The 72,089-nt window shown below is 37.5% G+C and overlaps 1 protein-coding gene across 1 annotated transcript; it reads left to right on the top strand.

Moving 5' to 3' along the window:
- The first annotated feature begins 26,501 nt into the window (after positions 1 to 26,501).
- LOC145689449 (uncharacterized) lies at positions 26,502 to 27,530 on the top strand. Its single transcript, XM_081763606.1, has one exon. The coding sequence runs from the start codon at positions 26,502 to 26,504 to the stop codon at positions 27,528 to 27,530; it is 1,029 nt and encodes a 342-aa protein (XP_081619732.1).
- Positions 27,531 to 72,089: the final 44,559 nt, after the last annotated feature.

Genomic DNA, 72,089 nt, shown 5'->3' on the forward strand with positions numbered 1-72,089 from the left:
ACAAAAGGTACCATGTAAAACCTCAGTCACTCAGTCAGGATAGCCGGTCGGAACAGAGTTCGTGGCCATGCTCCACCTTTAAAATGCTGCTCGTTAGGCATACGCACTGCCCACCAGGGCTTAAAGTGGTTTCAGTGAATAGCCACCTCACCAGAATGCTTATCCACAGTGATTTGCGAGAATGCAGTCAACAATGAAAGTAAATAATCTCTGATCCATGTTCCAGATCTGGTTTGATAGATCATATTACTAGTCGTTTCATAGACGGAACCAATATATTCGTTAAAAATTAATGCACAATGTTTGTAAAGTGACTGTTGTTGCACACGAACTAAATTCTGACAATAGGCTGATTTGCCAGAACTTTGTCCCGAGCGTTCCGGCTCACTTTAAGCCTTGACACTGCCTCTCTACTACTAGCTTGGTAATTGTCATTCACTTTCGATGCATGTATTCTGAATTGATTCACACCTCACTTTATTGCTTTTTTCGTTTTTAGACATTACATGTTCCTTTACGACGGTAATAATAATTTATAAACTGTATTGTCATGATTTCTTTATTTTTCTGTTATATCATAAATGCTTGTAATTTGAATAAATATAGGACTTATTCAGAACATTTGGGGGGGGGGGGTGAAGAATCACAGAGGCAGTGTAAAATTGTGATTGAATATATATTTAAAAGAAATTTCTCATGTTCAAAGATGTTCATATACCTTCTTTCTTACTGATTCTGGCTGTTTCTTAGGCAATGGACAGTTATTAAAAATTTTGACTTACGGTATCTATGCTGATATTATTATAAAATGTTTGACTGTAAACTGTCTTTAAGTCTGAAAAATGTTTTAGAATAACAACGGGAATGGAACTCTGATTTTAACCATATCTGGTAATGTCTTGCAATAAATGTTTTGCCACAGCCGTCTTAATAAAGGTTAGTGAACTTTGAGCGTGCTGGAGAAAGGGGATGTCGTGTACGTTGATGGTCAAAGGAAGAACAGGTCGGTCTGTTGTCTGGGATACAGGGTGAGTTTTATAAGGATAAGCAGAGACATACAGAACTCGGCTCTTTGTCGGAAATCTTGTGGTCCTAAATACAAAAGATATTTTAATCCTTTCCCAGTGTCACAAAAATAGCAACATCTATTGTTGTAAAGTGGAAAGGGAGAATTGTAAGGTTAAAACAACGAGTTACTGTATTTTTACTAATAGCCACCCTGGCACCCAAACCAAAAATAATACACTTGATTTATTCTGAAGTTTGTGTTTACAGTGAGAAAGGGCGCCGATTCTGGTGGGCCGGGCCCCCCAAAGCTCATATGGGCCCCCATGTATTTTTTGAATATGTATATTTATATGCATTTTGTATTGTTATATGTATTTTTTATGAATATACAAACCCACGTCTGAATGCCCCCTTCCCAGAGTTACAGAGAAATCGGCGCCCTTGGCAGTGAGCAGTTCGTTTGAAGGTGGTTTTTTTTTTTTTTTTTTTTTTTGTATATATAGCCTTCACGTGTATCGCTGTATAGTGGTTTCATTTTTTATATTTTATCTAGGGTATTTGAAGATTTCTCAAGTTTCACAGGAAGTTGTGACTAATATGCAGTGCTAAAAAAAAAAAAAAAAAAAAGAAAGAAAGAAAGAAAGAAAGAAAAGAAAAGAAACTTTGTTGGAATATTTTAGTAAGAAGCCGAAACTTAGCAATATTGACAGTGCCAGCGGTGGTAATGAAATAGTGACTAAACAATCTACTTTTTGCGTTTCAGAAGATAAGAATCCAAGTGCTAGTGTGAAAACAGTGTCAGAAGATGAAGTCTCAGAAGATAAGAATTCAAATGCCGATATTACTGTAGAAACAGTGTCACAAGATGAAGTTTCAGAAGATCGTGATCCAGTCAAAGGTTGTGAAAAGGCATAGACATTTCTGGCAGTAGGTCCTTCCAACCGCAATTGAAAACGTACCCCAATAAAAATGGCCGCCAGTTCCGATCTGAATGGTATAGGCCAGTGTTCGAAGTGGAAAAAAAACCAGAGGCGGTATGTTTTATTATGATTTTGACTCAACATACCGGATATTTAAATATTGTCTTGATCACTGAAAAACCACAGACGGTATGCCCTCATTACTGAAAAACCAGTCAGTATGGCATACCTCCGCATACCGTCTCATTTCGACCACTGGTATAGGCAATTTAGTTGGTTAGAATATAACATTTTTCGAGATAGTGCTTTTTGCTTTTATTGTCGCGCATTGTCCGAAAATATTCCGAAATCTGAAGACAGTTTTACTTAAGAAGGTTTCCGTAACTGGAAGAAGGTCGTAGATAAATTCGGTACTCATGAGGCAAATAACGCTCATAAGACTTGTATTTCTAAGACTGCGGAATTCCGAAACGCACTATTGCACTGATCAGTTGCGCGTAAATTAGATTTGCAGACGAACCAAATAGTTAATGGCAATAGAATATATTTGGAAGCACTTCTAAATAGTATTTTGTATTGTGCTCGCCAATGTGTTCCTCTTAGAGACCATAAGGAAAATAACGAAAGTGAAAATAAAGGTAATTTACTAGAGCTCTTATCGCTAAGATCCAAAGACAATGACGTGATTTTTCGGTATTATGTTAACAAAGAGAAAACATTTAGATACTTTAGTCCCTAATACCAAAATCAATTTCTAGATTTAATGTGCGAGTATGTGCTGAGAAAAATAATCGATCGCGTGAAGACTGCAGGTATATATGGTGTCATCATGGATGAAACTCAAGGTTTGAAGCGACATGAACAAGTATCGATTGTTTTGCGATACTGTGATAAAACATTAAACGTTCACGAAAGTTTTATCGGGTTTTACAATACAGAAAAACCACGGCGAAAGTTTGTCCAAACTGTTAACAAATGTGTTAATATCACTGGGTCTGAGCGTAGATAACATCCGAGGACAATGTTACGATGGTGCAGCCGCTATGCGTGGTCAGTACTCTGGCGTTGCAAAGAGGATCAGGAACGTGAATTATTTAGCCATTTATATTCATTGTTACGCTCACATTTTGAACTTATGCATTGTTGATGTGTGCGGAAGACTGTCTACGATTCGAAACATGTTTGGTGTTCTCAGCAGTTGCATTCATTCATAGAAGAGCCCTGAAAAAAGCACGCTATTTTTGAAAATATTCAACGTCAAGGAGAGAAAGCATTTGGTAACATTACAATCTTTGAGCGACACTAGATGGAACTGTAAATCGGAAGCTATTCGTGCAGTTTTAGAAAATTTTGGACCTGTAGTTGAAACTTTAGAGGGAATAGTAATATCAAATTTACGGGCCAGATGCGCATTCCCTGTTAAGAAATGTTCATGATTTTTTATTTTTGTTTCGTCTTAAACTGATGAGACGTGCTCTTGAATACACGAATCAACTGTCCATGCACTTACAGAATACACGTACCAATTTTTCTACTGTGAAAAATTTGTCGCAAGCCAATATCTGCAGCTTTCAGTCCTTACGGAATTAGAAAATTTTCAAAACGCTGTGAGCAGAAACAGAAGAAATTGCAGAAACCATAGGATGCAGTGCACCGAACGTTCTGCGAAGGCAAATCCCACGAGCGTTGAATGGTGGTGATCTTCTTCGAGTGTGAGACAGCAGCTGAATATTACAGACGCGAAGTGTATTATTCCGTTATTGACATCCTTGTGGCAGATATTAGCAATAAAAGTCCAAAGAAAATGATATACAGGTTCTTCATTCCCTCCATGACGTGTTGAATCAACACAAGCCATCAGCAGTAAGTATCACAATTGTCAGCAACACCTACAAAATCCCCAAAGTTGAGCTGACATTAGAGTTAACAGTTTTCTCCAACTTGTGTGCAGAAAGAAAGATTAAAAATGATTTTTCATCGCTTCTAAATTTGTTTCAAAAATTGAACCTTTACGAATGCTTCCCAAACTTGAACCAAGTTTATAAGACTTTTCTAACCGTGCATATCAGTTCCACAACCAGTGAACGTTCCTTTTCGTGTCTGACGGCTAAAAACATACGTTCGTAGCACTATGGGTCAAGAAAAATTTCGTAGTTTAGCTGTGTTGTGCATAGAAAGGTCTTACGACATTAAAGTTTCTCAGATTATCGACAAATTTGATTCAGAAGCAACATTTCGAGGAAAGAGGCTGCAGCTCCATTAACAGTTCAAGTCCAGTTTCCATATCATTACATTTCGTCGGTAAGTGAAATATTAACTTATTAAATCAAAATTATAAATGTGATATTTACTGGCTAATATTTGGATTTCCTAATATTGTGATTTCCTTGTATTATTGATCAGCAGTATTTCTTTCAGAGGGTGAGTCGGGGCTTCTCCCTTTATACACTCACAGTCAAGTGCAAAATACCCTTCAGGCAAATTTTCAGAGAAAATCAGGATATCAAGAAACATGTTTAACTATAATTCCCCTCTTTACTTTTAAAATACCCTGTTCGGAGATTTTTTCTGAAAAAACACTATTAATGAGCTGCGGTAGGCCTAAATGAATATGTGGATGTTGTGCTGATAGGTTGTTCCATGTAATTCCTTAACAACATTTAAGGCTCAGGTCAATATGAGGGATTGGGCAAAGATCAGGGAAAGATTGGCTAAGCGGGGCTTAAAATGGGCCAGAACGCACCAGTTCTGCGCTCCAGTAAGTCAGTGTGGTGTCCGAATTCAGTTCCTGTGCTGTACTTGTCTCGCTCCAAATTTGTATCTTTTCAGTTTATTATTGTCATATTTTAAGCAGATTAATACCCTATTAAAGCACGATAAAGAACTAATGTAAAACTTTTTGTTCTGCGTCATTGTGTTCCGCGAAATTATTCTAGGGAAAGGCGTTCCGGCTATTGACTAAAACAATTTTGAGCACAGAGGCAAAGGCTTAATTTTAGGTCTCATCCTCAAAAACTGACGTAAAGTTAGGCTGGATATCTGCCTGAGTTGTATTTATATCATTCACACACTCCAACTACACAACGGTGATCCAAAATCAGGAGGGTTTCTCGAAACTACGGTACTAAATATTTGGTTAAAACATTAGAAGCAAATGTATGGTTGGTTTCAGAAAGCGACAATTTAAGGTCGAAGACTACCTGCCCAAGTGAAAATTTGTGAATACATTTTTGTCGAAACAAAGAAAAGTTTAACGTGCATAAGTGAGTAATGTATATTATATAGTATATTATTTTTTCACGAGTCGCTGAAGTAAGACGTGTTTGTAGGTGCTCCAGGAATCGGTGAAGCGTGAAATCATGGGGGTGTCGCTTGAATATTGGAGAGTTAGTGTTGGACTCTTCAACGCGAGGTTGCGTGTGAAGTGTTGCCATCCTCATAGCATACATTTCCGAAGTAACGTTAATTTATTCTTTGTAGGAGTAGTTGTCTCAATTCTGCTAGTCATAGCTGGTTTAGAGACCAACCCTGGGCCCCGAACCCTGGACGATGTGTTCGCAAAATTGGAGACAATGGAAAGGAAGATGAATGGCCTGTGCGAGAGCAATGCTGAATTTTGTAAACGGTTAGAAGGTGTGCTGAGTGAGTTAAGAGAGGTGAAAGAGGAGAATAAAAGACTTAGGGCAGAAATTGTAATTAATCGAAATACAATAGATAGGCTTGAGAATTTTTCGCGACGGAACAATCTAATTTTTACAAACTTACAAGGGAAGAACAATGAGACTTGGGAGGATTGTGAGAATGCAGTGAGACAGTTTGTTCAAGAACGCCTCGGAATTGAACTCTCGGAACACGATATTGAGCGAGCGCATAGACTAGGCAGAGGTAGGAACAGACCCATTATTGTGAAATTTCTCTCATATAAACGGAAGTTAGAGATTTTAAGAAGTGCGTATAAGGCAAAAGGGACTCCCACTATAATATTTGAGGACTTTTCCGCGCGTGTTCGTGAAGTGAGAAAGAAACTGACGGTGCACATGAAAAAAGCCAGAGAAGAAGGTAAACGCGCTTTCTTAAGATTTGATAAAGTGTACATTGATAATAAACCATTTGTGTTAGAAGAGCTGGAAAGTGTTAGTGATGTGTGTGATCAGAGTGAACTTTCTTCACAAGGTGGTTCAAGTGAGTTGGAAACAATGCAAATGGATCACTGTTCAAGGACAGGTGATGATGCGTCATTTCCTCAACTATGCAGGAGAAACACAAGATTGACAACTACAAGAGGCCGAGGGGGGAAGGTGATGCCCTGACATAGAGAGGACTTAAGCAAAGGTAAGGAAGTGAAGCATGAAAAATCTGGTCACTTGCAAGAAGTGAAAGTTGAAAATACCAAGGGACAAAGAAAAGACACCAACACACTCCTAAATATCTTTTATCAAAATGCAAGGGGGGTGAGGACCAAAACGTACAATTTCTATTGTAATATCTTGTCATCAAACTATGATATAATTGGAATAAGTGAAACGTGGCTGAAAAGCGACAACTATGACACAGAACTCTTTGATGACAGATATGCAGTGTTTAGATGTGATAGAAATCTAAAAGAAACAAGGAAACAAAGGGGAGGGGGAGTGTTACTAGCTGTGCTGAAAAAATATAAGATATTTGCTATAGACTGCTCTGAAGTAAGTACAGATTGTATATTAACAAAGATTACAACTGATAAAATGTCCATATATGTTTGCATTGTATATTTTGTACCTAATTCAAAGATAGAGCAATATGAAGAGGTTTTTCAAGGTATTGAGTCAAAATGTCAGCCAGGTTGCACTATCCTCTTATTTGGTGATTTTAACTTACCAGAAATCACAGGCACAGATTTTAATTTTCTGAATACCTCAGCCAAATATCAATGCTTACATAATTTTATGTCACTGTACAATATAGCATCTTTTAATAATATTAGGAATAATCTTGGAAAAACTTTAGATTTAGTACTTTCGAACTTAGACAGCGTGACAGTCACTAGGGACATATTTCCTTTAGTTAAGGAGGATGTGTACCACCCAGCATTATCCATAACAGTAAAATTAAGCAAATTATTAGGTATAAACAAAAAAAGTAATATCAGCACATATAATTTTAGAAAAGCTAATTTTAGGCAACTCTATTCTGAACTTCAAAATATTGACTGGACATTCCTTAGCTGTTATTCTGAGGTTGATACGGCTACAGAATCATTTTATAATACAATATGTAATATTTTTGATAAGTGCATTCCTCTCAAAAAAGAGGTAAATAGAAAGTACCCGTTTTGGTTTACTAAGAATATAATTAGGAAAATAAAAACAAAAGCCCATCACCACAGGGCAATTAAGCACAATAGCAGAAATATAGCATATCACTTACTAGAATTTAAGAAGTTACGAAATGAACTTAAAAAAGAAATTAGAACAGAATATAGTAACTTCGTTGCGAATACAGAAAACACGTTACAAACTGATCCTTCCCAGCTCTGGACTTTTGTTAAAACTAAGACCCAACACCTTAATTGTAACACGCTGACATACAATAGCCAAGAATTAGTTAGTAATGACGAGATTGCAAATTCATTTGCTACATATTTTCAGTCAGTCTATAATAACGAAGATATCATGGATAGCAGTAGTAATAGTAACAGCTCATATGAGACACTGGACAAATTAAGGATTCTAAAAATTGAGATGACTGAAATTAAAAAAGCAATAAGAAAACTGAAGGGGAAAGGAACGATAGGACCTGATGGTATTCCAGATTATATAATAAAGGGATGTGAAGAACACTTTCTACTTCCACTCTATATTTTATTCAACCTAATTATTTCTACTTGTAAATTCCCCAGTAAATGGAAAATAACAAAAGTCTGTCCCATTCCTAAGTCTAATAACGGTAAAGATATTCAAAATTATAGGCCTGTATCAATATTGAGTACTTTTGCTAAAGTGTTTGAATCTATTCTTTATAAACGGATTGAAAATCATATAAAACTATCAATTTCAGAATACCAGCATGGTTTCGTCCAGGGTAGATCGACAGTCACAAATCTCAGTGTTCTTAACAATTTTGTAGCAAGAACCCTAGATCAAGGTGGTCAAGTAGATATTATCTACACCGATTTTGCGAAAGCATTTGATACAGTGAATCACAAGGTACTAATAGAGAAACTTCTTCAATTTAACTTCTCCGCAGAGTTAATTGGGCTGTTCGAGTCGTATTTGAGAGACCGAAGGCAGTTCGTTGTATATAAGGGATACAAGTCAACCGAATACTTGCAACTATCTGGTGTTCCACAAGGGTCAAATTTGGGTCCACTACTATTTGTAATATTTATAAATGATCTTCCTAGATGTATAACGTATTCCCACAAATTGTTGTATGCCGATGATCTCAAACTTTTTAGATGTATAAATTCCATAAATGATTGTAATCAACTTCAACAAGACATAAATTCAGTGGTGCAATGGTGTCAAAGTAATTTATTGAATGTAAATATTAGTAAATGTAAAATCATGAGTATTACAAAACGTAAAAAACCAGTGCAATTTAAATATTCAATTAATGAGACTCAACTACCCGTTGTAAGTACTGTCAATGATTTAGGAGTAATGTATGATACGAAATTTACATTTGAACCTCATATTGATAAAATAATAAATGAAGCGAACAGAAATCTTGGGTTTATTCTAAGAATTAGTAGGGAGTTTCGTAAACCTGCCACACTTCATAAACTGTATCAAACTTACGTTCGATCCAAACTCGAATACGCGACGCTTGTATGGAACCCAGATACAAAAATTAACTCACTAAAAATAGAAAAAATCCAGTCCAAATTTCTTAGATATCTTGTATATAAGGAAACAAACATTTTCCCAAGAACTGAAAACACTAATTCATTAAATAGGAACTTTGAAACTCTAACCCTCAAACAAAGAAGAACGTTATCTGATATGATATTTTTGTACAAGGTACTTAATAATAAATTAGACTGCAACGAATTGCTTTCGAGCTTTCAAATAAACGTTCCAGGTAGGAAAACACGTCCAGAAAACTATAACTTCTTTTATTGTGCAAAAGCAAGGACTAATATCCTAAATAAGTCGCCAACATGGAGGATTAGTGCAACCTACAATAGACTCTTAAAAATTACAAATAATATAGATATTTACGCTTATTGCCTCACAAGGTTTAAAAGGGAAATTGTAAATATATTATTTCATGAAAGATGAACACTGTAATTGGGTATAATACCTGTTGTGTTCTGTTTCAATAAATAAATAAATAAATAAATAAATAAATATACGTCTAATTACAGCTTGTGAATCTTAAAGTCAATAAATAAAACTCTCTTAATAATGAAAGAAAAGAAGAATCGCAGTTCACACTCATGCCATGTAGCTGCCACCGCAAATTCAAACTTTATAATTGTTTTTTATACCAAAGACAATAATTTGAAATGTGTTGCTGCTTCCAATCTAAAGTAGGAATTAAAAATTACGCTTGGTTGAATTCACAACTTTCTGTGATCAGTTGTTAATATATAATGCTCTTTCTTAAACTTCCAAAGGGAGAGAGCATATACAACTCAAAGAAGCATGGATAGATGTATGCTTGCAATAACCCGGAGAGATAGAAAAAGAAATACATGGATAAGGAAGATGACAGGAGTGACCGATATCATCGCGAAAATAAAAGGACTCAAGTGTCAGTGAGCTGGTCATATTGCAAGAAGAACTGACGATACGTGGACAAAAGCAATTCTTGAGGGATCCTAAGGGAACGAAAACGATCCAGAAAACGTTGTAATACAATGTGGTGTGATGAAATTAGGAAACAGTGTGGAGTAACGTGGAAACGAACTGCCGAAGATAGATACCGGTACGTGTGAAAAAGTATTGGAGAAACCTTCATCCAGAAGTGGGTCGGCAAGGGTTGAGAAATATATATATATATATATATATATATATATATATATATATATATATATATATATATAATGTGTGTGTGTGTATGTGTGTATGTGTTTGTGCACGAATGTTTTGCCCCCCCCCCCCCCAACCATATGGGCCAAGGTTATGCTTATGTATCCATGTGTCTTGTGGAGCTCGAGTAAAGCACCATGACGGCCGAGGCGTATCGCACACTGCTTGCAGACTACGTACACGCCTTCATGACGACCATGTTTCCCAACGGTAGTGGCATTTTTCGACAAGATAATGCAACATGTCACAAGGCCAGGAGTGTGATAGATTGGTTCGAGGAACACAGGGGCGCGTTCCAAGTGATGTGTTGGCCCCACAACTCGCCGGATCTGAACCCAATAGAACACATCTGAAATGTGATTGAACGTGACATCAGAGCGCATCGCCCCCTCCCCGGAATTTACGGGAATTAGGTGACCTGTGTGTGCACATGTGGTGCCAACTCTCTCCAGCGACCTACAAAGGATCATTACGTCCATGCCAAGAGCATTCGCCGTTGTTATCCGTGGCAAAGGTAGACATACTGACAATTAGATAGGTAGTCATAATGTTCTGGCTGATATGTGCGTATATTTTAATTCGTATATTTTGCCTCGACTCGAATCTCGAGACGTCTCGACTCGAATCCGAGTCGAGTAGAGACAGAAACTGTCGAGTCGAGACACGAGTCGAGACAGAAACATATTTTCGAGTCGAGGCAACATTTTTTCGAGTCGAGTCGAGACAGGCTTAAATCTCGACTCGACTCGACTCGTGCGCATCCCTAGCTGTCTACAATGCACTGAGCAGAATGGTCCTGTAAACTGTCATTCGTTGACAATAATATTAACTGCCATTCTTAATTTTACTGAAATTAGTTGTTTTTGAATTTAAAAAATGTATGTGTAGTAAAATGCACTGTTAACTAGCAGACTGTAGGCCCATTTGTTGTTTATCTTTTTGGATGGTGACACTTACTCTTACGCACATATTACTTCTAAGCCGACCATACAATTCAACTATGTCATATGCTTTTATTTTATATTGTAATTGCTTATTCTTTTGTTCCAATTCCAGAAAGAATATTCGCTTCTCAGTTTCTAATGTTCTTCCTCATTTGTTGATTTAAGTTAATCTGAATCAATTTTACCCATTTTTTAGTTTCCAGACAAGGTCAAAGAACTGTCTCCCAATCACAAGGAATAACTGAATAGCATCCTTAATCAATCAATAGGCACGGGAGACCCAAGTTTGACTCCCGATGGTGCTCATGCGGTTCGAATTCCACGTTAAGCTGTAGGTTCACGTTTCATATAGCCTTACAGCTGAAAGGGATACTTAAATAAAATCAACAATTTATACGATAATTTAAATAAAGTAAGCATAATCGATATTTATTTAAAGATTTACTACTCAATAGCCTACAATATTATTTATAGTCATTTATTTGGAATGTATGAAGTTATGATATTCAAGTATGCACTGGAAATTTTGTAACCTTACAGGTTGTTACAAACTATGTTTTTTAAATGATTGTATTAGAGCATTTGGCAACTATAAGTAAGTTTACTACGAAGAAAATGTCGGCATTTAGTTGAACATGAGAATGCGTAACCACTTTACGCCGAATCATAGACATGTTGCGCGTAGGATACAGGATAATACTTACGGGTGTTAAGGGTCTTCACTACAGCGAAATTAAACTACCTGTAGTTTTAGAGTTTTTCTGTAATATCTAAAACAAAAAAAAACAAAAAAAAAAAAAGGAAAAGCAGGAACGTAGTGAACTAGACAATACAATTTTGCATGTGATACCTTTACCATAATTCACGTATCTGCTTTTAGTATGGCGCTATTTACAGAACCCGCAAAAAATGCTAAATTTATCTACAGTTGCAAATCGAAGGCAGATAGATGAGTTGTGATAACGGTATCACATGCAAAATCGTATTGTCTAGTTCACTACGTTTCTGCTTTTCGAATATTTTTATTTGGTTTGAAGATATTACAGAAAACTCTAAAATTAGCGGTAGGTTAATTTCGCTGTAGTGAAGACCCTTAAGGTACGAGATGCAGCGATTATCTGTCAATGACAGACGAAATGAGAAAGTACGAGATAATACTGAATCATTTTCATCACTCTACACTTAATATTTATTGCCCTCCCCGCTGGTTTAGTAATCGCGCCTTTGGAGTACGTGGTCGCTGGTTCCATTCTTTGTTGGAGAACATTAAATGCATTACAATGGTTTGGATTCCACATTTTAAACTGTAGGTCTTATATAGACTCAGTTTTGAAAATGACGCTAAATTTTACAAGCAAACAAACAAGTTCGATTCTCATTGGGAGCTCATTTCGTTCGGGTCCCAAGTTAAAATGAAAGTGCATCTCCAATATAGTCTCAGTGCTGAAAAGAGACGACATAATTTAAAATAAACGATAAAGCAAAGTGATTATTCATCAGCGACCAGTCGACACCACTCCGAACCTTGAAGTTTAGGCAATACAGCTGCTGCTTCTATTTGATATTTTATTAACAAACATTTTGTTTCTTATTGTCATTATCTAAAAAGTTTTCTTGTCTGCTAGAAATCTTTTCAGACGAATGGCCACATCAGTTTGGCACGGATTATTCACAGGTGAAATTTTCCCACGGGACCACCCTGATAAATATGTCATAGTTCATATCAGAGTATTTCCCGAGGCGGTAAGTTTCAAACGATCTCGCTTCATAAGGATACCTTATTACAACTACAATGTTGAAATTTGACTAAATATTTATTTGAATATTTCACTTAAAGTTTGATATTTTCAATAATAATAATAATAATAATAATAATAATAATAATAATAATAATAATAATAATAATAATAATAATAATAATAATAATAATAATAATAATAATATGGTATTTTGATCTAAAAGGTGCAAAGTGTTGCAACTTTATAGTGTCCATATAGAAATGTGTGTAACTCTGAAAAGGTTAATTGAAATGTGTTTAAAATTTAAAAGGTAATCATAATTTTAGGACATTTAGGTTGTTGTATCTTATTAAGGATAGGATGGACTGTCCTCATGCTAGTGTAGTAATGAAAGGCTGAATAGTGTATATTTTGGAAAAAGTTTCATTTTAATTATTTACCCTGTTAATGTTATGTACGAATGACATGTTTTGTACCATAAAAAATTAGTTTTATCGATCTTTATCGCATGAGGATCGCTTATAAGTATTAAGCAATTCACACAAGTCATTCAGCTCAATGACACCTATTGATTGATGAATGTCTTATTTTGGACGTTTTTCCATGGAGCGGCAATTGTTAACTAATAGAAATTAGCGTTGATCACAAAGTATTGCTATTATCTGATTTTATTGTTGAATCCAAAGAGGCTATATAGACTATCAATAGTAGGAAGTTTTTTATACGTATATTGATAAGATATTGATAAGAACATTTTTTTTTCAGTTTAAAGTAGAACTACATCATTATCCTAAAGTATTGCTGAAAATGTCCCTTCGTAAGATACTTCTACGTTTTCTCGTGTCACTTCTACCCTCTACCCTATATATATAGTCTAAATCTCTCAAAAATGAAAGCTAGCTCATGGAACTAAATACTACTATGCCTTCCACGCTAATTAGTACCTAGAGCGAGCACCTGCGATTCAGAAATTTAAATGGACTACAGTGATTCGCGTTCCACTCTAAACTCCCATCAAATCAATCAACCAACTAGTGACGTACACAAAATTTCATGAGGGAATAAGTTCAATCACCCAAAATCTTATTGTTTCAAACACATTTTTGAACACATGTCTTAATATAGTAATTGTTTATTTTTTCATAGTATCTTGTTAAATGGGGAGTTAAAACCAGGAAATCCTGCCTTTCTGTACTCCACTGCAACCAATTTACATATTACGAGTAAATGTGTAAATTACGAGTATTAATAGTAAATTTCTCACTGCCAAAACGCATTGTTGCACACTTATTTTGTGAAACATTAAGAATTTTGACGAGATTTTCCAATTTCTTCAAAAGGTAGCTACCTTCTAATGATTGAAAAGAATGTTTGCTATTTTACCTTTATGCTGCTCGAGGGACATTCGAAATCCTTCCTAGAGAGAATTTATTAAAACAGGTTTCCAGAATTTTGTCTTGATACATTGGACAGTGTGACCTCAGAAGATATATACCTCTCCTTCCTTTTTTTTACCTTGAAAGTACTTATACTCTAGGTACATACTGTCGTTGAAGTAATGAATAGTGTAATTACTCTAAGTACTCTCATTGAAGTAATAAATTGAAGTACAAAGGTTCAATTGTAATTCAATTATTACGGCTTTTTTACCGGTGCTTTAGGTACAATTACTGACATGTAATTATGCTGTACCGGACTGTAGTTTCATTATTTCAGTGGCGCCTGTCTGCGTACGTAATAACGACTTACATATTTTTGTCCACTTTTCTTTTATATGCGTTCCTTTGTAGAGCATGTTAAAGTGACAGGATGAATTATTTTTTGATAAAGGTTTAAATATGAAATGAAAGGAAACGGTCGGGCGTGCTTGTATTTCATGTTGATTAATTATTTTTGTGTACTTTGTAGCATTTTGAATGTCTAAACGGAGATGGCCCATATATAATGAACTTTGCATTTGGTCTTTATAAAGTGATAAGTTGAATGAATTTGTAATGAGGGTGTGACATTAGATGAATTGAATCGGCAGACTTTATAGTGCTTTGAATTATAGCGACAAATTTAAATAAAACAACGTTAGTTACTGAAAATAAATTGTTTTGGGTTTAAATGAGAAAATAATTTTAATTTAGTTCTGGGTAGGTTGGACATTTTAATATAAAGGAAGTAATTAATAATGTAAAGAATTCACACACGGTTCTTGAAGTGTATAATTAATGTCAACCGTTTGATTTTAAAAGACTTTTTGAAACGGAAACGGAATCCTTTGAAGATTAATTGTTTGGGTAAAGAACAGGTAAACACTGCAACGTAACAGGAAAATTAATTCAGAACGAAACATGGAACGCGGCAAGGGTTCTTTAAGAAAAGAGACCACCATCTGTTTTAACATAAGTGCCCGCAGGGAAGGTTGAGCAACACGGAGGATGTAATATATGAGTCACGGAGAGTGATAGTAATAAAAAATGGTTGTAGAATTTCGCAGAACCTTCTGGATTTATTTTTATTGGTATATAAACTTTGATGCAAATCCAATGGTTACATTTGAAGAAATAAAACGGCACGATGCGTTTGAGTTGGCGGATTGTATTCTATAGAAGTTAACAGAGAAGAAGAATTTATCTGTAAGTACTGGCTTTGTGTTTCTTTTCTTGTTTTATGTTTGTTTTGTTTTTTTTTCATATGAGAAGGGACATTGTGAATGAAATACACGTAAAACACAGTACTTTTTTTGAATGTATTAGGAAGATTATAGGGGACGGATGTGTTTATCCCTTACCGGGAATCGAACCTAAATTCTCCGACATTGAAAATAATATGACTCGGTGTACTTATATGTAATTATAAATTAACTAAAGTGTAGTGTAATGTAATATGGAGGCTACAGGGAATCAAGATTGTTCATTGCACCAGGATTCGAACTAGGGATCTTCCACGTGGAAAAACGCACGCTAAATCTTTTGCTCGGTGAATTTTTACTAATATGTAACTAAAAAACGTATATATCGGAAACAGCGTGTAACGCTGCCGGGAATCGAATCAGGATCTTCCGCGCCGAAAGCCAATACAATAAACAAATAGCGAAAAACTTAAGATTGTTTGGACCTCTCCGTCAGGACGAGGCGTAGTTATTATTTTACATATTAAAAGAATAGTTGAGTAGACACACAAACGGACACATTTTATAATAAATAGGCAATTATTTTCTTGTTCATAGGACCCTAGCATCTCTTCAGAATATAAGAAGTTAGTCTTACATGAAAAGACCATTAAATGATGTGTGAAACTGATTATTTATGTAATATAGTATTGATTGTTTCTTTATTTTTGTGTGTGGAATTAACATTTACAGTAGGGGAAAGGAACTGGGTAACCTACACCTGCTTTGAATTTTGCTTGTTTTTTATCTTTAGTATTATTGAACTGAACATAAGTTTGAATTTCGGTGACGAATAATATTTTAATAATTGTTAGCATATGTCAGTGGTTTCCAACCTTTTTTCATTTTGAGGCGCATCTAGAAGAATGTTCAGTTTGTGAAATGCAGGAGCTGAATAAAGCTTGGTATGTGATATGTTTTAATTGTGATACTTTTGTAATCATTGTATGAGAAAATTTAGATTTTTTTCTTATCGTTCCTTGATGGTACAAATAATTGTATTTGATTTGGAGTTTAGCGTCCCTTTTTAGCACCATAGTTATGTGGGACATGGATCTATTGATGAACGTGGACCCCGAAGCACATGGCTTCTCGCCGGGAATCGAACTCGAGTCTCTCACACAAGAGGCGCATACGCTAACCACGTAGCTACAAAGAAGATTTATTCGTGTTTAAAACCGTTACGTGAACTAAAATACGGTATATAGTTAATTTCTTTTGGTAAGCTTCGTGTTTTACATTATATATCCACCTCGTGATTTACAGCGGTGGTAAACTAATAGATAGGAGTTTTGTGTTGTAAATGGGAGGAGAGTATTTGAAAATGTTATTTTGCTCAAAGTCACGTCTCAGTTTCATTAATTGAATGCCGGACAAGTGCCTTTTGTATGTATAGAGCATATGTTTTTTTTTTTACTTTAACGTCTTAGGGTTACACTTTCTGGCTATGAAAGATGCGAAAATAGTTTAAAAAGTAAAACGATTAGTATGGTTTATATGAAAGAAGCACCGTGAATCAAACTTGGACCTCGTGTACGAAAAGCGCCCATGCTAACCATTAAATTATCGGAATATATTAGACAGTATGGAGAACAAGAATTAGTACCAAGAATGTAATTTTACGTGCGTGTGTGACATACAGGCTGGGACGTTTTTATACTAACATTATCAGTGAGATTACTTTGTTTCGTTAGTATTATATATCTAGGGTTTAGGGTAAAGTAGACGGATAAAAGCGAATACTTATAAGTAATTTATGAAGGGAAGAAATAATAGTGGTAGAGGGAAACATACATAATGTTTCTTCGGATGAAAGGAAGACATTTCGTATGAGACATAACCATACTATTTTATTGAGGCATTAGGTCATAGATTTTTAGATCAAGAACTTTTAGATGGGGATAATGTAAAAGTAATTAGAACATGATATGGTATTAGTTAACGAAGAATCCTCTTCATTGAAATTCTGTGTATGAAATTAGTACACAGTACTAATACTGCGTACTGCAGTGGCTAAAATGAACCAAAAATAATAAGTTGTCTAATATTAATCACGTTGATTGCATGGTTTAAAGGCACTTTTTAAATATAGAAAACATATTTGTTTCTCGCCGAGCGACTTTGTATGAGAAGTGACCAGTTAGAGGAGATATATGTAATAACAGGTAGTGTGCGTCAGGGACAACTTGGTGTCATCTAAACAAGGTAGGTAGCGACACTTTTTTGTTACAGAATATAAGAGATAAACGTTTATTCGGCAGCGCAGGTAACGGCATCTAATAGTGTGATTAATGTACTTATTATTAGAATTAGCCTTATATACTGATTATAGTATTTAAGTTTATGACAAGATTTACTAGATTTGAAATTCTGTAGGTCGTTTGCAAATTTCTTGTACACTAGCGCCATGTTTGCCGTCAGATACGAGGCAGCGCAGATAATAACAACTATTGGCTTAACCTTCCTATTAGAAATTACCGTGACTGAGTTACCGAGACGCCTTGCTGTTACAATAAGGATAGTAGTTTTAAATCGGTAACAATATCTATTGTATAAAAGTTGCCAGTTATGCAGGCATGGCATATAGTGAAGTCTATTAATGTGATATACAGACTGAGACATGCTGTTCATTATTAGGATAACAACATGGTGCACGGGGTAAATAGAAAAACTGTTTAGAATTTGTCCGACACACTTGACATATTTTGCATTATCAACAGGGTAACAGAGTTGCCAACTCAGCATAAAGTTTTATCATTTTTTTGAAACAGAAGGTTATTTTGATGATTGAAATAATTAACTAACTAACTAACTAACTAACTCTATGGCCTATTAAACCCGGAGGTTCAATGCCGCGTTCACAAAAGCTCTCCATTGACTTCTATCCTTAGCTAACTGCATCCAATTTCTACTTTGTATTTCAGTCTCTGCGAGATCCATCTTAATATTGTCCTCCCATCTGCGCCTAGGTCTTCTTAATGGTCGTTTTCCGATTGGTCTTCCAGTCAAGACTTTGAAAGCGTTTCTACTTTCTTCCATTCTAGCTACATGACCCGCCCACCTAAGCCTTCTAGACTTAACGACCCTAACAATGTTGGGTAGACCATATAAATTATGTAGTTCCTCGTTATGAAGTTTCCGCCATTCCCCATTCCCGTTCCTCTTGGGTCCGAATATTCGTCTCAGGATCTTGTTCTCAAATACTTTCAGTCTATGTTCTTCCCTCAGAGTAAGTGACCATGCCTTCGCAGCCATACAGAACAACAGGCATAATTATCGTTTTGTATATTTTAAGCTTCAAATCTCTCGACAGAATTCGCGACGACAAGAGATTTTGAACCGAATAGTAACACGAATTCCCTGCTTTTAGTCGACATTTAATTTCTTCGTGAATATGATTTTCCTCTGTTAATATTGATCCTAGATATTTGAAACTATCCACTTTATCAAAAGTATTATTCAATATTTTAACGCATCCATAATTTGCTGTATTCCGGTCCCGACGCACTTCCATGTATTTAGTTTTCTCTGCCTTCACTTCTAAACCTATGTCCCTGCAAGCGTTTAATAAGATGATGATTGAAATTAATTGTGAAAAATAAATATATATATTACTTAAGTATGTGAAAAGACACAAATTGCTTTGAATTCACTTATAGTTGCAGTTGCAAAGGTGTTATGATAGGAGATAATTTAAATAACATGTAACAGTAAGGGAAGTGATGAGTCGTACCTTAAAATCCTTGAATATTAAAATACACTTGAAGTTCGCAACAACTGTGGCATACAGAATTTAGCTTACAAAAGATAGATTGACGTTTCATACATATATGTCTCTATCTATCCTCTGTGGAGACATTTTCTAAAGCGCGACTATACAATAAAATCTTGAAGTTTTATTCTTACGTTCATGATTTGTAGGACATTTGAGAATTAAAACAAATAGTTGAGGAACACACGCCATCACAAAAACCATTTGATGTATACTAGTATGGAAGCAGGGGGTTCCACGCATTAGAATTGAGTGCTCTAGTCTTAAGGTAACACAACCTCTTCACTTGATCGAAGAAATCGATCCCCTCTTTTCCGTTATTTTTCTTTTGAAAGAGGCATAGTAATAATTCTGCTTGCACAATTTTGGAGGGCACTAAATTAAAAATACCGATAGGAGGTATTGTTGGATATTCCTTTTTCCTCTAATATAATTTTGAACACATATATAATACATGATTATACTAAAAAAAGCTTCAGATATTCGACTTAATTCATTATATTTTCTATTATTTCAGTTGCATATTTTACACTTTTTTTTACTATAATTCTCGTATGAGAGTTGTCCATTGCAATTACAAATGACTAGATTTGCATACATAGGTAATAATAACATTGCAAACGTGGAATAAAAGCAAGGATAGAAATGGAAAAAGAACCCTTTAGGTGGAAGTTTATTCTGTGCTTTCGTGAATAAAGAGAAATGATTCGTGTGATATGAAAACAAGTACGTGAAAGAGAGTACAAGGTTGAAACTATGGGTGTGGAGAAGAATGAAGAGAATTAGGTCTCGAACCAGGCAGTCTCAGAGAAGAAACTATTTGAAAGAAACTGTATAATAAGAGACTTTGTAATGCCAGGGAAAACAGAATGTCATACGCTATATCGTTGCGAAAGTTGACGAGAACAATATGATAGGTTACGGGAAAGAAAATCTTAAGATGAACGTAGTGAGATGAAAACTTTTATAGTGTGAGATAATTTAAATATTATCGAAAGATGACCACATCATTGACGTACAACGTTATCAATTATAACTCGTCCATAATATATTTGCATAGAGAAAATAGAAAGCATTGGTGAACGTTTCGTTATTGTCGACATCCTTTTTTACTTCTTATCATCTTCATGTAAATTGACATATTATACGTAGAATATATAAGATCGTTTTACTTTCTCATTCTTTATCCTTTCGTCTTCTTTAATCTCTACTAATTATGTGTCACTGTGTGAATCTGATATTGAAGATTACGTTCCCTTCTCTGTTTCCGTCTTTCCCAGTTACGTTGATATTGGATGTTTTATTGCGTATCTTGCAAATGTCCTGTCCTGGAATTCCTTTGGAAGCTAATTCCTTCAGTTCTATGCATTGTACCTCTTTCTTCACATACTTTTCCTTAATTCTTATGCTTACATATTCGTTTGTTTTCTGATTAGTTGTAGAACAGTTTCGTTTCTTATTAGATAATTCTATAACAATGATTGATTACCTCACTTTATTTTTCCTTGCTCTTTAGCATATCATGAGCATATGAATAGCATTTTAATTGTCTTGTATACCTTTTATTAGGAATATTATTACTACTTAACTGAGAAGAAAAAGAAGAGGATAGACTGTGGAAGAGAACTTAGAAATTTATTTTTTGATGATAAATAAATAAAATTAAGGTAAGAGACAAATATAGATAATTGTAATTTAAATAGAACATGAAATCATAATATAAGCTTTGAATCTATTACAGTGTTACAAGAGATATTCGATTGCTGCATTTTACAAAAAGTTTACGTGCAAGCATAATTTGATTAAATTGATTGGTAAGTAACAGTACTGATACTTTTATTTTGTACAATTTACAAATGAAAAATTTATCAACTGAAAATTCTGTCAAAAGTGCAAATTAATAGATAAAAGATATTTTTTCTTCTAAAAGTACAGTTGCTAAAATTTTTCTTAGCATCTGTAGCAAGACTACGAACTTAAGTCTTTAACATTTGACTAAATGTCTTTAATTTAATTCCTAGTCTACTGGTAAATTTCCTTCCGTAATAAATATTACATCATTTCAATTCAAGTAGTATTCCCAACGTAGTTACAAACTTAATTATTTTCCTATTTTTTCCGTAATTTCAAAACAAATGAAAACTTTCAATTTTGAAGACAACACAAAATTACTTATATTTAAAAATGAATGTGTTAACTTGCCGATGAGATTTGTCTAAGAACATGTAATGCAGTAAAAAACTTTTAGTTAAAATAGTTTCAAGTATTATTTTCTATAAACAACTGCAATCTAATAATTCGTCTTTCTATTCCGCTAGTTTACAGTAACTTTCTTGTTATACTAATTACTATTATTATTTGTTCTTAGTGTTAATTTCTTGTGTGCAATAAAGGACACAATTTTCTATTTTAACTTTTAACTTTTCTAACTTTTTGTTGCTTTCTATTTTCACTTTTGAACTTTTCTGTTTTCACTTTTAACATTTTCTTTTTACACTTTGTTTTCATTTTTTATCATTATCTGTTTTAATTTTCTGTTTTAACATTTTTCTTTTTAACTTTTGTTTTTACATTTTTTGTATTTTTAAGTTTTCTGTTTAAACTTTATAACATTTTTAGTAGTCTCTTTTCGTTTGAGCATTTTTCATGTCTTAACGTTTTCTATTAACATTTTGGGCTTTATCTTTTGTATTACAATATGCGTTAATCTCTCTAAGTGTAATGTGAAAAAATTTTCAGTAAGTTCTATTGTTACAACGATGACAACAATTTTCTGCTATCGTTTGTGTAGTCAGCTTTTGTCACTACAGTTAGCCATAACTTATATTTCGTTAGTATTAAACTCTTTGTTTTATTTTGGTTGAAGTTCAGTAATCTTTCAATTTATATTTATAAGTGTAAAATTTACAATTTTTAATGTAGGTTTAATTTTTATTCGTTTAGTCTTTTGTTTATGATAGAGTAAAACATTTTCTATAAAATCAGAAATATTTTTACGGAAAACAGATTATAGAGTAGTACAAATACATTTTTTGTCTTTATAAACACATGAAACTACAAATAAATTGTATTAATCAATTTGAACTATTATTAACTTAAATTGAAAATGCTATTATTATAATTAAATTAAAGAATGATAAATACTAATTAGGAACATGTCATGTGGTGTTTTTCTATATTACATATTTATTGTCCATATAACATTTTTATGGGAACGAATACGTTATAATTTATTGGAAACCACGGGTCCGTTTCCCGATACTTTTGTTATCTTCGGTAAACTTCAACTACTTTGACTTATAAACTTTGTATTTAAAACATTACCTTCGGTAATAACTTATTTCAATTTTGGAATCGCCACTTTGGGAATATTCGAGTCTTTACTTTGAGAATGTTTGGGACTTCACTTGGAGGAATGTTTGCGTCTTCACTTCGAGAATGTTTGGGACTTTACTTGCGGGAATGTTCGGGTCTTTACTTCGGGTATGTTTGGGTTTTGACTTCGAGAATGTTCGGATATTTTAGGGTTTTGTGATGGTATAAAAGAGACATGTCTCTGTTGAAATTTCAGTATATGTTTGCGCTTCAGTAATATCTACTATACATTCCTTGTGATATTTTGTAATTTACCGAACGTCGAAGTTACCCTTTATCGGCAACTTCTGGAGCATTTCCCGATACTTCAATCATCCTCGGTAAATAATTCATTATCTATCCGTCCTTTCACTAATTCACTGTCAATGTACAGTCTTGTTACGTTAGAAGATAATAACTTATTTATATATATTAAAATATACTTTAGTGAAATTTCAAATTATATGAATTCAAGAAATTGAAAGTTTAGATAAATGAAGTTACTCATTTTAGCTTAAAATCTACAAGTAAATTAAACAGAAATTAAATGTAACAAAATAAAATATAATCAGTAATCAAAAGAATTGACTTAAATTAGTGTGTATGTTGGTGGTTGGATTCAATTCTATTTCAACGAAACACAGCAATAAATTATTTATTTCTTTTTCTTATAGATTTATTGTCATTACGAGTCAAGAAAGGGCTATTCAGTTCACTAATATCATCAAGTACTAACGTAAGTAATTGTTTGATGTTTTAGACATACCTTTATATTTTGCATCAAATTTTATTTTTATAGTTGATTAAAATTTACGTTTTATTACTTGTTCCATTACATAGTTAATATTTTAATTACTATTATCGTTCTAATTACTGTTCAATTCTTTTTATTACCATTACGAATTTGAGAAATATTTTGATTATTATAGGATATATTTTTCGCTTTTATTCTTACAGATGGACGCCACTCGTACAATCTATACCATATTGGATTTCATAGAGGATCGAAACTACTTTGACGCTGAAGAGGTCTTTTTCTCATGGGAAATTGTGACAAGATGTCATGCCACTGGTGTTAGAGTTGACAATCTTAAATATTATAAATTGCGGCGTGCGTTATGTATACACTACTATGAAGCTCAAGATGTTGTCCTCAACAGTTGTAAGACGGCAAAAGATATTATTGATCTCCATGAAGCCGGATTCTTTAAAGATGGAGAAATAAGGGAACAGGCGCGTGAAAAGTTAATGCAATTGATATCGGATGATAAAATTTCTGGTTTAACTCTATCTGAATTCGTTGAATATATGAGGGTCACTGTGAATTCATCTAGTCCAAGTTCAGACACAGTATTTTCTGGTACGTTTCCATCATCATCTTCAATCCACGGTACCGGTATTAACAATGTTTGCGTCTTCACTTCGAGAATGTTTGGGACTTTACTTGCGGGAATGTTCGGGTCTTTACTTCGGGTATGTTTGGGTTTTGACTTCGAGAATGTTCGGATATTTTAGGGTTTTGTGATGGTATAAAAGAGACATGTCTCTGTTGAAATTTCATCGTAGTAAACAATCTGGTTTTCATGTTGTCAAAAGTACATCTAAACACTACTCGTACTTTAGTTTACAAGGAAAGAAAGTAACTATTAGACCTGATGCTGAAGGAATCAAAGATCCGGAAACGCATATTCGAAATCTATTTGATTTGATTTTAGACAAAACGCTTAATGATGTTGACAATGACACGTATGTTGGCATAACTATTGAAAGTTCTGCTTTTAATCTAAACAAACCCATATACATTTCATGGCGTCCAAAAGCGGAATTTAATCCTGATGTACTCTTCTCTATAGTGGAGAACACGCTCAACAGTAACGAAGAATTTCTTTTCGCAGATGAAGTTACTTTTAAAGTACATATCGTTGATCCTCGTAAAGGAAGAGGACAAACCCGTAATACTAAGAAATACATCGATTTAAGTACTTTCTTAGAACAAAATGTGATTCGTATGGAAAAAGATGTGTACTGTCTTCCCAAGAGCATCATTCTTGGGAAAGTAAAGGCCGATCATAATCGTAAACAACTATATAATCTTAAGACTAATCCTAAACGGTTGTTAAAACAAGCCAAAATTTTATGTGCAAATGTAGATATAGACATTGTAAATAAGAACGGATGTACTCTGGATGACGTGAAAAAGATTCAAAATTATCTGTTACCTGATTATCAAGTTATTGTCTACGAGAAAAATCCCATGACGCGTGAATTTAATGTAATATATCCTGGGATCTATGCTGGAAAGCAAATTTATATATGACGATCAACATTATCAGTTGATTACGAACATCAGATCCCTTCTAGATAAACGAGGGTATTGTCAACATTGTTTGGAAGCTTATCCTCATATGCAAGATCACAAATGTACTTACAAGTGTACATTTTGTGAGAAATATCATGAAGTGTCTTTCTCAGATAATATAAAACGCGAATGTACAGATTGTCACAGACTGTTTCCTACGGAACAATGCTATACAAGTCATAAAATTGTATTAGGGAATGGGAAAAGTGTATGTGATAATGTCAAAGTTTGTATCGAGTGTTCTACTCTTTATGATATTCGACGACGAAAATCTGCACACATATGTGACGAACGATTTTGTAAAACGTGCTATAAACACGTCGAGTGTGATCATGTATGTTTCGTTCAAAAAGCAACCCCGATTCATATAACTACATTTTTGTACATTATAATTGATGTGGAAACCATGCTATTAGCACCAAATGAGAAAGGTGAACAAGAACATATTGTTACTTTAGTGTATGTAAAACATCTTTGTTCAGATTGCAAGAGCAAATCCTTAGATGACCCGTGTCTAAAATGCGGAGATAAAGACGGAAACCGCGAGTTTTCCTTTAAGAGCATGGAAGACTTTATACGTCACGTGCTTATGAATCGGTTTCCCTTTAAATCAATCATAGTATTATCTCGTAACGGGAGTAAGTATGATATGATTTTCGCTGCTAAAACATTAATCGAATGTCAACATCTTTCCCCTTCAATAATAGCACAGGGACACAAAATCATTGAGATAAAATTAGCAAATAAGATTATTTTTAGGGATAGTTTCCTGTATATGGGTGTCAAGTTATCTGCACTCCCAAAGACATTAGGCTTAAATCACAACTTAAAGAAGGGATATTTTCCATATCTCTTTAATACAGAAGAAAACCAAAATTACGTAGGAAACATTCCTGAATTACACTACTTTGACCTAGATTCACGAAGTCCGAAGAACGACTAGAACTAATGCAATGGCACAAAGAATGTGTAGAAAGCAACATGCAGTACGATCTGCAAAAGGAAATGTTCGATTACTGCCGAAATGATGTTAAAATCTTAGCGGAAGCAGTGATTAAGTTCTCTGATCTAATAGAGGAAAAAACTGGTGGTCTCCAGTGTTTTATCTCTGCTAGCACAATTGCAAGTACTTCAATGCTAACTTATCGATCATTGCATTTACCTGAAAATACTATACCAATTATTTCACCCCTTGGATTTGATCATCGTGACCGACAAAGTCTAAAAGCGTTGCAATGCTTACGATATATGGAACGTACCAGAGGTACAAAAATCGAATATTCCGCGAATGGATTGGAAAGACGTTTCGGTAAATACAAAGTCGATGGATATGAGAGTAAAACAAACACAGGTTTTGAATTTCATGGCTGTTTTTGGCATGCGTGTAAAATTTGTTATGTTAATCTTGGTCATACAAGTCTTGATTCATCTTCAAATCATCGTACAACCATGCAGGATCGATATGAATCCACGATCACAAAAATCGAGTACTTGAAAAAACGAAAATTTAATATTATTGAAATATGGGAATGTGAATGAGACGCCAAGGTAAAATCAGACAAAACAATACAAGATTTTATTAGAGATCAATGTGATGATCTTGTTGATCATCTTGTCCCTAAAAAAAGTTTTCACGGTGGTCGTGTAGATTGCTATAAAGCACTGCATGAATGTAATGATGATGAAATTATTTCTTACCTAGATGTTACTAGTCTTTACCCCTGTGTAATGGCTCGTAAACCTCTCCCAATAGGTAAACCAAAAATTCACAAAGGGCCGATTTTTCCAGAAGTTGAAAAAATCCATGGTCTCGTCAAATGTACTGTTCTTCCACCATCCGATTTATATTTTCCAATCCTCCCTTACACATGGAATGGAAGATTGTTATTTATTCTATGTCGATCATGCATGCAGGAAAGTAATATTGATGAATGTATACATTGTGAAAGTGATCGCGCCATTACAAGTACCTTTTGTACCCCCGAATTACATAGAGCAATGAAATGCGGATATAAAATTCTAAGAATACAAGAAATTTGGGAGTTTGAGCTTATGGGGTCTGAAGATGGGCATTCAAATAGTTTGTTTCGCAATTATGTAAATACATTCCTTCAAATGAAGCAGGAAGCTTCAGGTTTTCCTGCTGAATGCACTACAAAAGAAAAACAGGAAAAATACATTGAAGAATATTTTACACAGGAAGGAGTACAACTAAATTATGAGAACAAAAAGTATAATCCCGGATTAAGATATATTTCGAAAATATTTTTGAATTCACTCTATGGAAAATGGGGGCAAAGAACAGATCTTTCACAATCTGTAATTGTCGATACTCCCGAAAAATTTATGACGTATCTATATGCACCACAATATGAGTTGCAGTCAGTAATTCCCATAGGAGAGAAACATTTAATTGTAACGTATAAAGACAGAGAAAATGAAAACAAACCAAACAAATTTTCCAATGTTGTGCTTGCAGCATTCATAACATCATGGGCGAGGCTTAAACTTCACGACCTTCTGACTACCATTGGACCTGACAACGTACTATACTGTGACACAGATAGTATTATATTTGTTCAACCACGACATGAAAAATCTAAGCTTGCGATAGGGTCTTACTTAGGAGAGTTGACAAACGAAGTTCCAGAAGGATGGGAAATAGATGTCTTTATAGGGTGTGGAGCTAAGAATTATGCATACAGAATGAAAAATATTCAAACTGGAGAGTTCGATTACGTACATAAAATTAGATGAATTACTTTAGATTCTAGGGCACGTCAAGTAATAACCTTTGAGCATTATTATAATTTAGTAAAGGAAAAAATTGAAAGTAAAACATTATTGAATCCACGTAAGATTACTCGTAAGCCTGGATTTACTATAGTTACAAGACCTGAAACTAAAACGCATAGATTAGTAAACAACAAGAGGCGACGGTTAAATCCCCACAGTAAAACAAACTATAGAACATTACCCTATGGATACCAAAGTTGAAGTCTTGCTCAGTGAGTCATAATGCATTTATGTATGAGAATTTTACACATGTGAAAAATAAAAACGTTTGTAATAATCTTACATTATAAAATTACCTATACATTTTCATGAATTAAAATAATGTGTACGTATCATATTAATTATTACTCAAAGGTACAACAATATTTTATGTATATAAATATTATCTTGGTTAACTTAAAGTTGTATTCAATAGTAAATGACAAGCACATATTGTACAATATTAATTACTTATATATATTTAATAAACGTATATTGTTCTAGGTAAGAGTCATTGTATGAATAACTAGATATGTAACTCCATTTTTACTTTCTAACCATACAATTTCAATAAAAAATTCAACTTGTAAATTATTGTTTTATTTCTTTCAACCTCATAAGGTAATACACAAAAATTAATTATTTTAACTTTTCACGCATTAACTTTTCACGCATTAATTTTTCATAACTCATATGCTAAGTGTATATACAAATAGAAATGATTCTTCATTAAAAACAAGATGACGATATAAAATTTTTTGATCTAATTTGTACTTTAATTTGGTGTGTGAATTGAAAAGGTCAACATCGCACAAAATAATTCTAAAACATCGCACAAATCACAATCAATAGTACTAAACAATTATTAATGATAAATAATTAATATTTCTCGCATACGAATCAATTTCATATATGCATATAAGAGTACAAAGAATTTAAACGTAACAAGTTTGACGTTCGTCCTAAAACAGAAACCATCCTTCCCGCTGTCCTGGAAAAGTAAGTATAATGCGTAAGTTGCCTTTAGCAGTACATTGATAAGAACAATATTAGAATATGTAGCTTAATACCAAATTGTAATTAAAATAAAGGGTGCATTACGATACTCGTCGACTTTAATGCCAGTCCAACAATGAAATTACATACGTAAAATGCTACGTTACATACATTCAAAAAGTGACAAAATACACAAGAAATAATTAATCAACATGAAGTACAACGTTTCCTTTAATTTCATATTTAAACCTTTATCAAAAAATAATTCATCCTGCCACTTTAACATGCTTTACAAAGGAACGCATATAAAAGAAAAGTGGACAAAAATATGTAAGTCGTTATTACGTACGCAGACAGGCGCCACTGAAGTAATGAAACTACAGTCCGGTACAGCATAATTACATGTCAGTAATTGTACCTAAACCACCGGTAAAAAAAGCCGTAATAATTGAATTACAATTGAACCTTTGTACTTCAATTTATTACTTCAATGAGAGTACTTAGAGTAATTACAATATTCATTACTTCAACGACAGTATGTACCTAGAGTATAAGTACTTTCAAGGTCAAAAAAAAAAGGACGGAGAGGTATATATCTACTGACCTCTAGGTCTGTAAAGGGGAGGACAGACGGATCGAATCAGAAAGCCAGTTTTAAGTCATGTATACGACATGAAACGCGTAAATCCGACGAAACTTTTGTTTTAAATTATAACAAGACTCTTTACTAGTACTGTTGTTCCAAAGTCAAAAGCATATCCTACCTGTAAACTATCTCTTCACATACATCGTGACGTGATCTGTTCAGGCTTTCCTAAGAAAAAATATATTCTATTTTCTATATTATAGGGTTATATAGGACACGGACACGATTTTTTTTAATGTACTTGCAACGATAAGAGAAAAACTCACGAAATTGTCACCTAACGTCTCTTGTCGAAATGAAGAACAAAAGGCAGCATATCTCCAATAGAATGACCCATCCCTCTTCACCTCCGTCTCCAAACACAGACTCCAACGAACACTTTTAACAAGTGAAAATGTAATTGTAGTGGAACGCTTTAAAGCCCCATTCCAATTCGGTTATATATATATATATATATATATGGGCGGATCCAGGATATGATCAAGGGAGGGGCTAAACCATATTTTGCCGTTTTATCCAGTGTATATTTGAGCGTCAAGGGGGGGCTATAGCCCCTATAGCCCCTACTTGGATCCGCCACTACACACACACACACACACACACACACACATATATATATATATATATATATATATATATATATATATATATATATATATATATATATGTGTGTGTGTGTGTGTGTGTCTGAGTGTTAGTGCTCTCAAACGGGTCGGGTCGGGTTGTCGGGTCAGACTACTGGGATCGGGTTGTCGGGTCAGCTCGGGTCGGGTTGTCGGAACGGGTTATTTGGGTCGGGTTGTCGGGTAGGGTCAATCGGGTCAGCTCGGGTTGGGTTGTCGGGTCGGGTCAATCGGGTCAGCTCGGGTCGGGTTGTCGGGTCAGTCGGGTCGGGTTGTCGGGTCAGTCGGGTCGGGTTGTCGGGTCGGGTCAGTCGGGTCAGTTCACTTTGGTCAACTAAGTTTAGGTTGAGCTTAAACTCGGCTGGAGTCGAAAACTGCTGTTTTTCACTAGCTGCCTAATTAAAAATAGCAATTTCAATTGATTTTATAGAAACCATAAATCTATTTTGAACACTTGCAGCTAGTGTTTTTATGGGAAATGCTTATTTTTGTACTTGTGTGTACTTTAATTTTTAAATGTGGAAGATTGATTTTACCAATCGAATGTAATATTAATATCTACGCCAATATGGAGTCTGGATTTAGAACAAAACTAGAAGTTGTTTAAGCAAGGCCAAAAGAAAGATTGGATATGGACGACCAAGCCCAAGCAGGGCCGCAGTAGCTCAGTGGTGTACATGGTTCGATCCCAGCTTGTGCTAAGTAGGCTTTGTGGTGGAGAAACGCCGCGTAGTGGGTTTTCTCGGGGTTCTCCTGTTTCCTCCCACTTTCTTCATTCCACCATTTCATTCATTTCTCATGGTCACCATATCCCTTAGCTCGGTGCAGAATCGAGGGACCTTAAACTCAGGGGTGTAGCCAAGGGGGGAGGGGCATCGGGGCCAGGCCTCCCAAATGGTTTCCTGGCCCTCCCAAATGACCAGCTTTTAAAACATCATAGTAAAATTATCTCGCTTCATTCATTTGAAAGTAACAAAGTTATTGACAATTAATGATTTACGGTAAAATAGTATGGAGAAATATTGTTTTTCCATACCGATCGAAAAATAGGATACTTTTTTGTGACAGCAGATTACACAATTTACTGCGATTTATATTTGACAGTTTAAAGACAAACGTTTTAACAAGGTATTATAAATACAGTCATAAAACAAAGGTACTAAACTGATTTTGTAAGTACATTATATTTTTATATGTTTTAACAAGTATTTTAAAAGACATAGAGGATGGAAAATTTGGTGAGAAACAATGTTTTTATTCAGTTTGGATTTCATTCGCTCTCTCTTTTATTTCTACTCAGTGTAATAAAATAATTGTTTTTTTTTTTAAGTCACGAATAATAAATAAATATTTTTGTCAGGAAACCATAAATAAACTAAGTGAAATTTCAAAGAAAATCAATCTTGTGTACGTAGGTTCTGTATACAAGGTCTTAAATTTAAATATAAAGGTAACCAAGAAAAGTTTTGTTGCTTTTTCACCCATCACCTTCGAACATCGATATGTCACCTAACCTGGAAGATCAAAAATAGTCCCCATCAACATCGACGACCTTCTGAAAACGTTCTGGAAGGCCATGGAATCCATCGCGGTAGAACTTGGTGGGCCGTGAAACGAAGAAGGTATCAGGTGCATTTTGGACTTTTACTAGGGATTTGAATTGGCGGCCTCTAAGGTGATTGTCCAAAGAATGGAACAGGTAATAATCGGACGGTGCAATACCCGGGGAATATAGTGGTTGCAATATTGTTTGCCATCCAAGGCGGAGAATGGTGTCCTGAGTCATCCTAGCCAGGTGGGACTTACCGTTGTCCCGTAAACGAGGACCCATTTGCAATTCAGAAGTGATGGTTCCAGAGTTTTGAGTTTTTGTTGAGCATAGCTCAACTGCTGACACTACACAGTTGCATTGATACTTTGACCAGCTGGTAGCAGTTCCTGATGCACGATGCACCAAACACACAGAAGGACCTTCTTCTGGTACAGTGCTGGTTTCGGCTGTTTTAAAGTCGGTTCATGGGATGCTAACCAATGATGTCGGCGACGTGGAGCTTCGTATAGGACCCACTTTTTATCACATGTCAACGCCCTGTCCAGAAATGGCACCGAAACAGTAAATAAACCCATGCGACTGCCGCGTTGCCTTCTGGCCCGGAGTCAAAACATGTGAGACCCAACTTGTAGTGCTTCCCAACTTGATGGAAGTGCTCCGAATGGTTTCTCCACACACTGAATTGTAGTCCCAGTTCCTCTTTGTACGTATATGTGTTGGTCTTCTTGCATGTGGTGTTTTCGGGTGTTTTGTCATCGTCCTTAAACTTGTTAAACCATCGCTGCACTGTCCGCGTCGTCACGACACCCTCAACAAAGGCCTGGCATATTTTCTGTCCCGCTACAGCGGCGTTTGACCTCCATTTGAACTCGTTCAGCATACATGCTCTTATGACACTCTCTGGATGTCCCATGTTCCCTCTGTCTTTACGCAAGTTCACTGTGTATCTGAATTGCCACAACCGGGTAGTATGTTGGATATACCCACACCAACAACTGACGTTCGCCTTATCTCCACTCGCATTCAACTCACGTTGTGAGGTCCAATTGAACACAGACCTCCACGAAAAGGGACAGAACTTTCTGGTTACCTTTATAGTTATGCACAAAAGTATAGCGTTTTGTCCAGGCAGTAGTTCTTGATTAAGCATAATAAAAACTATCTTGAATATAATTTATGGATAGTAATAATAATAATAATAATAATAATAATAATAATAATAATAATAATAATAATAATAATAATAATAATAATAATAATAATATAAGGTAAAATAGTGTTTTTAGTTTTCCAGAAGGAAACCAAAATTTTCCTTTCTTTTAGGCCTCAAAAACACTAGCAGCAACACATTTTTTTCCTTTGTACATTGTAGCTGCCCCCCTCAAAAACGACGGGCCCCTCCTACACGAACCTGCTGGCTACACCCCTGCTTAAAGTGAATATTTCATTTTATTTCACCAAGTTCAAGGACATCGATACAAGAACAAGATAAAGATTAGATATGCAAGACGAATTGTATAGTAATCTTGCTCTTGGCCTTGGTTTGGTGATCACCAAGTAGCGATGAGCGTATTTTCTAGCTTTCCGTATAGTATGAAAGACCATAATCAAAATCACACTTGGTCTTCATTTGTACCGATGAGGTGAGCATTCTTGGCTCTTGTATAGCATGAAAGATCACCAAGACTACGAAATGCAGGACCAAGACTTGACTGCAAGACAAAGAATAAGACGCAGTATTGATGACCAAGACCCAGGGAGCGAATTGTTTGAATTTCATTTGTTGGGCTGAAAGTGATGAAATAAAATTAGTACTTTATAATTAAATATCATACTGTATTTTTAAATTCATATTATGTATCTCCTTACGTGCAACTATATATACTGTAAAATACGTTTTAATTACCGAGAAAGAAAAATCAAAGTGGTACGGGTCCCGGAATCATAAGAACCTATTTTGGAATGAAAGTTGAATGGTTGGAAAAAAATCACAGGTGTTCTTCTGTTTCCTCAACCCTTATCATTGTAGTTAAACGATTTCCTTTTGTCTCCGACAAGAGATTCTTGCTACTGCCTTCCGCGATGAACCCCTCCCGTCCGAGCAGGTGAGAACACTGACCTTGAAGAAAAATTTCGTCACATAGAACTAAAGCAAGAAAATAAATAAATAAAACAAAATAAAAAAATAAATTTCTCCCACGTCGGACATTAGTATCAGTTATAAAAAGAAATAACCAAACCTCAAAAGTGTCAAATATTCATTAAGATGCATATACAAATCCCCCGCTTGATCTAGCTAGTGGTTAAGTGTCAAATATTCATTAAGATGCATATACAAATCCCCCGCTTGATCTAGCTAGTGGTTAATGTGTAAGACTTCGGTACACGTGGTACGGGTTTAATTCCCAATGGGAGTGCATTTTGGCGTTCACCCAGTGTCGTTACCATAGTGCTCTCAAACGGATCGGGCTGACCTGACCCGACCCGTGACCCGATCCGACCCGACTCGGATCGGGTGAGCTCGGGTCGGGTTACGGGTCGGGTCGGGTTGTCGAGTCGGGTCAATCGGGCCAGCTCGGGTCGGGTTGTCGGGTCAGGCTACTTGGGTCGGGTTGTCGGGTCGGGTCATTCTGGTCAGCTCGGGTCGGGTTATTCGGGTCGGGTCAATCGGCTCAGCTCGGGTCGGGTTATTCGGGTCGGGTTGTCGGGTCAGGTCAATCAGGTCGGATCACGGTTCGGGTCGGGTCATCGGGTCGAGTCAGTGAATTCGGGTCACGGGTCGGGTCGGTCTTCAACCCGACCCGACCCGACCCGTTGAGAGCACTAGTGAGTGTGCGTAATAGTCACACTTGCATACTTGGATTCATGTACAACACAAAATAGGAATGTGTTGTATATAGTTTTGCCCAACAATTTTCAGCCCCTTCCCTCCCATTGAAAATTTCTGGGTACGCGCCTGAATCTCTTGAAATCTGTTCTTTGCACAATGACAAGATATTACTATCATTATTGGAAAGTTAAGAAAGACATATTGATACGTTAAAATTAAAAATTTCAACAGGGCACGCCAGGCAGTGATTTCCGAAGTGCTTAGGTGATATTAGAAATATTTATTAAATGTATATAAAGAAGAAGTAGATCTTATACGTTGAAAAATGTAAGGCTTTTGGATCAGTAGAAATTGTCCCTTGATAAAACTCTGTTTATATTTGGAATCAGGACCGGATTTAGGGGGATGCAAAGGTGCACGTACACCCTCCTTCATTGTAAATATACAGTACCTAAAGTGAGAAGCTACACAGTAAAAGATGGTTGTATTAATTCAACTCAATTTCAACACAGGGCAGTGGTTCCAGCGTGACTACCACTATGCGGTGTTAGTTTAACACATACCCCACGGTGTTGGCGTTTAACACAGGGGGTGTGTTACGTCTTTAACACGCAACCGGTGTTGAGCCGTGTCGTAGGCGTTAATGAACCACAAAATTACTCCCCCAAAATATGTTAAATCGCCTATATACGTAATGTTTTTACATTATGCTGAGTCAGAAAAAAACACTTTAAACAAGTAAAAAAAATGTACTCCAGTGGTGGGGAGGGCACGAATCACCAACCTTTCAATTACTAGCCGCGTGCTCTTTCGACTTGGCCCCGGAGGCGATGAAGAAAACGTCGCTTGTAGAGGGATAAATTGTTGAGGTGTTTTGAATTTGGCTAATCAGAGTGCTCCTTTAAGCCGCGTATATTCGACGGTAACCGTTCGGGATAAGATAAAATCTGCTCGCCATGTAGATCTAATTTTATAACAAATGACGACTGTCTATTTCCTTTATTTTATAGTTTTTCCATATACACTTTCAAATAATCGGCGCCAGTTCCATCTAATAAAGTTGATGCGTTTGTTGCTTCTAGTACGCAATCGCTTAGAAAAAGAAGCAATAAATACATCAAATGTGGGAGATGAAATTTTGCGTATACCTGGATTTGTTTAAGTATTTCTTTCTACTATGTTTGTCTGTAGCTTTAATTCATAAGCATTTATAATTAGATGCCCAACATATTTGTCAATCAACCAGAAAACAACACCGAAGATTCTACACTTTTGTTGATTTAACACACAGGCTGTGTGTCATTTCAACTACTGGCATTTGACACACAACTCCAAATGGAGAGTGAGTTGTTCTAACCACTTGTTTATGTTATATTTTAACACAATCGTGTTAACACATAGACATGTTGTTGAAATAACACAACGATTTTTTACAGTGTAGCAGTGAAGTAGCAACACTTTCTGGAAACTGCTGCTGTCGTGTTTCCATTTGGTTTAAAAGAAAGTGAAGTTTTGCAAAAATCAATAGTTTAAGTCAATTTTTTGAAGGTTGAATGAAAAGGATTCACCGAAAGCAGACTCTTAGCACTTCCAGGGCAATTCTTAATTCACACCACAGGTGCCTAAAGACATTTTTAAAAAATCAAATTTAATTCAAATGTACTGGTAGTTATTAATGCACCCCATCAGAAAATCCTGGATCCGGCCCTGCTTGGAATTGGAATGTGTACAAAACTTTACAAATATACTTACGAATTATTTATGTTAAATATAATTTGTCAGTAGACCCTATGTAAAATAAATAAATAAATAAAATAAAGAAGTTCAATATGTTGTGACACGTAGTTGATACACAAAAGCTTTTACTTCATTACTATTAAAGATGAACGGGGACGTAATATGGAAGTTAACCCCTGTAAAGGTCAAAGATAACCGCAACTTTATTTCCAAGGACTATCTGAACCTTTGAAAGTAAAATTTTTTCTACTGCCTTAATTTAGAACAAGAGAGATTTTATAGTGTCATTAAATGGGTATAGTGAACGAAATTTCTTTCATATTTTTTTTCCTTCTGCTCTGCATGGTAACATTAATTTTCTTATTCCCTATAGGCATTACTTCATGTTACAGTGTTTTCTTTTAATAGTTTATTATATTTTCATACTTTCATGTTAAAGCTCTCTAATGAAATTTCATATCGACGTGTAGTAACAGCCTACAAAAATATTATTGTTTATTTCATCCAAATCCATATTGTTTGTCGAGAGACAATTCGAAATTGTTCATCTTGCGAACTCGCAGTAGGTCTGCAAGGAGGATGGGAAGGTAGGATCTTTTTTAATTGCAAGGCATTCGAATATGTATATATATCTTTTCTTTTTGTATACATATATCAAGGAAATCACGGGTTGCCCGGTGCAGCAGCCTTTTACAAGAATACTCTATATTGTATACACATTTAAGTACCAACCCATTGCCGGCTATGATATCTTCTCTCCTTCGAAATGAGAGCAAAGTTGCATTTCTTACATTCTCATCGGTATCTTCGTGCTCTACCTAATGACTCTCCAGCACTTTGTGGCACATTTTGTATCTTATTTTATCTTTAACCAGAACAGAATTCCTGTTCTGCCTAACCTTCACAAAATGTATATTTTGACTCCGGAAAAATGTAATAGTAATTATTTTCTCTACAATTGCAGTTGCTTTCAGGGCCTCTTAATTTTCAACTACTATTTCAGCATCCCTGAAATTAAATTAACTATCGTAGATCGCCATTAGTTCACTACGAGTATATTTATGTCGTGAATACTGACCAACTACAACTTCACCGATGTTTCTTCACTATATAAAGGGATTCAGAGATTGTGCATAATGGTAGTTTCCTGTATAAAAAAAAAATATATGGAAAGAAATTACAAATATAACTAAAGTGTTGTATATGAAAAAAGTTAGTTAGATATAACAATGCAGTTTTATTTTTTAAAAAAAACTTTAAAGCATTTCGTACTACCTATAATGTTCCCTCTTAAAATATTTTTATCTGTCAACAGAATTATTTAAATTTACTTCTAATATTAGTTTAGAAATGTTGGACCGTAAGTGCTACACCACTTCAGCACAGACACTTTTAATAAAATGCTAATAGTTAATGGGGGGATGTAGTAAGGCAACTAAAACAGTGCAAATATAGGATATCCGGTCATTTCTCTTCACACAAGATAATATACTATGAATACCTATGTTTTCATTAGTTTTCTCCTGTCAAATTAAATAACAAGAATCTTTTTTTTTTTAAATAAAATGCAATAATAATATTTCATAGGTTCAGAGGCCCAAGAAATTTTGGGGGGCACCTGATTCTTCTAGTTGCGAACGTGAAACTAACTAACCAGTAATGTAGTTGGCGACATATCCCTGCTCCAGTGGTGCTGATATTTATTAAATTTGTTGGTCCCGGTAATGTGTGTGTGTTAAATTGTCATACATCCAAACACATACACTTAGATTCTGGGGAGCCCAAGCAAACTTGGGACGCCCATGACCCCCCCCCAGACTTTTTTTTTGTTTTGTTTTTAGATTTCCAAACTGTGCTGTCCATAAGTGTGGAAAAGTGTGAACGTTCGTGTCCGTCCTTCCGTCTGTCAACTTATACCAGAACGAAAACTTTAAGATACGCAAGCTATTATTTTTCAGTCAATATAGCGTCGCAAGAATGGATTCAATCTCCTCTGTTAACTCTCTATTCACAACGGAAGCTTCTTAGATAAACCATTTCCAGTTTCAACATTAGTACCATGTGTACACAAACAACAAACGTGTTTCTGAAATCGATTCAATGTCTCAAGAGAATACATCATCACTACCTGCAACAGTCTACTAATACCAAAAATGGTTGAAATTTACTAGTGTTTCAGGTTTCAATATTGATTTTCATAACACAAAAATGATGACTCAAGAAAGTTTTTTTTTTCGGTCTACTCATCGTTCGACGAATAGACTCCATTTCTTTCTTTAACCCTCTATTCAAATTGGAAGTGGTAGAAGTCAACCATTTCCGCCATAGAAAGCTACGTTCATAGCAATAGAACAAAAATGGTAATAGATAGCGACAAGCGGTTTCTGTCAATCGATTCAGCGTCCCAATAGAATATACCATCACCATACTCAGCAATTTTGCCAAAACCGTAAGTGGTTGAAATTTACTAGTACTTCTGGTTTCAGAACTTGGTTTCGTTGATTAAAAATGGTGTTTTATTTCGACTTTCATCTGCTTGTTCAACCTGGAAATGGTAAAAAACTACGATTTTTTGGTTACAACACTGATTACATAATTGATAAAATGGAAATAGATAACGATAACTTTTTTTTTTTTTTTTTTTTTTTTTTTGTATATGGGATACAATCCTGAACAATATGTTTCACCTCTGATTTTTTTCCTCTTTTTCAGAACTGATATCAATTAGCAATTACAGTTTCAATATTAATCTTCGTAAAATAAAAACAATAAGAAATATCGAGTAATGACTGTAATTTATTCAGTGTCCGAGGAACAGAATCAATCTTTGATCTTATTCCTCTGTTGCAACCAGTGGTTGGAGATGCATACTTCAAGGTTGAGTACTGAATTCGCAGTTTGGAAGTCTATCCTAGTGTTTCACACTGAAACGAAACTCACTTATTATTATTATTATTATTATTATTATTATTATTATTATTATTATTATTATTATTATTATTATTATTATTATTGTTATTAAATTTTATACGTTGGAACTGGAACTATCTCCTTGTGTGTCGGGAAAGATTAATTTATACTTACATCACATCACCTCAAAATGGACTAGAACGGCATTTCCCAAACATTTTTAAAATCAGGACTATTTTCACTATTTACAATGTTTTGTGGACAACAATACTTTTTACACTTGGGAAAACTAATTTATCATCAACATTTGACCATATCTGCATATATTAATAACAATATGCAGTGCGTTTATTTTCTTTTAAATAATATTTTTCGAATACCAATTAAGGTTCCCTTATTTTGTTTTTGTATAAATAAATACATATTCCTTTCATTTAATAATTCAACCGTGTGCGTAGGTTTTCACGGGGTTCTCCCCTTTTCTACCACATTCTTCATTCCACCATTTCATTTATTTCTCATCATAAGAATTTCCTTAATCTAGCCGGCATAATCGTGGGACGTAAAACTTAAATATTTCATTTCATATATATATTAATAGTGGTGTCTGTGAACAAAAAACTTTAGTTCCAAATTGACAGTGGCTATGATTGTGACTCTTAATTTCTTAAACCACCCGAATGATCTCGATTAAATTTTGACGTAGATGCAGTTCTGGCGTAGGAGTGTTTTTAACTATTCACTTTGACATTAGAGCTTAGGAGAGGGGGAGGGGGAGGAATTATACAAAAATAAATACAACTTAATAACACTTGAATCGATCAAACTTTTAACATAGATAAGGTCCGTACCTGGAATGTTTTCATCATTTTACTTTGACGGCACAATGTAGAAGAGGTTAAGGGGGACATATACGTAAGAAAAAAATAAAATAGAATAGAAGAAATATAAAGTAAGTGTTTTTGTGACTTCATCACGCTTAAACCACCGAACCGATTTTAATCAAATTATCAACATAGATGAGGTTCGGACCTGGAGTGGTTTTCATCATATCCCTTTGACGATAGAACTTAGGGTAGAAGGAGAGGAGGGGAGAGATATAGAAAAATAAGTAAGACTTAGTAACTCTTGAACCTACCACCTGACCGATCTCGGTCAAATTTTCAACATACATGACATTCGGGACTGGGATAATTTTTATCATGCCATTCCCCCCAACATGGGAAGGGGAGAGGGTTATATAAAATTCATCGAAAATGACCAATATCAAAGAACTCTTTATTAATAGTAAAAATGAAACATAATACTATTTTTCTTAATTTAACCCAGCGAAATTTGGGTGCGTCTTGGATTCGAGGATGTCTTAAATTCGAGTAATTATCGAGAAATTCTTAATTAAAGATGTTATTAACGTGTTATTAAAGCTACTTTGCTAGCCATAAATATTTTAAATTTTCTATTATATTCAATCATTCAGACAACAATGGTGTCCTGCGTGCGGGTTTGTCAGTTTTGTAATTGAAAACAAAGAAGAACATCTTATACACTAGAGTCATAAAGTTTATAAAATGTCAGTCCTGAAGGAGAAAGTAAATTATGGTTGCGTATGTAATTTTCAAATTATGTTTGAGATTCTTAGCTGTAGTGTCTGATTTTGATATCTGATTTGTTTCAATTTTATCTTCTCTCTCTTTTTTGGACCAATGTTCATTTCTAAGAGCACCAGAAGGGTAGATCTCGAGTATCAATTTTGATTCGCGGACTACAGTTTGCAACACACTGGGCTTGAGCATATGCCTATTTACGGAAGGCAAGGAGACTAAAAGATTTGGTACTTAATATTGAAGATAGTATTATGTCCTCTGTATGTCGTATGTCGTTTCCATGTTCATCTTGAAAAAATATATAAATGATTCTTGATGCACTGCACTATAATTGATTTACATATTCGGAAGACACGGGTGAAATCTTGGATTTAATACATACATTTCGCGGATTGCCCAGAGGGAGGTTCTTTTGTCTCAAACTCCTTTAAAGACCTGTTTAGTGTGTGTGTGGTGGCGGGGAAAATATTTTGAGTTGACTTGATTTTGAGTTTAACGTCCCGTTCAGTAGCGAGGCTATATGAGACGTGGACCTAATGATTAACGTGGAATCCGAAACACATGAGCTCCTGCCGGGAATCGAACCCGGGCATCCCACGCCAAAGGCGCGTACGCTAACCGCTTAGCCACGGAGGAGCCCGGGAAGATGTTTTATTGTTGTTACACAAAGAATATAAATTAGAATCGAATGAGCCATAAATAAACGAATGATAGGAATTCCGAATACCATGATATTGTACTTGGAGTCTAAACATGAATGAGGAGAGGGATAATGTGTCAAAAAGAATTTAACTATATCTTATAAAATAGATTATTAGTGTTATTAGATTTATGGCATATCCCACGTATAATATTTCCGACTACACCAGAGATAGTGGTATCATAACTCCTACGTATAGTCGAATTTTATGTTTAAACGATATGTACGTAAACATTTTTGTCACCATGTCAGTCACTCAATTACTTGTGTCACTAGCATATTATTGACAACCATTAGAGCATTGTTCATGTAATACTCGTGCAACGAAAATTTTAAAGAAAAGGGGCACGGTGTCTCAGTAGTAAGGTGCTTACCTCTGAAGCATCTAGTCCCTGACTCGATCCCCGGCCACGCAAGTTTGTGGTGGACAATGTTTTCGTGGATTTTCTCGGGGTACTCTCGTTTCATCTAACATTCTCATTCAATTAATTTCTCCATTATCATTAACTTGTCTTAATCATCGACTGCCTTAGTCTACGGTCATAATCGTGGGACGTTAAACTGAAAGATTTTATTTTTTAAATTTTTACTTTAAAGATATAATTAGTTTAAATAACTGCCTTAATATTGCGAGATCATTGAACATGTTTCAAATTTGAAATATTAACAGTTGAAATGAATATTCTCATATATTTTCTTTCCTGTTTCTCCTTTCTTTGTTATTGATATACCCAGAATAAAATCCTGATCTCGAAAATAGGATATAATTTGAAAATTTTAATCAATATGTTATTGCAGATGTGTAGAATAGTACACACTATCTATAAAGTATTGAACAATGAATTCTGTGCTTAAAAATCTTAAGTCAACAATTTCCATACAAAAGTTAGTTGGAAAGCCTGATTGGGATGAAGAGACCTCGATGGTTCAGAACGACCTGTTTGGATATCCATTGGGAGGAAGAGACCTTTTTTCGGGGATGAAGAGACCTTACGGGGACAAAGTGACCGCTTGTGCTTTCTGGAGAAAATTGCAAGAGGTCGATACGTCCCAGAATGGGGACCAAGAAACCTGTTCAAGATATCTATCTATCTATCTATCTATCTATCTATCTATCTATCTATCTATCTATCTATATATATATATATATATATATATATATATATATATATATATGTGTGTGTGTGTGTGTTTTTGTGTTAATGAACTATAGGGACAAACTATAACAGGGTATTGATCACATCACAGAAAGTTCGTATGGACTTGCGGGGAAAAACTCCATATCTTTGGAACTAGTGTTTTAAAAATCGTTGGAAACCAAAATTTGGAGAAAGTCTTTCAAATTCGAAAAATCACGCAGTAGTGATCCACCTGAGTGTAAAGTAAGTAATATACAGAATTCAATAATACCTACCTCATCAATGATCCTAAAAGGTTCCTACAGATACGTCATTTTATGCAATACAACAATCTTGAACACAGGGGCGTCATTTCAGACTTGTCTTGAGGGGGGCAAGAGCGCCACCGACATAAGATTTTCACGTTTCGTACTAGTATATTAGTAGACAATCTATTAAAGTATATTATTCTTCAAACTCTTGGGGGGAGCAATTGCCCCTTCCTGCCCCCCCTAAATGACGCCCCTGCTTGAACAACGTTTTTTTCATATGTAAATACAAATTGATTTATCAAATTGTTGTAAACGGCGTTGTAATCTTTGTGTCTATTGAAAAACATTATGCGGTTGGTTGTTACCTTATTCGAAATAAAGACCTTTGATGTAACATAGTTTCCATTTCGAAATAGTGTCGAATACTACGATGACCATACGACATAAGATACTTCCAATATGCATTTTCATATGCAATTCACTTGCCATATTATTGTAGTAGAGACCTTTGAAATTTGAATGTTTTCAATACTTCAACGCCTTCGGTTTGCAGCACTGAACAATAAATGCAGTAAGTTTTCGTTTAACATGCAAATTTGAAATATACAAAAACTTTGCCTAGTGTTATTTGAAAAATCTTGTTATTGGGTTAGCAGCACTGTTAATTTTGTTGCACTAAATAATTCATCAAACGATATCCCCCTGTTGATATTTCCTTGGTACGAAATTTCAGCGATTTTTGTTTGTGTAAAATGCAAAAACAATTTAATACGTCATATTTCATTTTTATTCTTCAGCCCTGAGTTCCCACTCAGAGCTCAAAGGACTTATTTAGACCTGACGAGGACGGAGTTAGACCTCACGAGGACCGAAATAGACCGGTGAAGTTCGGCATAGACCTTACAGTTATTTGAGTGCTTGGAAAAACTGGTCTGAGTGGTACCTTTTTGGCCAGAATAAACCAGATGCATCTATCTATCTATCTATCTATCTATCTATCTATCTATCTATCTATCTATATATATATATATATATATATATATATATATATATATATATATATATATATATATATATATATATATATATATATATATATAGTGGAACACGGCCTAAACACTTCTACGATCAATGCTCAAGAATTAGCTACTACCCGGAAACCAAGGTAATAACTTCACCCCAACCAATCAGAAAAGAGTCTGCTCGTAGTTTCGTCTATGGAAAGTATGACGTCACTGGTGTGTATGTGCAGTACTTATCTAATTCTTTGCAAATGGCGGATGCCAAAATTAAGAACGATCAATTCGTGGGACGTAAAATTCAAAGATTTCATTTCATTTTTTGCAGAAAAAAGTTCAATTTGTTCATGAACTTTTGTGTACAGGGCGAGTCCGAAACACCCCATTGAGCCACTGTAACAAACCAGTTGCAGCAGCAATGCACTGGCGATCGTTTTTTTAAACTTCGTCAACATATGCAGAAAATATTGTGTACATGAGAGGTCTACACACTACAGATAATATCCCGTTATATACACTATTATTATTATTATTATTATTATTATTATTATTATTATTATTATTATTATTATTATTATTATTATTATCTCTAATTTATAGGAACAAATCAGATATTTTTGTTATAAAATAAAGGTATTACATGATTTAAAGAAAACGCATGTTGCCTTACGCTGCGAAGTTCAGTGCTACAAAATATTTATACAATACTCTCCCCACGTAAAATGATCTAATGCTCTAACTCGAATAGTTTTTAAGATAAGAAGTGATTTTGTTGTCAATGGAAAGAAGACATTCTACTCTATAACGATCATTCCGGATTTTGTTATGATACTTTAACTGTTTCATAGTTATGTGCGTATTAAAATAGATAACGAACCGAATGTACCTTTTTTGGGGGAAGAGAATGGCCGCCATATTTAAATATGGGGTTTCTCATAAGACTTACCACCTTTTATCATTTATATTGTCTATCTCCATTAATATGACAAAAGAATAGAGTTTCTTTCTTTATTATGTGAGAAGATATAATTGTCTTTTTTTTCTGAGAAAGGTGTTTAGTAACAAGATCCAAAAGGGCAATCAAATAGACATTATAATATTTCCTAATTTTTGTTATGTTGTTCAAGAATACGTTTTCTACCAGAAAGACTGAGAAACGGTTTCTTCGCAATTTGTTGGATTAGAGTCCTATTTTTTCTTATCTTTACTGTAGTAAAAGTGTAAAAACATTCAAATAAAGGTAGGATCTTAAAGGATTTCCAAAACTAATTCTATAGATTAGTAGTACAGGTAAGAGCAAATTTTACAGGACATGTAATGTCGATGGGCGCCGTCTCCAAATGCTCCATTTTGAATTCAATTATATTTTTTTAGATGCTAGAAACACTTGTTTTGATACTTTGTTCTGCTCTGATTTCTTTCAGAAATTCAATGCTATATCTGGATTGCTTCATCACTTACTGTAATGAAGTTACGATGCTTTTCTTTTTCTTGGCATCATAGTAAGTTATTAAGGCAACATGACTTTAACGCAGACATTGAGATCATTGAACGCATTGAGATCATTTGGATGTCAAGAAATGAAGCGCAAGGGCCGTTTCTCGTGATCATAATAACTATCACCTAGTTAGATACCCATTAGTCATATAACAGTAAACAAGTTAATCAAGAAATTCAGGGAACTGAATCCGTGGAAAACGAACCAAAATTAGACATTTCATGCACGAAGACTGACGAATCAGCGTTAACGGTAGTGTTGGAAACATGTATATCAAGAGTGAATTTAAGCTCTCGACGTTTGACCCAAGAAAGTTGCGTTAGTCGTACATCCATCATGAGTGTTTTGTCTGTACATAAATAACACCCCTAAAAGCTGCATCACCATCTCAAAGACACTGAACCCGATCGGCGTTTGGAATTCGTAGAATGGGCAACACAGCAAATATGCCAAAATATTCGTTTCCCATACGATGTTTTATTCACTAATGGAAAATGTTAAATTCTTTGTGAGGTGATCAAGCAGAATGTTCGGTATAATAATCCCAGTTTGTGTGAAGCTTATGCTGACATTTTTCGTGTATTGTGTTTTATGGGGAACCTGTGTTGTCAGTTGTACATAAACAGCTATCTATTATCGTCGAATGTTGAAAGAAGATATCTTGCCATCTATCTCTTATGTGAACACGAACATTCTTTATCTCCTACCAACAAGATAGTGTCCCTCCGCATTACGAACATTGCCTTCGTAAATATTTGGAAATACAATTTCCTACTTGTTGACCGGTAGATGTGGTGCTGTGTAGTGGCCACCATATGCCCCTTAATCACTTTCCGAGATTTGTATGTTTGGGAACATTTGAAATCTATTGTATACACGACTACAAAAGTGCATTACCACCTGCAATTCTCCTTTTCCTGCAATTGCAGGCAACCCAAAAAGCTCGGCGGTTGAGTTGGTTGCAAATTCGAAAGATGTTGGACTAAACCTCAATTTTGTCACAAATATATGAGTGTGGCAAACTGCAAATAAGAGAATAAAACAAATTGTTAAGAATGACAATTTTATTATTGTGACGGAGTTGGATGACATCAAAAGTGACAAAATGTCTTACTTAAGCAATTCAAGATGAATGGTAAGAAACAGATATAAGAAGAAAGCATTTCTCTCTTTCCCCCTCCCCACCCAAAAACAGAAACTCATAAAAAGTTATATAATATAAAGGTTTCATATAAAAGCCTAACAGCACAAAAACAAATAGCTAAACGAAAAGAAAAAGAAGCAAACACAGAATAGGGGACACCAGTGGCGTAGCACACTTGCGGCCCTCCCATGCAAGATAAAGAAATGGAACCCTAGTTGTAAACCCCATTGTGATAATAATAATAATAATAATAATAATAATAATAATAATAATAATAATAATAATAATAACAATAATTACAGCTTCTTCCCACTTTTCATTCCACTAATTCCTCTATTATCATTGACTTGGATTAATCGTTAGGCGCTGTGGCTCAGTGGTAAAGCGCTTTGTCTGGTGGGCTAATTAAGATTGTAGTTGACAAGATCGTATCACTGGGTTTACTCAGGGTAGTCCCGTTTCTTCCTAATTTTCATTGCACCAATTCCTCTATCATCATTCACTTGGTTTAATCATTGGGCTCGGTGCTCAGGGGTAGAGCGCTGGTGGGCCAATTAAGTTTAGGGTGGGCAAGAACGTATCTGTGGGTTTTTGTCAGGGTACTCCCGATTATTTCCACTTTTCACTCCACCGATTCCTCTTTTATCATTGACTTAATTCAAACATTGGGCGCGGTAGCTCAGTGGTACAGCGCTTCTTCTGGTGCATGGGTTCCTCACTGTTCATAAATTTGTGGAGGACATCATCGTATCAGTGGGTTTTGTAAGGTTACTCCGGCTTCCTCCCACATTTCATTCCACCAATTCTTTTATTATCATTGACTTACTTCAATCATTGGGCGCAGTGGCTCACTGGTAGAGCGCTTCCTCATGTGGGCCAATTAAGTTTGTAATGGGCAAGATCGTTTCCATGGTTTTGTTCAGGGCACTCCCGCTTACTCCTACTTTTTATTCCACCAATTCCTCTATTGTCATTAACTTCGTTTAATGATTGGGCGCAGTGGCTCAGTGGTAGAGCGCTTGCTCTGGTGTGCCAAGTAATTTTGTGATGGAGAAGATCGTATCCGTGATTTTTTTCAGGGTGCTCCCGCTTCCTTGCACATTTCACAACACTAATTCCTCTGTTATTATTGGTTTGCTTCAATCATTGGGCGCGGTGTCTCAGTGGTAAAGCGCTTTCTCTGGTGGGCCAAGTAAGTTTGTGGTGGACAAGATCGTATCCACGGGTTTTGTCAGAGTACTCTGGTTTCCTCCCACTTTTCATTCCACCAATTCCTCTATCATCATTAACTTGCTTTAATCATTGGGCGCGGTGGCTCAGTGGTAGAGTGCTTCCTCTGGTAGGTCAAGTAAGTTTGTGGTGGACAAGATCGTATCCATGGGTTTTCTCAGGGTACTCCCGCTTCTTCCCACTTTTTGTTCGTCTTATTTCTCTATTATAATTAACGCTTGAATCTTTGGGCGCGGTAGCTCAGTGGTAGAGCCCTTTCTCAGGAGCATTGGGTCCTTATTGTTTCGATTCCCGGCCTAGTAAGTTTGTGGTGGACAAGGTCGTATCCCTGGGTTTTCTCGGGGTACTCCCGCTTCCTCCAATGTTTCATTCAACCAATTCTTCTTTCATCATTGACTTGCTTTAATCGCTGGAAAGGTCGGTCCGTTGACCATTGCGGTGATGTCAGAAATCAGATTCGGTTCCAAGCATTTGGGTTGTGATGCAAACCTTTACTGTGGTTCAATCTCAGTATTTTATTACGCGAGATAAAATCGTCCATACAGCTATAAATGTTGTTCTATGTTGCGCAACCAGGTATTGAGATTGAGCCAATTCGGAACATCATTTCTGGCGCTTTGAGACCAGGAACCAATTTCGGACATTACGCTGTCCTCAAACGACTAGGATCTTTCCAATGTTACCATCCGCGTCCGACAAACCCTATGTTTAAAAGGGGAATAGAAAGAACTCGCATCGAAAACTTCGGGACACCGTTTTTTGAGGTTCAAGGATAGGGATCGATTTCTGACATCAAATTGTGCTCAACGGATCAAAATGTTTCAAATGCCGCCAACGCCGTCCAACAACTTCATGTTTAGTAGATGAATAGAAGGAACGCGAGGCCATAACGTCAGGACCCCATTCCTTGAGCTTCGTGGCCTATGCCTGATATCTGACATTACTACTGCACTCAGGGGCAGTGGTAATGTCAGAAATTATTAACCAAACTATGTGGGCGAGCGGGTGTCCTCCCCGCTGGTCTAGTGGCTAGCACGTGATCTTTTAGTACCCCAGAGTTTTTCAATGAATGCAGATTTTAGTAATTATACTAATTTTTCTTTTAAAAAGGTGCAATCAATACGTTTGTTTATTTAGTACGTAGTTACTGTTGAACAAAGTTCTCAGTTTTATATCTGGCAATAAGATCCCGTTTCTTCTGTCTCTAGACCCAGTCATATCACTTTTAATAAATGCCAAATTACGATTTTTATCAACAAAGAGAAGCTGTTCTACTAACACTGGTAAATAATAATAATAATAATAATAATAATAATAATAATAATAATAATAATAATAATAATAATAAAGCATCTGAATAATAAATATATTTTTTCACCCTTCTTTAAAATTTTTGTGGGCTTCTCTGTATCTTGATATGTTGTTTTATAGTGTATAATGCAGAAAGGCTTCAAACAACAATCTGGCAAAAATTATTTGTTTAAAAGACACAAACGTCTTATCAAGTTGTTCTACAAAGACTTAACAACTGACCTTTTTCTGTTTGCTTTTAAACACAATGTTACTATTTACAAGGCACAGACAAAAGTAGAGAGCAACTGGATATTTCGCCTCAGGGCAGTTTCGTTGCTAAACTGAAGACTAGCACTCTGTCAATATATTGCATAACTATCAATAAGTCACACTCACAGGTTATTTCCAAACGTTTTGTATAACAGGTTAATCAAACTACGTTGTTGTAGGTAAGGGATGAGACTCTGATAGACCGATAAGTGTTGGAGCTCAGAGCCGTAGCTAGAAATTTCGTTGCCCGGGGCAAAGTAGAATTCGGCGTCCAACGACACTCACGTTACCAAGCATTGACTTTTCCTTTCTGTGCTTTTATTTTTAACATATAAGAGAAACACCTTTTAGTTGTTATGCTACGCTGATTTTTTATGTTATGCTATGCTATGCTGATTTTTTTTACCAAGCCACTTGGACAGACAATTGCAATAGCCAAAATCGATCGTTATGTATTCTTTAACAAATAAGAACCGCTCTCAAGAGGCTTATTTTAGACCTGCTGCTAAACTTGACAAAACTAACTTGTATACAAATCCCTTAGGAGAATAATCATGAGAAAAGCATGGAGTCGATTTTTCTAAGTCAGGAGCACCATGTTACACATGGAGTTGGTGGACGCGAGTAGTAGCATTGGAAAAGTCCGTGTCCCCTGACTGCAGTAGTAATGTCAGAAATCAGGCTCAGGCCACGAAGCTCAAGGAATGGGGTCCTGACGTTATGGGTTCGGGTCCCTTCTATTGACCTATTAAACATGAAGTTGTTGGACGGCGTTGGCGGCATTTGAAAAGTTTTGATCCGTTGAGCACAATTGTCATGTCAGAAATCGATCCCTAGTCTTGAAACTCAAAAAACGGTGTCCCGAAATTTTAGACGCGGGTCCTTTCTATTCCCCTTTTAAACATAGGGTTTGTCGGACGCGGATGGTAACATTGGAAAGATCCTAGTCGTTTGAGGACTAATGTCCGAAATTGGTTCCTGATTTCAAAGCCCCAGAAATCAGTTTCCGAATTGGCTCAATTTCAATACTTGGTTGCGCAGCGACATTTATAGCTGTATGGACGATTTTATCTCGCGTAATAAAATTCTGAGATTGAACCACAGCAATATTTTACATCACAACCCAAACGCTTGGAACCGCATCTGATTCATGATATCAATGCAATACTCAGTGGAACAAGACCTCTCCAATCATTAAAGCAAGTCAATGGTGATAGAAGAATTGGTTGAAAAAATTGTGGGAGGAAAGGAAGTACCCTCAGAAAACCCAAGGACACGACCATGTCCACAATAAACTTACTACGCCGGGAATCGAAACGATAAGGTACCCATACTCCAGAGAAAGAGCTCTACCACTGAGCTACCGCGGCAATGATTAAAGTAAGTCAATGATAATAGAGGAATTGGTGGAATGAAATGTGGGATGAAACGAAAGTACCCTGAAAAACCCACGGATACGATCTTGTTCACCACAAACTTACTTTGCCCACCAGAAAAAGCGCTCTCCCACTGAACCATTGCGCACAATGATTAAAGTAAGTCAATGATAATAGAGGTATTGGTGGAATGAAATGTGGAAGGAAGCGGGAGTACCATGACAAAAAACACGGATACGATCATGTCCACTCCAAACTTACTTGACCCACCAAAGAAAACCCTCTACCACTGAGCCACCGCGCCCAATGATTAAACCAATGGTAATAAAGGAGTTGCTGGAATGAAAAACGGGAACAAGCAGGATTTCCCTGAGAAAACCGAAGGATACGATCACGTCCACCACAAACTTATATGACAAGGGATCGAAACAATAAGGACCCCACGCACCAGAAAAAGCGTTCTACATCTGAGCCACCGCTCCCAATGATTAAACCAAGTAAATAATAATAGAGCAATTGGTGGAATGAAAAGTGGAAAGAAGCAGGAGTGCCCTTAAAAAACCCACAAATACGATCTCGTCCACTTCAAACTTACTTTGTCCACCAGAGGAACGCTCTACCACTGAGTCATTGCGCCCAGTGATTGAAACAAGTCAATGATAATAGCAGAATTGGTGGAATGAAATGTGAAAGGAAGACGGAGTACCCTGACAAAACCCACGGATGCGATCTTGTAAACTAAAACTTACTTGACACGCCAGAGGGAACGCTCTACCACTGAGCCACTACGCCCAATGATTGAAGCAAATCAATGATAATAGAAGACTTGGCGGAATGAAATGTGAGAGGAAGGGGGAGTACCCTGGCAAAAACCACGGATACGATCTTGTCAACTTCAAACTGACTTAGTCCACCATAGGAAGCGCTCTACCACTGAGCCACTGCCCCAGTAATTGAAGCTGGTCAATGATACTAGAAGAAATGGTGGAGTGAAAAATGGAAGGAAGCGGGGGTACCCTGGCAAAATCACGGATACGATCTTGTCTACCACAAACTTAATTGGCCCACCATAAAAAGCGCTCTACCACTGAGTCACTGCGCTCAATGGTTGAAGCATTAAAATGATAATATAATTGGTGGAATGAAATGTGGGAGGAAGCAGGACTACCCTGACAAAACCCACAGATACGATCTTGTACACCACAAACTTACTTGGCCCACGAAAGGAAGCGCTCTATCACTGAGCCACCGGGCCCAAAGATTAAACAAATTCAATGATAATAGAAAAAATGGGAAAATGAATTGTGGGATGAAGCGGAAGTACCCTGACAAAACACACGGATACAATTTTGTACACCAAAAACTTACTTGACCCACCAGAGGAAACGCTTTACCCCTGAGCCAATGCACCCAAAGATTGAAGAGAGTCAATGATAACACAAGAAATGGTGGAATGAAATGTGGGAGTAAGCGGGAGTTCCCAGACAAAACCCACGGATACGATCTTGTCCACCACAAACTTACTTGGCTCACCAGAGGATGTGCTCTAGCATTGAGCCACCGCGCCCAACGATGGAACCAATTGAATGATAATAGATGAGTTGCTGGAATAAAAAGCGGGAAGAAGCAGGAGTACCCTGAGAAAACCCACGGATACTAACTTGTAAACCACAAACTTACTTGGCACACCAGACGAAACTTTCTAACACTGAGCCACTGTGTCAAATGGATAAAGCATGGTAATGATAATAGAAAAATTTGTGGAATAAAATGTGGGAGGAAACGAGAGTACCCTGACAAAACCCACAGATACGATCTTGTCCACTACAACGAATTTGGCTTACCAGAGGAAGCGCGCTATCACTGAGCCACCACGACCAATGATTAAACCAATACAATGATTATCGAGAAATTGGTGGAATGAAATGTGGGAGGAAGCGAGAACACCCTGACAAAACCCACGGATACAATCTTCTCCATTACAAACTTACTTGGCGCACCAGACAAAGCGCTCTACCACTGAGCCAGTGCGTCCAATGACTAAAGTTAGTCAATGCTAATAGAAAAATTAGTGAAATGTGGGAGGAGGCGGGCTTACCCTGACAAAACCCACGGATACGTTCTTGTACACCACAAACTTACTTGGCCCACCAGAGGAAGTGCTCTACAAACTCAACCACCGCGCCCCACTATTAAACCAATCGTAATAGATGAGTTGCTCCAATGAAAAGCGAGAAGAAGCAGGAGTACCCATAGAAAACTTCCGGATACAATCTTGTAAACCACAAACTTACTTGGCACACCAGACGAAGCGCTCTAACAATGAGCCACTGTGTCAAATGATTAAAGCATGGTAATGATAATACAAAAATTCGAGGAAAAAGATGTGGGAGGAAACGAGAGTACCCTGACAAAACTCACGGATTAGATCTTGTCCACCACAAACTTAATTGGCTCACCAGAGGATGTGCTCTAGCACTGAGCCACCGCACCCAACGATGGAACCAATTGAATGATAATAGAGGAGTTGCTGCAATGAAAAGTGGTAAGAAGCAGGAGTACCCTGAGAAAACCCACGGATATGATATTATCCACCACAAACTTACTTGACCCACCAGAGGAAACGCTCTACCACTGAGCCAATGCAAACAAAGATTGAAAAGAGTCAATGATAACAGAAGAAATGGGGGAATGAAATGTGAGAGGAAGCGAAAGTGCCTTCACAAAATCCACGGATACTATCTTGTAAACCACCAACTTACTAGGCCCACCAGAGGAAGCGCTCTGCCACTGAGCCACCGCGTCCAATAAGAAAAGTAAATCAATGATAATAGATGAATAGGTGGAATGAAATGTGGGAGGAAGCGAGAGTACCTTCACAAAATACACGGATACTATCTTGTAAACCACAAACTTACTTGGCTCACCAGAGGATGTGCTCAAGCACTGAGCCACCGCGCCCAACGATGGAACCAATTGAATGATAATAGATGAGTTGCTGGAATAAAAAGCGGGAAGAAGCAGGAGTACCCTGAGAAAACCCACGGATACTAACTTGTAAACCTCAAACTTACTTGGCACACCAGACGAAGCGCTCTAACAATGAGCCACTGTGTCAAATGATTAAAGCATGGTAACGATAATAGAAAAATTTAAGGAAAAAGATGCGGGAGGAAACAAGAGTACCCTGACAAAACTCACGAATTAGATCTTGTCCACTAAAAACGTATTTGGCTTAACAGAGTAAGCGCTCTATCACTGAGCCACCACGACCAATGATTAAACCAAAACAATGATTATAGTGGAATTGGTGGAATGGAATGCGGGAGGAAGCGGGAATACCCTGAAAAAACCCACAGAAACTCTCTTGTCCATTACAAACTTACCTGGCACAACAGACAAAGCGCTCTACCACTCAGCCACCGCGTCCAATGAATAAAGTAAGGCAATGATAATAGAAAAATTGGTGGAATGAAATGTGGGAGGAAGCGAAAGTGCCTTCACAAAATCCACGGATACTATCTTGTAAACCACAAACTTACTTGGCCCACCAAAGGAAGAACACTACCACTGAGCCACCGTGTCGAATGATTACGGTAAGTCAATGATAATAGAAGAGTTGGTGGAATGAAATGTGAGAAGAAGCGGGAGTACCCTGAAAAACGCACGGATACGATTTTGTCCACCACAAAATTTTCAGGCAGGGGATCGAAACAGTAAGGAGAGCATGCACCATATAAAGCGTTTTCCCACTGAGCCACCGTGCCCAATGATTAAAGCAAGTCAATGATAATAGATGAATTTATGGAATGAAAAGTGGGAAGAAGCGGTAGTACTCAGAAAAAACCCACGGATACGATCTTATCCACTACAAATTTACTTGACCCACCAGAGGAGGCGCTGTACCACCGAGCCAATGCAACCAAAGTTTGAAAACCAGTGATTAAGGTAGGTCAATGGTAATAGAAGAAATGGTGGAATAAAAAGTGGAAAGAATCAGAAGTACCCTTACAAAACCCACGGGTACGATCTTGTCCATTACAAATTTACTTGACACACCAGACGAAGCGTTCTACCACTGAGCCACCGCGTCCAATGATTAAAGTAAGTCAATGATAATAGATGAATTGGTGCAATGAAATGTCGGAGGAAGAGAGAGTATTTTGACAAAACCAATGGATACCATCTTGTAAACCACAAACTTACTTGGCCCACCGGATAAAGCATTTTACCACTGAGCCACCGATTCCAATGTTTAAAGCAAGTCAATGACAATAGATCAATTTATGGAATAAAAGTGGGAAGAAGCGGTAGTACTCTGACAAACCCACGGATACGATATTGTCCATTACGAACTTACTTGGCACAGCAGACAAAGCGCTCTACCACTGAGACACCGTGTCGAATGATTAAGGTAAGTGAATGATAATAGAAGAGTTGGTGGAATAAAATGTGGGAGGAAGCGGGAGTACTGTGACAAATCCCACGATTACGAATTTGTCCACTACAAAATTTTCAGGCAGGGATCGAAACAGCAAGGACACCATGCACCAGATAAAGCGTTCTCCCATTGAGCCACCGTGCCCAATGAAGTAATAAGTCAATCATAATAGATAAATTTATGGATTGAAAAGTGGGAAGAAGCGTTAGTACTCTGACGAAACCCACGGATACTCCGAAGTTAATTGGCACACCAGACAAAGCGCTCTACCACTGAGACACCGTGTCCAATGATTAAGGTAAGTGAATGATAATAGAAGAGTTGGTGGAATGTAATGTGGGAGGAAGCGGGAGTACCCAGAAACACCCACGAATACGATCTTGTCCATTACAAATTTATTTGACATACCAGACGAAGCGCTCTACCACTGAGCCACCGCGTCCAATGAGTAAAGTAAGTCAATGATAATAGATGAATTGGTGGTATGAAATGTGGGAGGGTAGTACTCTGACAAAACCCACGGATACGATCTTGCCCATTACGAACTTACTTGGCTCACCAGACAAAGCGCTCTACCACTGAGATAATGTGTCCGATGATTAAGGTAAGTTAATGATAATAGATGAATTGGTGCAATGAAATGTGGGAGGAAGCGAGAGTATGTTGACAAAACACACGGATACCATCTTGTCTATTTTAAATTTACTCGAAACACCAGACGAAGCGTTCTACCACTGATCCACCGCGTCAAGTGATTAAAGTAAGTCAATGAAAATAGATGAATTGGTAAAATGAAATGTGGGAGGAAGCGGGAGTACTCTGACAAAACTTACGAATACGATTTTATCCACCACAAAATTTTCAGCAAAGGATCGAAACAGCAAGGACACCATGCTCCAGAGAAAGCGTTCTCCCACTGAGCCACCGTGCCCAATGATTAAAGCAAGTCAATGATAATAGATGAATTTATGAAATGAAAAGTGGGAAGAAGCGGTAGTACTCTGACAAAACTCACGGATACGATCTAGTCCATTACAAATTTACTTGACACACCAGAATAAGCGTTCTACCACTGAGCCACCGCGTCCAATGATTAAAGTAAGTCAATGATAATAGATGAATTGGTGCAATGAAATGTGGGAGGAAGAGAGAGTATTTTGACAAAACCAATGGATACCATCTTGTAAACCACAAACTTACTTGGCCCACCGGATAAAGCATTTTACCACTGAGCCACCGATTCCAATGTTTAAAGCAAGTCAACGATAATAGATGAATTTATGAAATGAAAAGTGGGAAGAAGCGGTAGTACTCTGACAAAACTCACGGATACGATCTTGTCCATTACGAACTTACTTAAAACAGCAGACAAAGCGCTCTACCACTGAGACACCTTGTCCAATGTTTAAGGTATGTCGATGATAATAGAAGAGATGGTGGATAGAAATGTGGGAGGAAGCGGAGTACCCTGAAAAACCAACGGATACGATCTTGTCCATTACAAATTTACTTGACACACCAGACGAAGCGCTATACCACTGAGCCACCGCGTCCAGTGAGTAAAGTAAGTCAATGATAAAAGATGAATTGGTGGAATGAAATGTGGGAGGAAGCGAGAGTGCCTTCACAAAATCCACGGATACTATCTTGTAAACCACAAACTTACTTGGCCCACCAGAGGAAAAACACTACCACTGAGCCACCGCGACCGATGATTAAGCCTAGTCAATTATTGTAGGGGAATTGGTGGAGTAAAATGTGGGAGGAAGCGGGAGCACCCTGACAAAAGATACGGATACTATCTTGTCCATTACGAACTTACTTGGCACAACAGACAAAGCGCTCTACCACTCAACCACCGCGTCCAATGATTAAGGTAAGTGAATGATAATAGAAGAGTTGGTGGAATGAAAAGTGAGAAGAAGCGAGAGTACCCTAAAAAACGAACGGATACGATTTTGTCCACCACAAAATTTTCAGGCAGGGGATGGAAACAGTAAGGAGAGCATGCACCAGATAAAGCGTTTTCTCGCTGAGCCACCGTGCCCAATGATTAAAGCAAGTCAATGATAATAGATGAGTTTATGGAATAAAAAGTGGAACGAATCAGGAGTACCCTGACAAAACGTACGGATACGATCTTTTTCATTACAAATTTACTTGACACACCAGACGAAGAATTCTCCCACTGAGCCACCGCGTCCAATGATTAAAGTAAGTCAATGATAATAGATGAATTGGTAGAATGAAATGTGGGAGGAAGCGGGAGTAGCCTGAAAAAACCCACGGATACTACTTTGTCTGTTACAAGCTTACTTTACAGACCAGACGAAGCGCTCTACCACTGAGCCACCGCGTCCAATGATTAAAGTAAGTCAATGATAACAGATGAATTGGTGCAATAAAATGTGGGAGAAGGCGAGAGTATTTTGACAAAACCCACGTATACCATCTTGTGAACCACAAACTTACTTGGCACACCAGATAAAGCATTTTACCACTGATCCACCGTGCCCAATGATTAAAGCCAGTCAATGATAATAGATCATTTTATGGAATAAAAAGTGGGAAGAAGCGGTAATACTCTGACATATCCCACGGATACGATCTTGTCCATTACGAACTTACTTGGCAGACCAGACAAAGCGCTCTACCACTGAGACACCGTGTCCAATGATTAAGGTAAGTCGATGATAAAGAAAAGTAGGTGGAATGAAATGTGGGAGGAAGCGGGAGTACTCTCACAAAAACCACGAATACGATTTTGTCCACCACAAAATTTTCAGGCCAAGGATCCAAACAGCAAGGACACCATGCACTAGAAAAAAGCGTTCTCCCACTGAACCACCGTGCCCAATGATTAAAGAAAGTCAATGATAAGAGATGAATTTATGGAATGAAAAGTGGGAAGAAGCGGTAGTCTTCTGACAAAACCCACGGATACGATCTTGTCCATTACGAACTTACTTGGCACACCAGACAAAGTTCTCTATCACTGAGACATCGTGTCCATTAGTAGAATAAAAAGTGGGAGGAAGCGGGAGTACTATGCCAACCCACGAACACGATTTTGTCCACCACAAAGTTTTCAGGCAAAGGATCGAAACAGCAAGGACACCATGCACCAGATAAAGCCTTCTCTCACTGAGCTACCGTGCCCAATGATTAAAGCAAGTCAGAGAAAATAGATGAATTTATGATATGGAAAATGGGAAGAAGCAGTAGTACTCTGACAAAACCCACGGATACGATCTTGCCCATTACGAACTTACGAACTTACTTGGCACACCAGACAAAGCGCTCTACCACTGAGACAATGTGTCCAATGATTAAGGTAAGTGAATGATAATACATGAATTGGTGCAATGAAATGTGGGAGGAAGCGAGAGTATTTTGACAAAACCCACGGATACCATCTTGTCCATTTTAAATTTACTTGAAACACCAGACGAAGCGTTCTACCACTGATCCACCGCGTCCAATGATTAAAGTAAGTCAATGATAATAGATGAATTGGTAAAATGAAATGTGGGAGGAAGGGGTAGTACTCTGACAAAACTTACAAATACGATTTTATCCACCACAAAATTTTCAGCAAAGGATCGAAACAGCAAGGACACCATGCTCCAGATAAAGCGTTCTCCCACTGAGCCACCGTGCCCAATGATTAAAGCAAGTCAATGTTAATAAATGAATTTATGGAATGAAAAGTGGGAAGAAGCGGTAGTACACTGACAAAACCCATGGATACGATTTTGTCCATTACGAACTTACTTGGCACACTAGACAAAGCGCTCTACCACTGAGCCACTGCGTCCAATGATTAAAGTAAGTCAATGATAATAGATGAATTGATGCAATGAAATGAGGGAGGAAGCGAGAGTATTTTGACAAAACCCACGTATACCATCTTGTAAACTACAAACATACTTGGCCCACCAGATAAAGCATTTTACCACTGAGCCACCGTGCCCAATGATTAAAGGAAGTCAATGATAATAGATGAATTTATGGAATGAAAAGTGGGAAGAATCGGTAGTACTCTGACAAAACTCACGGTCACGATCTTGTCCATTACGAACTTACTTGGAACAGCAGACAAAGCGCTCTACCACTGAGACACCTTGTCCAATGTTTAAGGTAAGTGAATGATAATAGAAGAGTTGGTGGATAGAAATGTGCGAGGAAACGGGAGTACCCTGAAAAAGCAACGGATACGATCTTGTCCATTACAAATTTACTTGACACACCAGACGAAGCGCTATACCACTGAGCCACCGCGTCCAGTGAGTAAAGTAAGTCAATTATAAAAGATGAATTGGTGGAATGAAATGTGGGGGGAAGCGAGAGTGCCTTCACAAAATCCACGGATACTATCTTGTAAACCACAAACTTACTTGGCCCACCAGAGGAAAAACACTACCACTGAGCCACCGCGACCGATGATTAAGCCAAGTTATTTATTGTAGAGGAATTGGTGGAGTGAAATGTGGGAGGAAGCGGGAGCATCCTGACAAAAGATAGGGATACTATCTTGTCCATTACGAACTTACTTGGCACAACAGACAAAGCGCTCTACCACTGAGCCATCGCTTCCAAAGATTAAGGTAAGTGAATGATAATAGAAGAGTTGGTGGAATGACAAGTGAGAAGAAGCGAGAGTACCCTGAAAAACGCACGGATACGATTTTGTCCACCACAAAATTTACAGGCAGGGGATGGAAACAGTAACGAGAGCACGCACCAGATAAGGCGTTTTCTCGCTGAGCCACCGTGCCCAATGATTAAAACAAGTCCATGATAATACATGAGTTCATGGAATGAAAAGTGGGAAGAAGCGGTAGTACTCAGACAAAACCCACGGATACGATCTTATCCACTACACATTTACTTGACCCAGCAGAAAAGGATCTTTACCACCGAGCCACCGAGCCCAGTGATTAAGGTAGGTCAATGGTAATAGAAGAACTGGTGGAATAAAAAGTGGAAAGAATCAGGAGTACATTGACAAAACCTACGGATACGACCTTATCCATTACAAATTTACTTGACACACCAGACGAAGAATTCTCCCACTGAGCCACCACGTCCAATGAATAAAGTAAGTCAATGATAATAGATGAATCGGTAGAATGAAATGTGGGAGGAAGCGGGAGTAGCCTGAAAAAACCCACGGATACTATTTTGTCCGTTACAAGCGTACTTGACAGACCAGACGATGCGCTCTACCACTGAGCCACCGCGTTCAATGATTAAAGTAAGTCAATGATAACAGATGAATTGGTGCAATAAAATGTGGGAGAAAGCGAGAGTATTTTGACAAAACCCACGGATACCATCTTGTAAACCACAAACTTACTTTGCACACCAGATAAAGCATTTTACCACTGAGCCACCGTGAACAATTATTAAAGCAAGTCTATGATAATAGAGCAGTTTATGGAATAAAAAGTGGGAAGAAGAGGTAATACTCTAACAAAACCCACGGATACGATATTGTCCATTACGAACTTACTTGGCACACCAGACAAAGCGCTCTACCACTGAGCCACTGCGTCCAATGATTAAAGTAAGTCAATGGTAATAGATGAATTGGTGCAATGAAATGTGGGAGGAAGCGAGAGTATTTTTTGACAAAACCCACGGATACGATCTTGTCCATTACAAATTTACTTGACACACCAGACGAAGCGTTCTACCACTGAGCCACCGTGTCCAATGATTAAAGTAAGTCAATGATAATAGATGAATTGGTAAAGTGAAATGTGGGAGGAAGCGGGAATACTCTGAAAAAACTTACGAATACGATTTTATCCACCACAAATTTTCAGCAAAGGATCGAAACAGCAAGGACACCATGCTCCAGATAAAGCGTTCTCCGACTAAGCCACCGTGCCCAATGATTATAGCAAGTCAGTGTTAATAAATGAATTTATGGAATGAAATGTGGGAACAAGCGGTAGTACTCTGACAAAACCCATGGATACGATTTTGTCCATTACGAACTTACTTGGCACACCAAACAAAGCGCTCTACCACAGAGCCACTTCTTTCAATGATTAAAGTAAGTCAATGCTAATAGATGAATTGGTGCAATGAAATGCGGGAGGAAGCAAGAGTATTTTGTTAAAACCCACGTATAAGATCTTGTAAACTAGATACTTACTTGGCCCACCAGATAAATCATTTTACCACTCAGCCACCGTGCCCAATGATTAAAGGAAGTCAATGATAATAGATGAATTTATGGAATGAAAAGTGGGAAGAAGCGGTAGTCTTCTGACAAAACCCACGGATACGATCTTGTCCATTACGAACTTACTTGGCACACCAGACAAAGCGCTCTACCACTGAGACACCGTGTCCAATGATTAATGTAAGTCGATGATAATAGAAGAGTTGGTGGAATGAAATGTGGGAGGGAGCGGGAGTACTCTCACAAAAACCACGAATACGATTTTGTCCACCACAAGATTTTCAGGCAGTGGATCGAAACAGCAAGGACACCATGCACCAGATAAAGCGTTCTCCTACTGAGCCACAGTTCTCAATGATTAAAGCAAGTCAATGATAATAGATGAATTTATGGAATGAAAAGTGGGAAGAAGTGGTAATACTCTGTGAAAACCCACGGATGCTGTCATATCCACTACAAATTTACTTGGCCCACCACAGGAAGCGCTCTACCACTGAACCAATGCGCCCAATGATTAAGCCAAGTCAATGATTATAGAGGAATTGGTGGAATGAAATATCGGAGGAAGCGGGAGTACCCTGACAAAACCCACGGATACTATCTTGTCCATTACGATCTTGGCACACCAGACAAATCGCTCTACCACTCAGCCACCACGCCCAATGATTAAGGTAACTCGATGATAATAGAAGAGTTGATGAAATGAAATTGGGGAAGAAGCGGGGGTACACTGAAAAACCCACGGACACTAACTAGTCCATTACGAACTTACTTGGCACACCAGACAAAGTTCTCTATCACTGAGACATCGTGTCCAATGATTAAGGTAAGTGACTGATAATAGAAGAGTTAGTAGAATAAAAAGTGGGAGGAAGCGGGAGTACTATGCCAACCCACGAACACGATTTTGTCCACCACAAAGTTTTCAGGCAAAGGATCGAAACAGCAAGGACACCATGCACCAGATAAAGCCTTCTCTCACTGAGCTACCGTGCCCAATGATTAAAGCAAGTCAGAGAAAATAAATGAATTTATGATATGGAAAATGGGAAGAAGCAGTAGTACTCTGACAAAACCCACGGATACGATCTTGCCCATTACGAACTTACGAACTTACTTGGCACACCAGACAAAGCGCTCTACCACTGAGACAATGTGTCCAATGATTAAGGTAAGTGAATGATAATAGATGAATTGGTGCAATGAAATGTGGGAGGAAGCGAGAGTATTTTGACAAAACCCACGGATACCATCTTGTCCATTTTAAATTTACTTGAAACACCAGACGAAGCGTTCTACCACTGATCCACCGCGTCCAATGATTAAAGTAAGTCAATGATAATAGATGAATTGGTAAAATGAAATGTGGGAGGAAGGGGTAGTACTCTGACAAAACTTACGAATACGATTTTATCCACCACAAAATTTTCAGCAAAGGATCGAAACAGCAAGGACACCATGCTCCAGATAAAGCGTTCTCCCACTGAGCCACCGTGCCCAATGATTAAAGCAAGTCAATGTTAATAAATGAATTTATGGAATGAAAAGTGGGAAGAAGCGGTAGTACACTGACAAAACCCATGGATACGATTTTGTCCATTACGAACTTACTTGGCACACTAGACAAAGCGCTCTACCACTGAGCCACTGCGTCCAATGATTAAAGTAAGTCAATGATAATAGATGAATTGATGCAATGAAATGAGGGAGGAAGCGAGAGTATTTTGACAAAACCCACGTATACCATCTTGTAAACTACAAACATACTTGGCCCACCAGATAAAGCATTTTACCACTGAGCCACCGTGCCGAATGATTAAAGGAAATCAATGATAATAGATGAATTTATGGAATGAAAAGTGGGAAGAATCGGTAGTACTCTGACAAAACTCACGGTCACGATCTTGTCCATTACGAACTTACTTGGAACAGCAGACAAAGCGCTCTACCACTGAGACACCTTGTCCAATGTTTAAGGTAAGTGAATGATAATAGAAGAGTTGGTGGATAAAAATGTGCGAGGAAACGGGAATACCCTGAAAAAGCAACGGATACGATCTTGTCCATTACAAATTTACTTGACACACCAGACGAAGCGCTATACCACTGAGCCACCGCGTCCAGTGAGTAAAGTATGTCAATTATAATAGATGAATTGGTGGAATGAAATGTGGGAGGAAGCGAGAGTGCCTTCACAAAATCCACGGATACTATCTTGTAAACCACAAACTTACTTGGCCCACCAGAGGAAAAACACTACCACTGAGCCACCGCGACCGATGATTAAGCCAAGTTAATTATTGTAGAGGAATTGGTGGAGTGAAATGTGGGAGGAAGCGGGAGCATCCTGACAAAAGATAGGGATACTATCTTGTCAATTATGAACTTACTTGGCACAACAGACAAAGCGCTCTACCACTGAGCCATCGCTTCCAATGATTAAGGTAAGTGAATGATAATAGAAGAGTTGGTGGAATGACAAGTGAGAAGAAGCGAGAGTACCCTGAAAAACGCACGGATACGATTTTGTCCACCACAAAATTTACAGGCAGGGGATGGAAACAGTAACGAGAGCATGCACCAGATAAGGCGTTTTCTCGCTGAGCCACCGTGCCCAATGATTAAAACAAGTCCATGATAATAGATGAGTTTATGGAATGAAAAGTGGGAAGAAGCGGTAGTACTCAGACAAAACCCACGGATACGATCTTATCCACTACACATTTACTTGACCCAGCAGAAAAGGATCTTTACCACCGAGCCACCGAGCCCAGTGATTAAGGTAGGTCAATGGTAATAGAAGAACTGGTGGAATGAAATATCGGAGGAAGCGAGAGTACCCTGACAAAACCCATGGATACTATCTTGTCCATTACAAATTTACTTGACACACCAGACGAAGAATTCTCCCACTGAGCCACCACGTCCAATGAATAAAGTAAGTCAATGATAATAGATGAATTGGTAGAATGAAATGTGGGAGGAAGCGGGAGTAGCCTGAAAAAACCCACGGATACTATTTTGTCCGTTACAAGCTTACTTGACAGACCAGACGATGCACTCTACCACTGAGCCATCGCGTTCAATGATTAAAGTAAGTCAATGATAACAGATGAATTGGTGCAATAAAATGTGGGAGAAAGCGAGAGTATTTTGACAAAACCCACGGATACCATCTTGTAAACCACAAACTTACTTTGCACACCAGATAAAGCATTTTACCACTGAGCCACCGTGAACAATTATTAAAGCAAGTCCATGATAATAGATCAGTTTATGGAATAAAAAGTGGGAAGAAGCGGTAATACTCTAACAAAACCCACGGATACGATATTGTCCATTACGAACTTACTTGGCACACCAGACAAAGCGCTCTACCACTGAGCCACTGCGTCCAATGATTAAAGTAAGTCAATGGTAATAGATGAATTGGTGCAATGAAATGTGGGAGGAAGCGAGAGTATTTTTTGACAAAACCCACGGATACGATCTTGTCCATTACAAATTTACTTGACACACCAGACGAAGCGTTCTACCACTGAGCCACCGTGTCCAATGATTAAAGTAAGTCAATGATAATAGATGAATTGGTAAAGTGAAATGTGGGAGGAAGCGGGAATACTCTGAAAAAACTTACGAATACGATTTTATCCACCACAAATTTTCAGCAAAGGATCGAAACAGCAAGGACACCATGCTCCAGATAAAGCGTTCTCCGACTAAGCCACCGTGCCCAATGATTATAGCAAGTCAGTGTTAATAAATGAATTTATGGAATGAAAAGTGGGAACAAGCGGTAGTACTCTGACAAAACCCATGGATACGATTTTGTCCATTACGAACTTACTTGGCACACCAAACAAAGCGCTCTACCACAGAGCCACTTCTTTCAATGATTAAAGTAAGTCAATGCTAATAGATGAATTGGTGCAATGAAATGCGGGAGGAAGCAAGAGTATTTTGTTAAAACCCACGTATAAGATCTTGTAAACTAGATACTTACTTGGCCCACCAGATAAATCATTTTACCACTGAGCCACCGTGCCCAATGATTAAAGGAAGTCAATGATAATAGATGAATTTATGGAATGAAAAGTGGGAAGAAGCGGTAGTCTTCTGACAAAACCCACGGATACGATCTTGTCCATTACGAACTTACTTGGCACACCAGACAAAGCGCTCTACCACTGAGACACCGTGTCCAATGATTAATGTAAGTCGATGATAATAGAAGAGTTGGTGGAATGAAATGTGGGAGGGAGCGGGAGTACTCTCACAAAAACCACGAATACGATTTTGTCCACCACAAAATTTTCAGGCCAAGGATCCAAACAGCAACGACACCATGCACTAGAAAAAAGCGTTCTCCCACTGAACCACCGTGCCCAATGATTAAAGCAAGTCAATGATAAGAGATGAATTTATGGAATGAAAATGGGATGAAGCGGTAGTCGTCTGACAAAACCCACGGATACGATGTTGTCCATTACGAAATTACTTGGCACACCAGACAAAACGCTCTACCACTGAGACACCGTGTCCAATGATTAAGGCAAGTCGATGATAATAGTGGATAGAAATGTGAAAGGAAGCGGGAGTACCCTGAAAAACCCACGGATACGATCTTGTCCATTACAAATTTACTTGACACGCCAGACGAAGCGCTATACCACTGAGCCGTCGCGTCCAGTGAGTAAAGTAAGTCAATGATTATAGATGATTTGGTGGTTTGAAATGTGAGAGGAAACGAGAGAATCTTCACAAAATCCACGGATACCATCTTGTAAACCACACATTACTTGGACCACCAGAGGAAGCGCTCTACCACTGAGCCACCGCGCCGAAAGATTAAGCCAAGTCAATTATTATACAGGAATTGGTGGAATGAAATATCGGAGGAAGCGAGAGTACCCTGACAAAACCCACGGATACTATCTTGTCCATTACGAACTTGCCACACCAGACCAATCGCTCTAGCACTGAGCCACCGCGCCCAATGATTAAGGTAAGTCGATAATAATAGAAGAGTAGATGGAATGAAATTTGGGAAGAAGCTGGAGTACCCTGAAACAACCCACGGATACTATCTTGTCCATTATGAACTTACCTGGCACACCAGACAAAGTTTTCTATCACTGAGACATCGTATCCAACTATTAAGGTAAGTGAATGATAATAAAAGAGTTGGTGGAATGAAATGTGGGAGGAAGCGGGAGTACTCTGAAAAAACCCACGAATACGATTTTGTCCACCACAAGATTTTCAGGCAGGGGATCCAAACAGCAAGGACACCATGCACCAGATAAAGCGTTCTCCCACTGAGACACCATGCCCAATGATTAAAGCAAGTCAATGATAATAGATGAATTTATGGAATGAAAATTGGGAAGAAGTGGTAATACTCTGAGAAAACCCACGGATGCTGTCTTATCCACTACACATTTACTTGACCCACCAGAAGAGGCGCTCTACCACCGATCCACCGAGCCCAGTGATTAAAGTAGGTCAATGGTAATGGAAGAATTGGTGGAATAAAAAGTGGGAAGAATCAGAAGTACCCTGACAACACCCACGGATACGATTTTGTCCATTACAAATTTACTTGACACACCAGACGAAGCGTTTTACCACTGAGCCACCGCGTCCAATGATTAAAGTAAGTCAATGATAATAGATGAATTGGTAGAATGAAATGTATGAGAAAGCGGGAGTACCCTGAAAATACCCACGGATACTATTTAGTCCATTACAAGCTTACTTGACAGACCAGACAATGAGCTCTACCAGTGAGCCACCGCGTGCAATGATTAAGGTAAGTCAATGATAATAGATTAATTGGTGCAATGAAATGTGGGATGAAGCGAGAGTATTTTGACAAAACCAACGGATACTACCTTGAAAACCTCAAACTTACTTGGCCCACCAGATAAAGCATTTTACCACTGAGCCACAGTGCCCAATGAATAAAGCAAATCAATGATAATAGATGAATTTATGGAATGAAAGGTGGGAAGAAGCAGTAGGACTCTGACCAAACCCTCTGATACGATCTTATCCACTACACATTTACTTGACCAACCAGAGGAGGCGCTCTACCACCGAGCCACCGAGCCCAGTGAGTAAGGTAGGTCAATGGTAATAGAAGAATTGGTGGAATAAAAAGTTGAAAGAATCAGGAGACACTGACAAAACCCACGGATACGATCTTGTCCATTACGAACTTACTTGGCACACCAGACAAAGCGCTCTACCACTGAGACACCGTGTCCAATGATTAATGTAAGTCGATGATAATAGAAGAGTTGGTGGAATGAAATGTGGGAGGGAGCGGGAGTACTCTCACAAAAACCACGAATACGATTTTGTCCACCACAAGATTTTCAGGCAGTGGATCGAAACAGCAAGGACACCATGCACCAGATAAAGCGTTCTCCTACTGAGCCACAGTTCTCAATGATTAAAGCAAGTCAATGATAATAGATGAATTTATGGAATGAAAAGTGGGAAGAAGTGGTAATACTCTGTGAAAACCCACGGATGCTGTCATATCCACTACAAATTTACTTGGCCCACCACAGGAAGCGCTCTACCACTGAACCAATGCGCCCAATGATTAAGCCAAGTCAATGATTATAGAGGAATTGGTGGAATGAAATATCGGAGGAAGCGGGAGTACCCTGACAAAACCCACGGATACTATCTTGTCCATTACGATCTTGGCACACCAGACAAATCGCTCTACCACTCAGCCACCACGCCCAATGATTAAGGTAACTCGATGATAATAGAAGAGTTGATGAAATGAAATTGGGGAAGAAGCGGGGGTACACTGAAAAACCCACGGACACTAACTAGTCCATTACGAACTTACTTGGCACACCAGACAAAGTTCTCTATCACTGAGACATCGTGTCCAATGATTAAGGTAAGTGACTGATAATAGAAGAGTTAGTAGAATAAAAAGTGGGAGGAAGCGGGAGTACTATGCCAACCCACGAACACGATTTTGTCCACCACAAAGTTTTCAGGCAAAGGATCGAAACAGCAAGGACACCATGCACCAGATAAAGCCTTCTCTCACTGAGCTACCGTGCCCAATGATTAAAGCAAGTCAGAGAAAATAAATGAATTTATGATATGGAAAATGGGAAGAAGCAGTAGTACTCTGACAAAACCCACGGATACGATCTTGCCCATTACGAACTTACGAACTTACTTGGCACACCAGACAAAGCGCTCTACCACTGAGACAATGTGTCCAATGATTAAGGTAAGTGAATGATAATAGATGAATTGGTGCAATGAAATGTGGGAGGAAGCGAGAGTATTTTGACAAAACCCACGGATACCATCTTGTCCATTTTAAATTTACTTGAAACACCAGACGAAGCGTTCTACCACTGATCCACCGCGTCCAATGATTTAAGTAAGTCAATGATAATAGATGAATTGGTAAAATGAAATGTGGGAGGAAGGGGTAGTACTCTGACAAAACTTACGAATACGATTTTATCCACCACAAAATTTTCAGCAAAGGATCGAAACAGCAAGGACACCATGCTCCAGATAAAGCGTTCTCCCACTGAGCCACCGTGCCCAATGATTAAAGCAAGTCAATGTTAATAAATGAATTTATGGAATGAAAAGTGGGAAGAAGCGGTAGTACACTGACAAAACCCATGGATACGATTTTGTCCATTACGAACTTACTTGGCACACTAGACAAAGCGCTCTACCACTGAGCCACTGCGTCCAATGATTAAAGTAAGTCAATGATAATAGATGAATTGATGCAATGAAATGAGGGAGGAAGCGAGAGTATTTTGACAAAACCCACGTATACCATCTTGTAAACTACAAACATACTTGGCCCACCAGATAAAGCATTTTACCACTGAGCCACCGTGCCGAATGATTAAAGGAAATCAATGATAATAGATGAATTTATGGAATGAAAAGTGGGAAGAATCGGTAGTACTCTGACAAAACTCACGGTCACGATCTTGTCCATTACGAACTTACTTGGAACAGCAGACAAAGCGCTCTACCACTGAGACACCTTGTCCAATGTTTAAGGTAAGTGAATGATAATAGAAGAGTTGGTGGATAAAAATGTGCGAGGAAACGGGAATACCCTGAAAAAGCAACGGATACGATCTTGTCCATTACAAATTTACTTGACACACCAGACGAAGCGCTATACCACTGAGCCACCGCGTCCAGTGTGTAAAGTATGTCAATTATAATAGATGAATTGGTGGAATGAAATGTGGGAGGAAGCGAGAGTGCCTTCACAAAATCCGCGGATACTATCTTGTAAACCACAAACTTACTTGGCCCACCAGAGGAAAAACACTACCACTGAGCCACCGCGACCGATGATTAAGCCAAGTTAATTATTGTAGAGGAATTGGTGGAGTGAAATGTGGGAGGAAGCGGGAGCATCCTGACAAAAGATAGGGATACTATCTTGTCAATTATGAACTTACTTGGCACAACAGACAAAGCGCTCTACCACTGAGCCATCGCTTCCAATGATTAAGGTAAGTGAATGATAATAGAAGAGTTGGTGGAATGACAAGTGAGAAGAAGCGAGAGTACCCTGAAAAACGCACGGATACGATTTTTTCCACCACAAAATTTACAGGCAGGGGATGGAAACAGTAACGAGAGCATGCACCAGATAAGGCGTTTTCTCGCTGAGCCACCGTGCCCAATGATTAAAACAAGTCCATGATAATAGATGAGTTTATGGAATGAAAAGTGGGAAGAAGCGGTAGTACTCAGACAAAACCCACGGATACGATCTTATCCACTACACATTTACTTGACCCAGCAGAAAAGGATCTTTACCACCGAGCCACCGAGCCCAGTGATTAAGGTAGGTCAATGGTAATAGAAGAACTGGTGGAATGAAATATCGGAGGAAGCGAGAGTACCCTGACAAAACCCATGGATACTATCTTGTCCATTACAAATTTACTTGACACACCAGACGAAGAATTCTCCCACTGAGCCACCACGTCCAATGAATAAAGTAAGTCAATGATAATAGATGAATTGGTAGAATGAAATGTGGGAGGAAGCGGGAGTAGCCTGAAAAAACCCACGGATACTATTTTGTCCGTTACAAGCTTACTTGACAGACCAGACGATGCACTCTACCACTGAGCCATCGCGTTCAATGATTAAAGTAAGTCAATGATAACAGATGAATTGGTGCAATAAAATGTGGGAGAAAGCGAGAGTATTTTGACAAAACCCACGGATACCATCTTGTAAACCACAAACTTACTTTGCACACCAGATAAATCATTTTACCACTGAGCCACCGTGAACAATTATTAAAGCAAGTCCATGATAATAGATCAGTTTATGGAATAAAAAGTGGGAAGAAGCGGTAATACTCTAACAAAACCCACGGATACGATATTGTCCATTACGAACTTACTTGGCACACCAGACAAAGCGCTCTACCACTGAGCCACTGCGTCCAATGATTAAAGTAAGTCAATGGTAATAGATGAATAGGTGCAATGAAATGTGGGAGGAAGCGAGAGTATTTTTTGACAAAACCCACGGATACGATCTTGTCCATTACAAATTTACTTGACACACCAGACGAAGCGTTCTAGCACTGAGCCACCGTGTCCAATGATTAAAGTAAGTCAATAATAATAGATGAATTGGTAAAGTGAAATGTGGGAGGAAGCGGGAATACTCTGAAAAAACTTACGAATACGATTTTATCCACCACAAATTTTCAGCAAAGGATCGAAACAGCAAGGATACCATGCTCCAGATAAAGCGTTCTCCGACTAAGCCACCGTGCCCAATGATTATAGCAAGTCAGTGTTAATAAATGAATTTATGGAATGAAAAGTGGGAACAAGCGGTAGTACTCTGACAAAACCCATGGATACGATTTTGTCCATTACGAACTTACTTGGCACACCAAACAAAGCGCCCTACCACAGAGCCACTTCTTTCAATGATTAAAGTAAGTCAATGCTAATAGATGAATTGGTGCAATGAAATGCGGGAGGAAGCAAGAGTATTTTGTTAAAACCCACGTATAAGATCTTGTAAACTAGATACTTACTTGGCCCACCAGATAAATCATTTTACCACTGAGCCACCGTGCCCAATGATTAAAGGAAGTCAATGATAATAGATGAATTTATGGAATGAAAAGTGGGAAGAAGCGGTAGTCTTCTGACAAAACCCACGGATACGATCTTGTCCATTACGAACTTACTTGGCACACCAGACAAAGCGCTCTACCACTGAGACACCGTGTCCAATGATTAATGTAAGTCGATGATAATAGAAGAGTTGGTGGAATGAAATGTGGGAGGGAGCGGGAGTACTCTCACAAAAACCACGAATACGATTTTGTCCACCACAAAATTTTCAGGCCAAGGATCCAAACAGCAACGACACCATGCACTAGAAAAAAGCGTTCTCCCACTGAACCACCGTGCCCAATGATTAAAGCAAGTCAATGATAAGAGATGAATTTATGGAATGAAAATGGGATGAAGCGGTAGTCGTCTGACAAAACCCACGGATACGATCTTGTCCATTACGAAATTACTTGGCACACCAGACAAAACGCTCTACCACTGAGACACCGTGTCCAATGATTAAGGCAAGTCGATGATAATAGTGGATAGAAATGTGAAAGGAAGCGGGAGTACCCTGAAAAACCCACGGATACGATCTTGTCCATTACAAATTTACTTGACACGCCAGACGAAGCGCTATACCACTGAGCCGTCGCGTCCAGTGAGTAAAGTAAGTCAATGATTATAGATGATTTGGTGGTTTGAAATGTGAGAGGAAGCGAGAGAATCTTCACAAAATCCACGGATACCATCTTGTAAACCACACATTACTTGGACCACCAGAGGAAGCGCTCTACCACTGAGCCACCGCGCCGAAAGATTAAGCCAAGTCAATTATTATACAGGAATTGGTGGAATGAAATATCGGAGGAAGCGAGAGTACCCTGACAAAACCCACGGATACTATCTTGTCCATTACGAACTTGCCACACCAGACCAATCGCTCTAGCACTGAGCCA

The sequence above is a fragment of the Thermobia domestica genome, chromosome 7 (genome assembly GCF_964235325.1).
Source record: "Thermobia domestica chromosome 7, izTheDome1.hap1.1, whole genome shotgun sequence".
NCBI classification, from domain to species: Eukaryota; Metazoa; Arthropoda; class Insecta; order Zygentoma; family Lepismatidae; genus Thermobia; species Thermobia domestica.

Excerpts from the sequence above, each read along its gene's own strand:
- LOC145689449 (XM_081763606.1), top strand. The coding sequence starts at position 26,502 with ATGGCTCGTAAACCTCTCCCAATAGGTAAACCAAAAATTCACAAAGGG.